The following is a 72,089-nucleotide window of genomic DNA, read 5'->3' as shown; positions in this document are numbered from 1 at the left end:
TGTTACTTTAACATAACAATCTCATGTCATCTTTATGCAATATAAATACATTTATTTTTGCCTATATCTATTTATTATGATTATGATTAAGGTGTGTATTTATTGAATACAGGTTACTTTATAATGCTCTTACTATATTGACGGATCCAAGAATTTATTTTATTAGTGTCACTATGTTTTGATCTCGGGTGTCTATCAAGACGATTTAAAGATTTCTTGTGACTCGGTTGGGTTGAGTTACCAAAATTTTGTTAAAACAATATATAAACAAATAAAAATGCTATGCTGGTATTGCATTTTATAGTTTTTCTCTACTTATTGTTATTTTATAAAAACGTTTTATTACATCATCAATTGAAACATTCTTTGGTAAATAAGAAATGCAACAATTGTTCATACAATTGTCACTAGTTTTGTTACACAAATCCAACTTTATTTTCAATAGTGTTTTTTTTTTTTTTCAACTTGCTTTTGCTTCTAACAGGACTACTAAATAACAGAATAAAGGCAAGAGTTTTAAACAAATCTTTTTGTGCATAATATATTACGGTGCCACATTAATCACAATGGCTTTCTTACAGTTCTAATCATCTGAAAATATGTCATATCTCCACTATTAGATAGAAGTACGTAAGAACTAAAGAACTTGTACTAGTGGTAGATTTAAGAGCATATGTTAGGAGGCATGTGAGTTAGCAAAAGCTTTTTTATAGATCATTTTTGTAAAATGTTATTTCTAATGATTTGAAAAAAAAACCATACACAGAACTGGGATAAATAATTAAATAAATAACATGAGTCCGTATTACTTTTGCAAGTGATATGCCACATGTGAATATTTTTCATTTTTTAAGCACATGGTAAGAAGCGTGGAATTAAATCGCATCCTAGTTGGAGACAAGACTATTAAAGTTAAGTATCATATTTAGCAATTGAGATTAAATATTAAATCATGGAGTAATAATATATTTGTTAACTTTTCAGCGCATATCCTAACTTTCTCTTTTGTCCTTCTTGGCTGATAATTGAGTTTCTATTCCTATGCATTTTACAAACAAAAAAGGTTATTTTTTAAGTTTGTTTTAATAAGTAATATTCTTTTCAAATTTTAATAATTGTGATATTTAATTTATAAAAACATCTATATATATTTACATGTCACTGTTTATATCAAATAATTTCATTACTATACTCATAAACATCATAAATATATTCAAGAACATGTACAATTTCATGATCTAGATAACTGTTTTTGAATATATATAAACGGATTCATAGTGGAACAAATTTTGAGAGGATATTTGATAATCAAACCCCTAAAAGTAAAGTGCATATAGAAAATTTATGGCCTATTGGATTTTAACACCTCTAACTTTGAAGAATTGGCCGATAACACCCGCAACTAACACTTTGATCTGTGACACCTTAAACTTTTAATTTTGTTTGTCATTTCACCACTCAGTTAAAAAATGACTAACTGAGTTACTCTTCCATCCTACATGGCATCCTACGTGGAATATAATTGCAGATGTGGCACATTCATGGTATAAAACCCATGTTCTTCTTCGATTTTACCCCTGCACAAACAATTGGTAAACCCTAAATTGCTCATACGCATGAATCAACCCAAATCCAAACCCTAATTTGCTCCCTAATTTGCTCATCATGAGATCAGAGCAAACCTTCAACTTATTGGCTGATCGACATGTCTACTTCTTCCAACTCTTCATGTAATACCAACCGAATCCCTAAAATATTCAAGGTGGACATGGATGGGAAGTTGTATTGTCATGACGAGATCAGAGCTGTTATTCGCGTAGCAGGAAGGAGAAGTGTTCGATGTGGTGCTGAATTTTACGGTTGCTCACAATGGCCAGTAAGTCCTGTGTATCCATGTGTATTGAATTTAACTTGTTTTTGAACTGACGACATGATGTTGGTTTGTAGCGAGACGACTGCAAGTTATTTATGTGGAAAAAAGATTTCGACAAATTATTCGAAGTTCATTCAACTTGCAGCTCAAGTGTAGTTACAAAAAGTGATGCTATGACCGGGAATGAATATAATTTGCAATTGCGGAACAACTTGCTATCTCAAGAGAACAATATGTTGAAACGGCAAATTTGTGTGAAAGAATTCATGTTGAAGCAGCAGTTTGTGTTTAGTTTGTTTGTTATCATTGCCATGTTGTTTTACGTAGTGTATCGAATTTAACTTGTTTTTGATTGTACGTTCTTTGAACACATGAATGAATGTAGTGAAGTTGGGCTTTGATGTCTTTATTTGTACCATATGTGCAGACCATTAGACCATTTGCAGACCACAAGAGACTTTGACTTTGAAACAAGTAAACAATTACCAAAACAAGTGTGCAGAATTGCCATTGTGGAGACCATTTGAAACCACATGTGCAGACCAAAACAATACGGCACTTTGAAACAAGTAAATAACTACCAAAACAAGTGTGCAGAATATGCAGAATGACCATTCTACCCCTGTGACCATATATGCATACCAAAAGACCAAAACAAGTGTGCAGAGTATGCAGAATGACCATTATACCCCTGTGACCATATATGCAGACCAAAACAATTGTGCAGAGTATGCAGAATGACCATTATACCCCTGTGACCATATATGCAGACCAAAACAAGTGTGCAGACATAAGTTAACTGCAGAATGAGTTTAAGTTAACTGCAGACATAAGATTCAGCACTGCAGACCAAAACAAGTGACCATTCTACCCCTGTGACCATACATGTGCAGACATAAGTTAACTGCAGCTATCGTTATTTTCACCATCTACAAACACTTCCTGAGCTCTTCCATAAACCATTCCCAACTATCGTTATTTTCACCATCTACAACTGCCCATGCCAATGGATACATCTGATCATTAGCATCTCTGCCAACTGCAGTTAACAACATCCCTCCTAGGAAGGTCTTTAGAAAACAACCATCTAGACACAAGACCTTCCTACATCCAGCTAGAAATCCTCTTTCACACCATCAAAACACACAAAGAGTCTGAAAAAAGTTTCACATGTGGCTGTGGGATCTAAGTTAATGAAACCTGGTGGTGCAATAACAAGCACAAATGTTGATGTTGGGTTTACTTTTTTCAAAATCTCCATGTATGCACCAATTTTGCTATAATGATCCCTCATTGATCCATGAAGTTTCTTATGAGCACATGCTTTAGCTTTGTAGGCCAGCCACTTGGTGATTATTACTTTATAGTTATGTTTCACAGCCAATATGATTTCCTTAGCCGACCAGTTGGGCTTGGATTTAAACACTTGCAGGAACTCATTAGCTATGAACATTGCAGTTAGCTATCTATTCTTTACCATGTTTCTTTGGCAGGTATGTGTATGCTTCACTCTCTTTACCAAGTAACACTCTTTCCCTTTATGAAGTGAACAAATTATAAAGAATGAACACCCTATAACACAACTAACAACAATACGGCCACATGCAATCTTTTCGCTCTTTGCAAGGTACAAGTTCCTACCATTAGCTACTGAGTACTGCCTCACTGCCTCTTTAAAGGCCTCCCTTGATGCAAACCTTATTCCCACCTTCCAAATAAATTTCTTCCAATTTGTATGTTCACCTACAGATGGGACTGCTTCCTTGTACTTCTTGCCCCTGATATCATCATCCTCACTATCACCAGGTGTTAAAATGTCCCCGTCAGATTCCTCGTAACTACTGTTTCCATCTACCCTTGCCTCTTCAGTTTCATGCAAATTACCCTCAGTTTCATGCAAATTACCCTCTGTTTGTCTTTCATGTACTACCTCATCAAGCACTTTCTTTTTGGCTTCCAAATGTATCTTGGTTGCCTCTCTAACTGCTTGTTGTGACTGTATCCACTCAACATCCTATTTGTCTGACTCTAATCCAAGTACATCATCTGCAGCTTCCTCTTCATCACTGGTCTCAACTAGTTCATCATAATCTTCATCATCAGAATTTGACTCTTCATCTTCCACAATGGACTCACTATCTTCACTGTCCTTGTCTACTTGCTTACCTATTGAGTTAGAGCTGCATCCAGGGGAAACCCTAGAAGATTGGGCTTTTAGTTTACTGGATTGGGCTTCAGGTTTACTGGGCTGGGTATCAGGTTTAATTGGCGTAGAACTGGAGTGGGCTTCAGGTGCACTCAATTGACGTTCTTGAACAAATACTTCCATAAATGTTTCACTCCAATTAAAAACCTTCTTAACCAACTCCAACACATCTCTATCATCACGAAAATGCCTAATTTCACCATCATCCGCATCCAACCCATACATATGAAAGTTCCTTGATTTATAGCATTTCGTTTCCAATGCATAATCTGCTAGCTCAAAGTATGAAATGTGGTCAACATCAACTTTAATTAACCTAGATTCACCCCCAACATACTGTGGTACACCAAAACCTAACTCAATGTAACCACCATACCAAAGCATAACATCAATCGTTTCCCCCATTGCATAATCTACTAGTTCATGTGAAATCTTACCTTGATCGGTGTTTAAACTTGATGGATTGTTGATTTTGAGAAGCTAGGTCACTGTCACCCTTGATCGTTCCCTCCAAAACGAACAGAAGAACAATGCCAGCTACCCTCACATTTTGCTTCTTATAACATGTCTTAGCCACGTCATCGGTGCCATGTAGGATTAATGATGCCATGTAGGATGGAAGAGTAACCCAGTTAGTCATTTTTTTAACTGAGTGGTGAAATGACAAACAAAATTAAAAGTTTGGGGTGTCACAGATCAAAGTGTTAGTTGCGGGTGTTATCAGCCAATTCTTCAAAGTTAGAGGTGTTAAAATCCAATTGGCCAAAATTTATTATACCATAACTATATGTGTAAAAACATATCATCCTAACACCTGAATGATTTAACGGCAAGTGAAAGAAAGCAACGATTTTGTGTCACAGTTCGTTTAGGCCTCCAAAATCCAAAAACACAAGTAAATAATTTAGGCTTTAGAAGTATTGGTATTGCGGTCTGTGATCTATGTATATAGTTATCTATACACAGATTAAATATTAGGGAAAAGTTCAAATGAAAACCACTAGTTATCGCGAAAACTCGAAAACTAACTAAAAAGCCTAAGAAACATACCATTTTTTTTTTTGCATACCAATTTTCGCTATTTAAATTATATAAAAAAACTTTAAAAAAAAACAAAATTTTGTAGTGCACATGTGTAATAGTCCACATGTGTATGTGTACTACACAATTTTTTTTTTGAAATTTTTTTTAGAGTTAAATGCCATTTTAGTCCCTGTGGTTTGGGCCATTTTGCAAGTTTAGTCAAAAGGTTTCATTTTTAACCTGTGGGTCCAAAAAGGTTTCACAGTTGCCATTTTAGCCCACTTGGATAACTTCATCCATTTTTTCTGTTAACGAGAAGGCCAATTCGGTCATTTTGTATGTAATTCTGTTAACTAAAGGTGCAATCCAGCCATATAAAATGACCGAATTGGCCTTCTCATTAACAAAAAAAATAGATGAAGTTAACCCAGTGGACTAAAATGGCAACTGTGAAACCTTTTTGGACCTACAGGTTAAAAATGAAACCTTTGAACTAAACTGGCAAAATGACCCAAACCACAGGGACTAAAATGGCATTTAACTCTTTTTTTATATATAAAAACTAACGATTTTTAATAAAAAAAATTGTAAAAAAATTATGTATTTTCTAGATATTTTTTAGTTAGTTTTCAAGTTTTCGTAATAAAAATGATTTTGATTTGAAGCATCCCCATAAATATTAATCACATATTCAAAATCATTTTTTTCTAGAAAAGGGCCTAAAATTTATTGGCTCCCAAAAAGTTTGAGACAACCTGTACTAACATATGAATACATATAATAAATAATTATGTTTGTGATTTTCTTCTTTGACTTTATACTTGGGATTTATAAGATGTCTAAAAATCTCATCATGGTTTGGAGTTCGTTCGAAGCTTGCTCGAATTTAGTTTGGAAAAAGCTCGCTCGATATGGTTCGGTTTGAAAGTGAGCCGAGCCGGCTCGGCTCGGTTAGAAAGTGAGCCTAGCTCGGCTCGGCTCGGCTCGTGACGAGCCAAATTGGCTCGGTTTGGCTCGCTTGGTAGCTCGGCTCGGCTTAGCTCGAATTATTTTACTTATAATATATTTTATTTTTATATACACATATTATATTACAAAAAAAGTGATTATTATTTACATATATTTAGGCTTATAGTTTGATATCAATGATATATTTAAAGGTTGATTGCCGTGTTAATGAACAAATATTGTATTTACTTGAAATATAAAACTTATTTTGCGTTGTTGAACGTGATTTTGACTTGTAATGTATTAGGTTGAACTTATTTTGAATATATGTTCTTTTGAAGTATTGAATAATATTTTAGAATACTGAATTTTGAGAGCTACGTATTAACTTTTATTTTTAAAATCGAGCCAAACTAAGCCGAGCCAGCTCGGTTTAAAACCAAGCCGAGCCCGAGCTTAGATTTTCAGCTCGGTTTATAATCGAGCCGAGCTCGAGCTTGCCCTAGCTCGGGCTCGGCTCGACTCATGAACAGCCCTAGTAGCCAGGGAAAAAAAGTTGAATTTTTGAATTTAAATTTTGATGTTCTTAATGAAAATTAAATACTATATAAAAATATAATTCAAAATAGCTAGTTTAATGGTCACATTTTATCTCAAACTTCTTTTTTCTACTTTATAGCTGGAAAGAAATTGATTCGTTTGTTTCTATATGTAATGAAGTTGCAAGATTATTTTGTTTTCACATAATTAAAGATATTGTCACACCAAAGTGACCTAGATGAACATATGTTTTAGTATAATGTATCCAACTATATGCTAATCATTTCAAATGGTAAAAACAGCAGATTTTACCAAAAAATGTGTTTCAGGTAATCTTGGATACAGTTTCAAATCTACACACAAAATTGTTGGAAATAAGAACCGATTAAACAACAACCAAAGTAAACAATGATAAGAATGATACTCGGAAACACAGTATATAAACAAAGTATTGAAAGATCAAGTAAACGATAATGTTTAGTAAATTGGATAAGGATTTCAATTGAAGATGTTTAATTCGATGATATACAAATGGCGGCAAACATCTACTATACACACATTAGGCCACTGGGGTTGGCAAAACTTCAACGCGTTATAGGAATTTTCAGCGCGTGGAAAAACCAAGATTCCCACCGCCACCAAAACTTCAACGCGTGATAGGAATATTTTCGTGATAATTTCAACGCGTTATGGGGTTAGCGTGATAAATGGATGTGAGGGGGTGTGGGGGTTTATTGTTAGGTGTTGTGAGTGATGACCATTACCACCAAAAAAGGTTGTGAGTGATGAAAAAATGGTTGATGACATGGCGGAACTTGATTGGGTGCTTCTGAGTGATGGAATTCTATCACTAGTGACCACCCCCATCCCCCTTAGGGATGAGCATTTGGTACCAGTACCTTACCGATCAATTTTGGTACCGGTTCAGTACGGTACCAGTATTTTGGTTGATTAACCAGGAAATAGCAGTACCGTACAATGACGGTTATTTTCGATACCGGTACCTGTTTTTCCCATTTTTCTGTAATGGTTCGGTATCATGCTCATCCCTAATACACATAAAGACCGATTGGTTAGTTTGGTGCCAAAAGGAAACAACATAACTACCGTATGAGAGTTAAGTCATAAATCAACCTGTATCCAACTAACCCTTGTCCAAATTGCCGCTAAGTAATCCTATATACATACATAATGTCACGGTAATTATTCATAATACATGCCCATGGCCTTATAGCCTAGTGGCATCTTGGTGGTGGGATAAAGCTTTGGGACCAATAGGTCCTGGGTTCGATTCCCACAAGGGGGTTTTCCCATGTTTATTGGGTTTCCTCCTGAATTGGTGTGGCGTTATGCCTAGTGGAGATGGATATGATCGGGTGGTTCCTCTGGTGGCACGATGATACTCCAGTGGTCCGTCAGTGATCCAAATTTGCCGTTCAAAAAAAAAAAAAAATTATTCATAATACATATATAATTCGAACTTATTTTGCATATTCTAATTTCCCTTAAATTAAATTAGCCAAGTGATTTGTCTCCATATATCTTGATGTTTTCGTGTGCTTCATTTATGGCATTCTCAACAAGGTTGAAATTAAACTTTCTTCGTTTTATCATCTTACGGTTGCCTACTATATATGCTCTACATACAAAGACATTATTAGGGCCGCTCGTCGCTCGTTCGAAAATTGCTCGGAAAATGCTCGTTCGATTTAACGCTCGGTTGTAAACGAGCCGCTCTGCTCGGTTCGGTTTGTAAATGAGCCAAGCATGAGCAAAGGTCCGCTCGGCTCGGTTCGGCTCGAATTATTATTTTAATTAATATATATATATACATATACATATACATATACATATACATATACATATACATATACATATACATATACATATACATATACATATACATATACACATGCATCTATAAACATGTATATACACACACTTATACATACATATATATACTTAAATATAAATTAAATTTATAGTTTTATATGTACCAATCTATTAGATTTTGGTAAACTATATACAAATTTACAACTATATCTATACGTACTAGCCTAACCACGCTAATGAAAAATTAAAATCAAAACTAAAAGTTAAACCCTAAACCAATAAACGACAGTCTGTTCATCGCCTCAATGTTTCATGTCGTTACCCTAAGTCGATCGTCTCATGTTCTTAACGTAATTGTTCGTGCAATATGATCATCGCCTCGTCAGCCACAACATTGTTATTCATAAGAAAAATATTATGCCATGAAATGTGCATGTTTTTAAAGACATAAAAACTTGAGACCCAACATTGTCACTATCTCTCTCAGCAAATTTAAATTGGGTGACACGGTTGTCCAAATCGCTCGACGCTCGCTCGGATTTTTTACTGCTCGAAAAATGCTCGCTTGATTTGATGCTCGGTTTTAAATGAGCCGCTCCGCTCGGTTCGGTTTGTAAACGAGCCAAGCACGAGCAAAGGTCCGCTCGGTTCGGCTCGTCTCGTGAACAGCCCTAGACATTATGGACATACACAATTTCTCTTAGATGGGTAAGAAAGCAAAGAAAATTATTCAAGGCCTGGTGATGATCTCTTGTTGGTGTATTTAGAAAGGTAGAAAAGAATTGATCTTCAAGCAGCTAAACCAAAGTGTTCAAGAGATTTTATGGGAGATTAAATCAAGGGGTTTCGGGTGGGTTAAAAATAGATCTTCTTGTAAATACATTAGATGGGAGGAATGGTGTAGATATCCTTTGCAATGGCGAAGTTTAAGATTTCTGACCGGGGGGTCGAACACCTATATACCAAAAATTTATATAAAACCGGGGGGGGGGGGGGTCAAAAACGTATATGCCCAAAAAAATTTATACGAAAACTACATACTCTCCACTACTGAGCGAAAAGTTCGGAGGGTCGGCAACCCCCCCCCCCCTCCCAGCCCCCACAAAGCTACGCCCTTGATCCTTTGTATATGTTGTAATTTGTTGTCCTTTGCCCGTTTGGGTCGGGGGTTTGTTTTGTTTGGCCTTCTGCCTTTTGGGTCGGAGGTGTGTTTTAAAGAAGTTTTCTTTAAAAAAAAAACTCCTTATACTTGTCATTAACTCTCAGAACTCTATGTAATGCTGGGTTAATCGGTTTGATTCCGGGTCGAGTACGGGTCGAATTATTAAACGGGTCAGCTGGGTTTTATATTAGTCACATGGTACTGAAGTGGTCTAATATTGAGCGAGAATATGGGATGTGAACGTGTGATTTGAAGACCGAGCAACCAGGAGAGTATGCATAGGGAATGGAATAAGTCATGGAGACTTGACGTGGGTTGTTTTATCATTGTTTTATTTGCTATTTAAGCAAGTGTCTATTATAGTTTTTTAATCAATCTCTCATGTAAATGCTTTCAAGTTATTTACACAGAATAGTCCTAAATAATGTGTTTTAGTGAGTGTTTAATTGGGGCCTGAACCAACATGTAACTAGTTTAATACCCGTCTAGTGGACGGGTTACGCTAACAGTGTAACAAATAAAGATATTTATATTGAGGGTGTCTGGGATTGCTTCTCCTTTTCTTCTTTTCTCCTTTTCCATCTCATTTTTTTTGAAAAAGTCACAAACCCTCTAACTTTTCCTTTTCTTCTTTTCAAACACAAATTAACTTTTTATAAGTCTAAAAGTTAAAAGAGCTCAAAATAAGCAAATCCCAAACACCCACATTAAGTGGACACAAATCTAAACAACATTACAAGCAAAAGTACCATTCTTTAATTTATAAAAGGAAAACGAACATGAAGAGTGTACAACCACAAAACAATATAAAATAAAACTGATAGTGGTAAAACATGAAATTGTGTCATTTTAATGAAAAAGTAAACGATAAGCAACATTAGGGGAAAGTGTAATAACATTCAAATATGGTTGGTTTACTGCTTATATTTTTTCAGCTTTTGGATCGTTCTCTTTAACCTTAAAGGTGACCTCTTTTCGACCTGTTGATCGACGTTTTTATACGACAACAATCCAACCAATTAAAACACTTGACATAACCACAAACAAATAAATTTAGAAAGTCAAGAGGATACATGTTAAGTAATACATAAAAGAGTAAATTACGATTTTGGCCCTTGTGGTTATATCACTTTTACCCTTTTAGCCCAAAAAAGATTTTTTTAACATCTGAGCCCCTAACGCCTTTTTTTTCTAACCCTTTTGGCCCCTAACGTCTTTTTTTTTCAAATTTTATTGGTCCCGTCATCACTTGCAGAAGCAAGAAGCATGTTATCCTGCAAATAAAAATCCACCCAATATAATCACAAAATTTAAAGTGTTTCAAAGGATTCGAGACTTTCAAATTTCAACTCATTTGAACCGTTTCTCTTTTACCTCCTTTTTTTTTTTTTTGTATTTTGCTTGTGAAAGATGAAAAAAACCACAACAGAACCATTCATAAACAAATGGGTCGAAATCACCATCTCTACGGGTACATAAATACATAGACCCATACATCTTTAGCACCCCTCTAATGTAATCTCTTTTGGTCTTTATAAAAAGGGTCACACGGGCCAATTTTGCAAAAAAATAAATAAATAAATAAGAAAAGTGGATTATCTGTAAAAAAAAAAGACTGAAAATAGACATCCATATAGATAGCATGCCCAAAGTTGGACAACTGATGTAACATCAAATATTGGAAAAATAATTTGCAATGTAAGAAAAGAAAACCATACCTTTTTTCCCAATATTTTCAAAAGCAGAAAAAAGAAAAGAAAACAGTGTATATGAAATGCTTACCGTCTTTAGATTAATAACATAAGCATATAGCATCATCAACTGCTCCAATAGCGCTATTATTTCTTCCTTGTCACGTTAAGCAGTACAAAAACATAAAATCTACACATTAGCTATTGGAAGAGCTGACCATCGGTTAGAATGGATATGGGTAATGGTGGTTACAATGGCTGCAAAATCACGGTTGCTTCAATGGTGGAAACAGTAAGTTCCGCCACGAGCCCTCCGGATATTACCCCGCCAAGAGCAGATGATGATCATATTGATGAGATTGTGACGAGAAATTGAGGGGAGGATCGTAGACGGAGAAGAAGAATCAGGAGGAGGATGAGTGATGGGTGATGCATCGATTGATTAAGAGGAGGGAATTATATATATATATATATATATATATATATATGGAACCCATTAAGTGGAAGTTACCTTTGAAATCAATATCATCCGTTGGATTATGCTAAGATTAAATCTGGGTCGTGTAAACTCATAAAAATAACCGCTCCTATGGCGGTTCAGAGCAGTTATTTGCAGTTATGCAGCTGGTGGTTTTGCTCCAATTTTTTTGCCCCATGATCTCTACTTATCTGGTGGTTATCTCCTTCTTTTAGGGCCATTATCTCCACTCCTACAAATCTGGGTCAGTTGAGAGATGTATTTCTATATAATGCACCTGCATTTAACAATTTCAATCATTTAGGATATTATAATCGGTTGACATGGAGCAGCACATTCAACTATTCAAGATGCAACAAAGGATAAGGATGTTAAAGTAAGCTTCATACCTACCCATGAATTGCGGCTGTTTCTCAAGTCCACCTTTCTTATTTCTTTTTTTTTCCTTTCAGGTTGCATCCATGGGGTCCTTCCATCTTTGCTCTCCTCTTCCTCCTTTTATCGTTTGCCCGATAATGTGTAAACCTACATATGAATCGGCTCAGGTAAGTACAATTTTTATAATCAATTTAGATTACATTTTTTTTATTCCTACGATAGTATTGTTAATATTTGTCCTGTTCTCAGATAATATTTTGTAAAAAATAGGAAACAGCCCATTAGTCTATATAACGAGGAGACTTACTGAATCATTTCGCATTTTTCTTTTCTGAAAACAGCAAGCATGAACCAGCCACCACCAAAGCCTTTAGTTATGAATGATGAACAGCATGCTGGAAACTGTGGCATGCAAATGAAGCAGGTTAACATAATTATTTCAATTGGCCTTTGTTTTTTTTATAAATACTAAATTTATGTTAACTGCAGAAGCTTCAAAACAGTGCTGAAATAATCAACAGCGACCAATTCAGATCAGACAAGGTACTTTGTAATCCATTTTAATCTGCAATTAATACATACCTTACTTTCTAATTCATATTTCTTTGTGTAGTCACCAGTTGTAGTCGAAAAGGCACTAAATGATGTAACGTCTAACCTGAAAGTCAAGGTTAAATCTATTATTTTACATTAGTTATTTGTAGTTTAATGTTAACATATGTTATTTTTGCAAAGTACAGTCTCCAGAAGATACCATTCACATAGTTGTTCCCGCGAAATGGTATACTTAATACTTCAGTTTGTTTTTAAATAGCATAAGTAAAAAACATTTATGCAACTTCAGCTTACATCAATCTGTTACATTCAAGGTGGATCCAACAATGAAGACCATAGTTTATGATTCTGTCAAGGTAGCTTCTTGAATCAATGCACATAACTAGATTTAAAACCCTAATTACAAAATAATTGTTAGATTTCATGTCAGATGATGCAGATGAAATGAAGATGCATGTGAATGATGTACCAAAGGTAAAGTTGATTAAAGTTAAGATGCACATGAATGATGGCTCAAAGCTAAATTTTCATGTCATGTGAAACAAAACATGTCTAAGGGTCAAATTTTTTAAGGTTACAGGAGATGACATGAACGGCATTTGAATCCCTACAAATGCGAACGAAAACGGGCAACAGTGATGAGGTTTTTTTTCAAATTTCATTAAATAGTTTACTAAATTTACGTTTTATTTCTATAATTTAATATTCAAATGTTGTTTGGTTTGTTTTACATGTAAAATGTACAAGAATTTTTTTCCAATGCATGATAAGTAGATAATAAATCTAAAACTTCAAATATATAGTGACACTGTTGAAGTAGTGATATTGTCAAGATTGTTTCCTTTTTTTGTGACTATTACAGATTTCCAAACTATAGTCACGGTGCAAAGATATTTCCCTCCCACGTTCAGCACCTACGAATCTCAAATGCACTAAGACCACACGGTGTGGAGGAGCTTGAAGGGAGGGCGTTGAGCAACACGTGGGAAGTGGCGTGAAAGAGAATAAAAATTTTTTTAAAAAAATAAGCATCAACCAATCAAAACAAACCTAAACTACCCCCACCAATCAAGAGCCTCCACCTCATCCACCCATTTGCCCCCACGCTGGTGGAAATCCTCAAGCCCACCCACAACGCTGCCCTCCACGCCATACACGGGGTGGTGTTCTCGGCGTGAAGGGACTTCCACGCCCTTTTCCATGCCCACACTGTATGGTCTAAGGGACAAGGTAATACGTTTTTTTTTCTATTTCAAGTGCTTAAGTGCATTAAATTGTTTATCTTATTGGACACGAGAGTGTGATAAAAGAAGATATTGACACTTTAGAGATAGTGATGGTGTATAGATTATTTCCTAATTTTATATTTATTACAAATTTCAGGAAACTAGTGATGGTGTTAACATTATTTCCTGCAGCCTGTCCAGCCTCTACAAATCCCAAATGCATCGCGAGATTAGTGATGAGGGTATAAATAAGATTTCAGTTACTGAAGAGTATGAGGGCATACGAGGTTCCTTTATTATGTTATTTTTCTAATTTATAAAAGGTAAATGTAGATAAGTTTATCAAGAAAATAACATTAGTAAATAAGATAGTATCACATTTAAATTTGTTTACTGATATAATTTTGTAAGGAATATTTCTGAAAACAAATAATATAAATTGTTAAACCGTAATAAGTTGCTAAGATAAGTAAAAAATCACAAACCTCTATTCACAATCCGGTAATAGAAGACATGGTCGCCGATCGAAACATAAAAACCAAAAATCGTTCTGCCGCCGTTGCCCGATCCATGTCAGCGGCGGATCTTCGTTATCTTTCATCTCCTCATCGTCAATATAAGTGTAGAACCCCGAACGAATCAGCCGTTTATTGTCATTATAACTTTACCGGAACCCTAACAATAATCGCTGGCAACGCGTATCCGCCGTCAATATCGTTGTCTCCAACAGGATCTCAACCCGTCATCACAATCTCCGATCTCGTCTTGTAAAACCCTAAACCGCCGTTGTGGCCGTCATTAAACTACCATGGATCGACACCGAAAACCATCACCGTTGAAGTGGATGAACATGGATTGAGGTTGTTGATAACGATATGAGTCCATCAGAGCTAGATTAACCACTCACCGCCAACGCCACTCGCGGACCGGTTGTCGGCAACAGCTGGCTCCTCTTTTCTTTGTCTCTCTCGCATATCTTTCTATATCTAATTAACTGAGAATCTTTTGAATTCGATGATGAGGATGGACCGCCTGAGAGAGAGACAAAGGAAAAGCTTGGATCCGGATGTATAGATATAAAATATCTTAGGTTTTGTGTATTTGACCCGTATTCTATACCCACTTCCCTTTAAAATAAACCAATATCTTTTATTTGTAAATTGTAATAATCAAACACTTGCAATTTGTTAATTGTTTTTAAGGTCCTGTGTTTACAAAAGCTAAGGCCTAGATCAACTCGAAAACCACAACGATATAATAAACACTTGCAATTTGTTAATTGTTTTCAAGGTCCCGTGTTTTCAAAAGCTAAGGCTAGAGGGTATGGTGTCCATCCTCCCTTGGAAGATGATCCGCCACGTAGACGCCACATCATGGTCCTCCCAAGGATGGTCCATCCCACAAAACTAGTGAAAACGGGAGGATGGTCCTAGATAATCCTACCCCACCACTTTTATATTTTTTTATCAAATGGTCACATTTCTCATCGTTCCTCGCAAAAATTTGTCCTTTAGTGGACCGTCTCAAACGTCGTGATGTCGAGGGAGAGGACAGGGACCCGGGGGGTATGGTGTGAAGGTGGCGCCGGTCCTCGACGGGTATGGGGACGTACCCCATACCGCACAACCTAAGGCCTAGATCAACTCAAAAATCATAACGATATAATAGGTAGATAACATAAGCGTTTTACGTAACATTTCACGTATTTTGGCTCTTATTTATCATGAACATATGTGTTTCTTAACATTTCCATTTCACCTAATTGTTTATCTTCTTATGTTTTTGTAGCCAATGGTCCACTTAAGGACGCCAATTGTCCACATAAAGACTCAATAGTCAATGCAATCGCTTGATTTGAATTGCTTCCAGTCTTGCCTTGCGGGTTTTTTTACACATAATACACATATAAATATGAACCATTTTAATGGAACATTACACACAATTTCACTCTTTTTATATAATAATGTTTTTGTTTAACATGTAAGGAAAACAAAACTTCTTTTATTATGATATTAAAACACCTAACTACTTAAAGATGCAATGCAATCTGAGTTATTGAAATTGCCTCCAACCTTCTGTATTCGTTTTAGGCATATTATACATGTAAATATAAATATAAACTTTTGACAATACGACAAATCTGTGAGTATTTAGCTCGGATCAATGATGACGAATGGGACATGGCATATGAGTCATTATGGGGACCACGTATTTCACCTACACAGTCTAAAACGTTGACATCATCGGTAATTATTTTCACGTGTAAACAAACTTTGTATATATACTTTTTTTTCCTTACTCTTAGTGCGCGTGTATCAACTTTAGGTGATTGTTGATATGGAACATGAGGTTGATTATGACATCTCTAAGTCTCCCCCCAACAACAAACAATGCCAAAAATACACCAAACTTGTCAGATGCGAACCAGACAGCAAGTCAGCAAGAAGAAAATACGTCATCGGTAATTGTTTTTACATGTAAACAAACTTTGTGTAATACTTTATATTCCTTACACTCACAATTATATAACAACTTCAGGTAGTTGTTGATGTGGAACATGAGGTCGACACTGATATTTCTATATGTCCCCCAGTAGATGATGTTAGATGTACACCAAATACATCAGATGGGCACAATGCAGCAAGTCAGCAAGAAGAATATACAACATCGGTAATTGTTTTTACATGTAAAGAAACTTTATATCTATACTTTATATTCCTTACTCTCATACTTGTATAACAACTTTCAAGTGGTTGTTGATGTGAAATATGAGGTTGCCTCTGACATTTCTAAGTGCCCCCTGTAGACGATGCCAAAAATACACCAAGTTTGACAAATGGGCACCATGCATCAAGTCAACAGGTCGAAAAAAGGCCACCTTTGAGGTTAAAGAGGACGACCCAAAAGCCGAAAAAGTTGAGGCAGTAATCCATGTTTAAATGTTATTACACTTTCTCCTAATGTTGCATGTCATTTACTTTTGCATTAAAATGACACCATTTCATGTTTTACCACTCTATCAGTTTTATTTTATATTGTTTTGTAGTTGTAAACTGTTCATGTTTGTTTTTCCTTTTATAAATTAAAGAATGATGGTTTTGTTTGTAATGTTGTTTATATTAGTGTCCACTTAATGTGGGTGTTTAGGATAGCTTATTTTGAGATCCTTTTAACTTTTTGACTTTTTAAAAGTTAATAAGTCATTTTTGTAGTGTCTGGAAAATGTGTTGAGAAGGATTTTTTTTTGTTTGAAAAGAAGAAAAGGAGATGGAAAAGGAGAGAAGAAGAAAAAGGAGAAACAATCTCAAACACCCTTAATATAGATTAGCTTTGTTTGTTAAGTTGTTAGTGTAACCCGTCCAACGGACGGGTATTAAACTAGTTAGTATGGATGAATGTGCGGGGATAAACTATTCGGATGAGGCTTCTCTGTCTTCTAATAAAAAACACAACTAAATGGATAGAGGATGTGAAAGGGTTTTATAAGGAGATTGAATTGAGGGAGCGGGAGGAGTTATCAGCGTAGCGAGAAAAATGCAGAATATTGGGGAACTGCCAAACTGACTAGCAAAAAAAAAATCCAAATTTTGCCTATAATCACCAAGTTATTCTGGTCAGGATTTAATTTCAGAAATAACCGCTAAGTTTGGACGACATGGATCAAACCATAAGTAGTTATTTCCAAAGAAATGGCAGTTTTTGTAGTTGTGAATAATAGTATAATAATAAGTAACCACCTTTAATTAATGGTTCAAATCAATACTCAAAACGGTTAAAGGTGACATTTAGGTGGTTGAGTTATGGAGATAGTGGGTAACAAAAGATGGAGGTAACCACCGGATACAAAAACCGACCATAACCTCTTGGAACCGCCACAACAACGGTTATTTTAGTGAGTTTAAACGGCCCAAATTTCCTCTCAGCAAGATCTAACGGTGGATATGGATTTGGAAGGTGGTTAGACTTAATGGGTTTAATATATATATAATTATTTTAACACATAATTGGATTTCGTCCAATTTAGTCTGCTCTCATTTCGATTTTTGTTGTTTTGGCCCACTCTTAATTAATACGCGGCTTTAGAAGTGCATAAGGGGGTCACTTGATTGGTCGATCGATGAAACACCTTTTTCGGTTATTTTTTCTCTTAGCACCTAACTCCCACACCACTATTTGTACTCTTAAAATTTCTCTACCGGGCTTAAACCCTCAACTTATTCATAGAAAAGAGACACATTTTTTGCGCATCTTAGTACCGAAACAACTTTTTCTGCTAAAAGATTATGATCAAATGTATATTTGTTCGAGCTGACTAAAAGAGAAAGAGAAAACTAAAAATGATAAAATAAAATACACTGTAATTTTTTTATTGATGTAGAATAAGAAAATGCAATTTTCTTTTGTTGATAGTTGTATGTGACAGGCTCAAAGGTGAATCACCAAGAAAAAATAAACTTATCTTACAATAAATAAATTCTTACAAGACAATATGAAGAAACAAAACCTTTCTCAAAGTTTATATAAATACTTTTCGAACAAAGTGTGTCTTTATGCCAAATCAATTAATGTTGGTCCTGATCACACAATAAGACCATTAGCAATGGCTCGATTGGCATCAACACTAGTTGTTTCATACAGTGGCAACTCTTGCATACACCTATCCATCCAAATGGCAGCATCCAGTTCAAACAGATCCGAGCTCGCGTAGCTCGAAGCTTCATCATCATCATAATTAACATTATCTTTAATCGAATCAAACACGTATTCAACCTTCCTCTTGTAACTCTTCAATATATTCATACGATGGTTTTTCTCTGCAGTCGAATTCTTGGCAATTTTAACCGCCAGGGGACTTCCAAGCGGCTGAGAATACTCGTTGGCGATCACGTTCCCCCTGGATAAAACTTAACAGACCTATTATTCAACTCGGTAGTTACCATTCCCCTAGAAGAAGACGACGACATTTTGCTCAAACACGCGCATGATTTAGGTTTCCTTTTTGTATAATAAACTGCATCCTCCTCATGTTGACCTCCTCCTCCATTGTATTTGTACGGCTTGGTTTAAAAAAGCGCGAAGCGCTCCGAAGCGTTTTGGTTCCAAAAGCTTTAAGCGAAGCTTCAAGCGCGAAGCGAGAGCTTCACGTATACGAAGCGCTCAAAATTAAATATATATATATATATATATATATTGTACACATCAGTATGACCTATTCTACTTGTTAATCAATAACAAACACAAAAACATGATTAAAAAACACACACACATAAAAAACATAGTTAAAACATAAATTAAAGTCGAAACACACTTAGGGTAAAGAAACATGCCTCATTTAACCCTATTTAAAGACAGTTGGGTTTAAAAAATGGCCCAAATGTGACCTGATTGGGCTGAAGCGTCGCTTCAAACCATCATCGCTTCGCGCTTAAAGCACAGCGCTTCACGTAATGTAATGCTTCAGACCAAAAAAAGCGATGTTTCCAGCGCTTCAGCGCTTCACGCTTAAAGCTCGCTTTAAGCGCGTTTTTTTAAACACAGTTGTACGGAGATTGAATCTTTGTGTTTGTGGTACTGAAAAGCGAATGCAAAAACGTTGCTAAGCAATCCCTGCTTTCTGCAGGTAACCGTATATCTTCATAGCTCTGGATTTCATCTTAGCCTTGGCTTTCAGATTTTCGGATCCATCTGTGTTCATCTCTGGTGTGTTAGAGTTGTAGTTGCAGTTACATTCATCATAGTGGCTAATGTTTGTAGTACGGATCGGTCTAAGCCTCGCTAGAGGAGATCTGTATATTGTTTCAGCTTCATGTCTAGAAACAGAAGAGCCGTTGATGTAAAATAAATTACTTTCAAGACCTGTAGCTGATTTTCGTCCAACTGGAAAACTTTTGTAACCGCCATCATCAATCTTCATCCCTGGTAAGGAGGTTATATAACCCCTTCAATTAAACATAGATGAAATTTACATGTTGGTTAAAGCTCTGGAGCCATTTGTAGAACGGCCAGAGTCTCTTGAGAAAGCTTTTCAAGTCTTTCCATCTCTTTGAGGGCATCATGTACCATCTTTCCAGCCATATTGTGAGCATAAGAGGCAGCAGCCTCTTATTCCAATACTGTGTTTGCATTCCAAGGAGGCCTAACATTGTAAGTATTATTACGGTTATCATAGTGATTTGGCATAGCCTCTTCTTTGATCCTACCATTCTACACATCTGTCTCATGTAATTGTTACATATATGATAGGAATAATGGAATATAATAATCCCAACTTTCATCAGTTGGCCGACAACGGACCCAACTTCAAAAATAGCCACTGGTGGTCCCAACTTTTGACATTTTGTAAAACATTGGACCCTTGCTGGGAGAGGAGGAGAGGGTGGTCCCAACTTCAAACATTGCACCACTGGCGGTCACCACTAACATCCCTTGGACGGTGTTAGCTAGGGTCCAATGTTTTCCAAAATGTCAAAAGTTGGGACCGCCAGTGGCTATTTTTGAAGTTGGATTCGTTGTCGGCCAACTGGTGAAAGTTGGGATTATTAAATTCCATTATTCCAAAAAACTATATGATATAATCAGGTCCATGATCTAATTAATGGCTGACTTAGTTCTTATGTATATTGAAGAAAGTACATTTTAAAAATGAAAACATACCTAGAACATGTATGCCTAGGCGATGAGCTTTGGCTGTTTGACGCGTTACAACCTAAGTTACGCCACTTATCCTGAAAAACAAAATGATATGTAGATATATAAGTTGATGCTAAATCTAATCTATACATCATGAGACAATATATGGCTAAAACATAACCATTGTGGCGACCACAGGCCTTGCCAAATAAACAATTCAGAATTTCTCGCCCTTATTAAAGCTGAACCGAGAAACATCAATTTGTCAATCAAGATCATCAATGGAACTTATCGATTGAACTTTAAAGAACAAATTCGTGTGATTAGATTAATTCAGAGTATGATACCTGAACGAACGAATGAACTTCTTAGTCTTGAAGAATCGTATAATACCTGAACAAAAGAAGACAACAAAAGAATGGCTTCTCACCCATCTCGGTATTTCCAACTGAATCGTCTCTAAATCTTCAACATCGGTTCTGAATCATTGAGGGTTTCGATTTTTGATTAACTGCTATGTGATGGACTGACTATTCGCAAAGCCACATAAGTGAAAATCAAGATGAATTTGAAGAAACATTAGTGTTATGTGAAAGATGAACTTGGTTTTGAAAATTTCAGCGATAATGGTACATTAATAGGGGTGTAAAACATCTGCAACTTGAAAGGGATAGGAATTTAGGGACAAATCGGGTGGGATAGAACCACAAACACAAAATTTATAAACATCAGAAACCCTAACTAAAATCTAGATGCTTACCAGGTTGTGATTGAATGAAGGTTTGAGATAGCGATTGATGAAAGCTATGTTATTTGTCTGTGTATATATCAGATGTGTAGAAGGGTATATGAAGGCTACCTGCGAGGGAAAAAAGGAGACAGGATGGAGGTTACCAGACGTGGGCAGAAAAATGGGGAGCTGCTAGAAACTGTATAGAACTGTCTTGAACTGCCATAACAAGCAGTTATTTTTGTGAGTTTAAGTGGCTGAGATTTAACCTCAGCCAAATCCAATGGTGGAGATTGAGTTAAGAGTTGGTTAGACTTAATGGGTTCCATATATATATTGGTTAGACTTAATGGATTCCATATATATATATATATATATATATATATATATATATATATATATATATATATATATATATATATATATATATATATATATATATATAGGGCAAGGATAAATCGAAAACCCACTCCAGTTGACTAAACCCTGAAAACCCATTAATAACCATTGATTAGAATAGATGGATGGTTGTGATGTGTTTGGATATTATCTCTCTTACTTTTTGTTATATTAATCACTAAATAGTACATATAAGGGCAAAATGGGGATAGAGTGTTACAAATATGTTGGGAGAATGCAACTGCATCTCTGACATCCTTTGATATAACACATAACTCAAATTATATATTAAAAAAAAATAGTGTCTACTTTTTCATCTGACTTCCTTTGTTGAATTCATTTTCCAATATGTCATCATGAGAAATCCCTCCTTTCTCTCTCTTCCATTAATATCTTGAAACAAACAATCTCAAACTTTCTCTCTCTTCCAGTGATATCTTGAAACACACAAAAGTCTCTCTTATATTTCTTTCACATCCACATTTTATTTCTCTATCTTTCATTCATATATTAACCCTTAAAATTTTTTTATTATATATTACAAAACGTAAGACATATGTTACATATATAAATTTTAGTTATTAAATGTATGCAACCTTTAATTTAGATGATTTTATCTAGAACTTCAAAAATAAATGTTACGTACATCAAACAATTTGTTTTTTTAGAATTGTTAAATATGTAACTAGCAAAACATATATGAATATAGGATTTGTTACATTGCTAAAACCCACTTACGTTGTGTTACATAAAAACTTTTCTAAAAAAATAGGAAGTGTAATATACAAATATTTGAACATTTTTTAAAAAAGAAACACAAAAAAACACCGAGTAGTTTTTTTTAATGTTACAAATTTTAGGTTACATAATATATATGTCCAAAAAAATGTAACATACAAATTTTCAACATTTTTTTAAAAGAAAACTAGTAAGTGTTTTTTTTTCATTTTTTTCATAAATAGGAATGTAAATATAAATGTACACGAACCTATTTATGTTATGACTTATAGTTCTTGTCAAAATGTTACAACATGTATGTTACGATATTTTTTCATTTATGAATCTCATATTTGATCACCAATTGAGTCGTCGGGTACTTACAAAATTTAAATCATCTAGAAATATAACACTTAATTCAAAATTTAAAACCTAATGCATTTATTGTATATACATAATAAAAACTTGAACTATATATGTAAATAATTACAAGCAATAAAGTTATTTTTATCCAATGTTTGCAAAGAATCTTGATACGCATCTTCATAATCACTTACATCACTACACCAGCATTATCTATGTAACACAAAAAATGTAACAGTCATTTTTGTTTTGATTGCTACATTTTTTATGTAACACAAAAAATGTAACAGACATTTTTGCTTTGATTGTTACAAAAAATGTAACGGGCATTATTTATGTAACACAACAAAATTTATCTGGCATTATTTATATAACACAAAAAAATGTATCTGGCATTATTTTTTCAACAATCTAAAAAAGTGTAACAACATATCCAGAAACAAGAACTTAATAACATTCATCTTCTTAAACAAAAAAAAAATAAAAAAGTTGTAGATCTACAAAACACAAAAAAATGAAGATCTACAAAACACAAAAAAATGAAGATCTACGAAACATAAAAAATTGAAAATCTGGAGGACCTTTTAGATCTAGAGCACAAAAAAATTGCAGATATGAAAATTACAAAAAAAATTGGATATCTACAAAACACAAAAAATGAAGATCTACAAAAACACAAACATACTTATGGATCTGGAGGATCTTTTAGATCTGGAACATCACGTTCAACATCAAACATCTTTTGGATCATCTTCAATATCGAACCGTCATCTGAAACATCATCTTCAACATCGGATCTGTTGACCACCGCTGGATCTTGAAACCACCATCGGATCTTGAAACATCATCTTCAACATCCGCTAAGAAAACCAGTGGTTTTGGTGACGATTTGTGGTGGATCGATGGACATTTCATTCTCCAAGAAACCGGATCTTGAACTACACCGTCACCAGGTTGTTACGCTTGTAGATATAGAGTTTTTGGTGGTTGATTATGAATGAATTTGATAAGAAAAAGAATTTTGATGGTTGATTATGAATGATCTTGGTTATCCAGAGAGAGAGAAAGAGAAGTGTGTGATTTTGTGGTTATGATGAGAGAAGAATGAGATGTGGTAAAGTTAAATGTCTGCACAAAAAAAGCTTTTCATGTCTAGTGCAAAATTCCCAAATTACCCTTGATCTCATATTTTACATAAGTGGCGTGGATGCTTCTAGTCCACACAATTGGGTTTTCTAGGTTTAGTCAACTGGAGTGGGTTTTCTTCTTATAATTAGCCTATATATATATATATATATATATATATATATATATATATATATATATATATATATATATATAATTCCTACAAATCCTTAACGGACGAAAAAATGGGGAATACCACACCAAAATCTGGAAGATGACCATCGACCCTTCACATCCCAAGAGAACTTTTTTCATTTTCTTCCACTATGTTTAAATGCAAAATTTCACACACATTAACAAATAAGCATAACTACTTTTTAAATCACTATACGCCCTATTTGCGGTATGCGTATATAATGTATATATGTGTGGGTCATCGGGGGTAAAAGTGAAAGTGCACTAATTTTAACGTTATTTTACTAATTTCGTGTAAATAACGTTAAAAGCTGAGGACGGTTAATCAGGTATCATGTGGTGGCGTTGTTAGCTGAAAGACAAAATGGTACACGCACTGATCGGTCTTTGTCTCAATTGCTGAGTGTTATGCGCCTTATGTCCAAGGCTTGATGCAAAACTACTATCGAACCGGGGGTTTCACTGAAAGCAGCCTCTCTATTTCTATGGGGTAGAGGTAAGGCTGTCTACATCTAACCCTCCTCAGACCCTACCTTTGGTTTGCTATTGGTGGGATTTACTGAGTATGGTGATGACGACGACTTTTTAAATCACTATAATTCCATCATGTCAATTTAACGCACTTTGGTTCCGTGTTCACGAAAATTTAACATATTTTATAACATTAAGACAAACTTTAAAGTTATAAAAAAAACCCACTACCCGTAAAACATGGACTAGCTAGGTGTATCACATTCAAAACTACAAATATGAACATTTTTGAACATATTGGGCTTTGAGTTTATTTTTGATAAATATTATGGTTTGATTCGAGTAAAAGTAAACATTTTCGTTTGTTTTGCTAAGATCGGAATGTTTCGGTAAGTTTTATAATTTCTTTTCCAGGTTTTAAAACTATGCAGAAGATTGATTTAAAAAAAACATCACAAGATCACAAGAAAGTAGTTATCCTAATCTATACTATATAATAAAAGAAACCTGTTTTCGGACACTTGTCATTCTCTCATTTAATTGATTAAAATTATTAATAATAATAATAATAATAATATTTAATCTAATCTAATAAAAATAATAATAGTATTTAATCTAATCTAATAATGATAAGAATAACAACAAATTAAAACGTAATAACATTTTATCCTTTTGCTATTAAATAATAAATTAAACTGAAAAAATAATACTAGCTTTAAGATGTTGGATATACTTAAGTCAAATATTATACCTTGAAAATTAAATAAACAATGCTCGATTTTTTTAACTATCAATATGGATTGTCTAAGTTATCATATCCTTTAAATTTTATTCTGAAAACAATGTGTATACTTTTCACCATAATTAATCTTTACATATAAGATTCCTGCATATTTTTGTGTGTTCTTTTAGCTAAGAAACATCTAAATGATCATGTATTTATTTACTTATATGCGTATTAAATTAGATTAGATTATACAGGATAAGGGATTATATAGTTATTATACCAATAAGCTACAATATGTATATTATTAGATGATGTATAATATATCCACATAATAAATATAAATGGATCGTTTTATCATATAGTAGAATCAATATATATATTCTTTAGTATAACGGGTTATTTATTAATTTTATTTACTTATATGCGTATTAAATTAGATTAGATTATACAGGATAAGGGATTATACAGTTATTATACCAATAAGCTACAATATGTATATTATTAGATGATATATAATATATCCACATAATAAATATAAATGGATCATTTTGTCATACAGTAGAATCAATATATATTGTTTAGTAAAACGGGTTATTTATTAATATCAGATTATTAATATGCAATTATTTTCATTTTTCCTCTTATCTCTTATTTATTTAATTTTCTTTTCTAAACTATTTTTTTTTGTTTTTACTTATCAATAACTATTTAATATTTCATTGATTCGGCTACGTGTAACACTCAAGTTTCTAACCTATTAATAAATAAAAAAAACAAAGTAAAATGTTATAACTTATGTAGTACACAAGTTTCTAACCTAATAATAAATAAATAAACAAAGTAAAATATAATAAAAATTATATAGCACATCAAAGTTCATTTTCCAAAAACATATATTGACGACTATGTGTGTTAACCGATTACATTATATGTATTCAAGCCGTGTAATAAACGTGTTTATTAAATCTGTGCAACGCACGTGTTTTTAAAGATGTAACTTTTTTATTACTTAGTATATAAAATTAATATTTATTCAACCCATGTAATACACGGGGTTCTAACCTAGTCTTTATCTATATACAAGTCCCATCAAGGAATCCTAATGCACTTACTAAGACTTGCATAATGAAATTCTAACATAATAGGTACTTATACATACAAATATTACATATGCATGATCCTCAAAAGTGACCTAATTGTCCTTAAGGAGTGATTAAAAGTTTTGTCTTAAATGATTGCATTGATTCCAGGATCTCTTGCTTTCCTGTCTATGTGTAATTATCTATGAAAGTTCCCAAACCCAAAGTACACAAGGTTGGCGTATTCCAGCCACCCAAAATGAGGTCTCATGTTGGGCTGCTTTTCCAATCCCTCACTTAGCCCAAAATGTAGCCCAACAGACAGGCAACATCAATGTGCAAACATCGTTCACACTTCACAAAGAATTTAAGTCTAAAAGTGAAAGACGGACCACTATACTTTTAAGTTTTAACATACAATTTAATTAAACATCAGTAGTGGTCATTATTCGAATGATCAAATGTTATATCCGGTTGTTCATATGACAATCCACACTTTTTTCAAGATGTTATATCCCCGCTTCCTTCTAATCATACAATTAACTAGTATTGGAACACAAATAGTTATACATCCTATTAAAAGTCGAAAGGAGTTGACTAACATAGAAATACTTAATTGATAAAATATTACAAAGTGTCATGCAAGGAATCTGTAGATGGGGAACCGACACACCTTGATGGGGATGATATATAAGGTTTTGGAGGGATTTCCAATGATGCTACGTCTCCTTCTAACATTTCCAATACTTTAGTGATTGAAGGTCGGGTCAAGGGATTCGTTTGTATGCACCACAACCCCACAATTATCATTTTCCTTGCAGTCCTATTTTCTTCTTCACTCACAATCTCACTCAGTCCAAGTTGTTCATCATGCAATTCAACCTTCTTATATATCCAGTGAGGAAAGTATATCTCACTTGTATTATCAACTCTAACCTCAATATTTTTCCTCCCTCCGACCATTTCTAAAATCATCATTCCATAACTATATACATCTGATTTATGAGAAATCTCTCCAAAGTTCCTAGAAAATATTTCAGAAGCAATATAACCAGGCGTTCCTCTCATATGGGACACGGATATCTTGCTTTCTTTCTCACGGAACAACTTAGCCATGCCAAAGTCAGATATCTTAGGACAAAAATCATTATCCAATAGGATATTATGTGGCTTTATGTCAAAATGTAGTATCCGTGTGCTACAACCTCTATACAAATATTCTAGACCTCTAGCAATCCCAATTGCAATTTGGTGCAACTTTTCCCATCCAAGTTGGCTACTACTCGAAGAACTTTGATTGTATATGAACCTCTCTAGGGAACCATTGGGCATGAATTCGTAGATTAAAGCTCTTTGGCGACCCTCCAAACAAAATCCCATAAGGCTTACTATATTAACGTGGGAAGTTCTACCTACACTTGCAACTTCATTAATGAAATCTTCCCCATTACCCTTCACTTCATTTAAAACCTTCACTGCTACTTGGTTTTGGTTTCTTAGCACTCCTTTATACACAGTACCAAAACCACCTTTGCCTAGTTTGACCTTAAAGGACCTTGTTATCTTCCCAACTTGTGCATAAGAATACCTTTTTGGAGCTAGGAATTCATGATTCTTTAGAAACATTTCAACTTTGACATTGTACTTTGCATTTTTCCTCATTTTAATTTTCCTTCTCAAGCATAAGATTATGACGACTGATAATGTTACCAAGCCTACGCCAAGAACTGTAACTGTCAAAAGATGTATGTTCAAATATTAATAAGAGGGATATCTTGTTATAGTTACAAATGAGTTTAAAAATCTAAAATATAAAGCTGATTAATAAATCTAAGAATAAACTCAAAAGAACCGACTCATATAGAATAGAATATGTAAAACAAATTAATATACTATTTCTTCAATATGAACACTTTTTGTAATATAAGAAAATGATTAAAGTACAATGTTTATTCATCTATGTAGAAATGAAAAAATAAAATAAAATATGAACAAGCTCTGTTTGTTTATAGAAATTATACATTTGTATGTCATATATGTAGGTAAAAATTCAAAAGTGAAATAACATATGAACAAATTAATACAATGGGTTTTTATGAACATAATATGACATTTTAACTTCATTTTAAATTTTATTTTAAGTACTATAAATTATCAACTTATTTGTGTATAAGGTGTTGTATATCATGCTTAGGGAGTTTTTCAAAAAAAATTGATTTTTTAGTTTTAGTCCAAAAGTATTTGATGAATTATTTTTAATTCAAAACTATTTGAGTTTTTAGTTTTAACCGAAAATTTTTCAATCTTTTCAATTTAACCTTATAACTTTTTTACTCTCAACTTTGTTTCGCTATACTTTTCGTATTTCACAAATTTTTCGTTTTAAGATTCGTTCTAAATTTTGCAAGTTTACACAGTGCAACGTGTGTGTGGTTCAACATTTATACGTTCTGTTTTACGCTGTTCTAAGTTTTGCGAGTTAATACGATACAACGTGCGTGTGTAGTTCAACATTTTTGCGTTCTGTTTTACGCTTCGTTCTAAGTTTTGCGAGTTAATACGATACAACGTGCGTGTGTAGTTCAACATTTTTGCGTTCTGTTTTACGCTTCGTTCTAAGTTTTGCGAGTTAATACGATACAACGTGCGTGTGTGGTTCAACATTTTTACGTCGTCTATCTTTTCCCGTTTGACAAGTTCGTCATAACGTACTGGTCTTAGATCAACTTAGTTATTATTTTCTATGTTTTACGTTTTGTTTTAATTTCTTCGCCCCAAATTCAGTGTGGGTGGTCGCTCGCGGTGGTGTGACACTGATGTTATTTGGCACGGCTTTACGCCCCCTTCGCAACGCGGTGGATTCTTAATACTGTTTTCTTTTAGTTTGACAGTATTTTCTTGAACACTAATTTCTAATAAAAAAATAATAATTTTTATCATGAGAAGAATAACAATAAATAGCATTGTCAATGAGCTAGTGGTGGAGTGGTAAGGGAGAAACATATTGTTCGAAGTGACCTATGTTCAATTCCTATCCCCAGCATTTAATTTCTGCGACACGTGATGATGATGGGAGACTAGGCGAGTAGGCGGCGATCACTGGTTTGAATGTAAAAAGTAACAAATTGTAAAAACATTTAGGTTTATATATATATATATATATATATATAGGAAGGTTAATGTACATTACGGCTTAACGTACATCACGTACGACAGGTAATTACGCATGTTCATTTTAAAATCACGCACGTTATAACTCAAAAATCCAAAATCACGCATGTTGAAACACAATAATCACGCATATTGAAAACATTAATCACGCATGTTATAGAACAAACCACGCACGTTGTCGTACGTGAAGTATGTTAAGCCGTAATGTACGATATACTTTTATATATATATATATATATATATATATATATAGGGGACCGCTAAAACGAAAATCACCTCCAGTTGTAAGAACCATGAGAACTACACTGTACGGGGCGAGTTAGACCAATTTTTTTTTCATAAACGTAGATGCGTGTATAATACACGCATCTACGTTTATGAAAAAAAATTTTGGTCCAACTCGCCCCGGATCAAAAAGTTCTCATGGTTCTTACAACTGGAGGTGGTTTTCATTTTAGCGTTCCCCTATATATATGTATATATATATATATATATATATTTCTTGCACCCCTTGAATCCTTGATACAATATTAGGGTATCTGTACCGGTTAAGAGAGGATAGAGGATCCATGAAAATGAAGGTGAGGTAGAGGTAAGTGAGTGAGGGAATCCTTGCCTAAGGGCAAGATCCGTCTGTTGTGTGAGGTAGGGGTGTGCAAAACCAGATATCCGAAAATTCGGATATTCGAAATTTTCGGATATCTGATTTCACTATCCGAATACGTATCCGAATTTTCGGATATCCGAAATTTTGGATATCCGAATATCTATTAGTTATTTAATTTTTATTTTTTATTATTTTTTTAATATTCCGAAACGGATATTCCGGATAGTTTTGGATATCTGAATATAGATTTTCGGATATTTTTCGGATAGTTTCGGATATTTTTCAGATATTTCGGATCGTTTTGGATATTTCGGATATTCGGATATCCGAAAAAAATAAAAATTAAATTTTTGGAATTTCGGATATCCAAAAATCTTCAAAATCACTATCTGAATCCGAATCTGAAAATTCGGATATCGGATAGTTCAGATCGGATTTTCGGATATAGATATTTTTGAACATCCCTAGTGTGAGGGAATAGAGAAAGAAATGAAGAGAGAAGAAGTGGGGAGAGAGAAAGAATGGGTGAATATTGATGTAAAGGGGGAATGATGCCTCTCTCCATTCTCTACCAATGGGAAGAGCCTTATGTGCTATAAAAGCATCGTCCTTGAATAAAAGGGGCCTGTTATACCATCGGGTATGGTAATGTGGACCACTTTGAATGTTTAATTGGTTAACACACGAGGCTATGTGTCATGGTTGATATGCGGAGCACCAAAGGAGTGACTCATTGGCACTAGTGGCGCATCACGCTACCACGGATATGGATGGGATGTGAGGGCATGGGGGCACTTGTATGAGGGTAATGGCATGCGCGGGGGCGTAAAGGTTACCGTTGGTTTGAGGGATGGTATGCCGACCATTGAAGCATTCAATAAAGCAAATTAAATTTAAAGATCTATATAAATGAACTATTTTCAATAAAAAAAACATCCAACTTTCTTTTGAACATTAAGAATTCTACAATTTTCCTTAAACCCTCACCACAGTAAGTCCATATAGCAATGTTTATCATCCCACCTTTGAAAAAAAAAATCCATTTGAACATTACAATGATGGCTGGTGACACACTGACACATACCTATTATGAACCAGCCACCACCCACACACGAATGGGTTCCTGACACCCAACTTATACCCGATATATTTGCCTGAACACAACAACTACATGAAATCTTTACCCAAAGACAACTCACACACAAAAAAATATCACAAAAAACAAGCTGCCACATTATCTGCCTCCAAAGGGGCCTCATTGTTTATAATACTTCATGTGATGAACATTACGCGGATAGGAACATTTCATTTTTTAAAGAGCAATTTGAGAGGTTTTGAGAAAATCAAGTAAGTGGGCCAACGTGTCGTTGATGGGTCGATCATCAAAACAGACCAAAACATCATGTCCAATGAATAAATGGCTCAAGGATGCTCGGATGCTCGTAGACAAATCAATTTCAAAGACCCCTATGATAAGTTTGAAACCAATCAAAAGCCGATTCACCCACTCGGGTGAAATAACAAAGGGAAATTGACAACAACCTCAATGGATACCATATAAAGAAAGTGTGGAACGTTTAACGAGGAAGATTGCATACTTCGTCAACTTGAAGAAACATAGGCAATGGAATTCGTGTATAAAACTGCTTTTTACTAACATTGATATCGTAGAATTCTATCCGAAAGAAGAAATTCTTTGACAATATGACATGTAATAATTCAAAGAATTTTTTTATTTTTCTTTTTATGTGTCGTCTTTTTAAATATTAAATGAATTTTAGTTTTCTTTTGTCAAAGTTGTAATTTCTTAGTATTTAATTATAAAATATAATATGAAATAAATATAATAACACTTAAAGATAATAGTTAAGTAACTATTTAAAATTGGCTCATATTTCACATTACAACATAATACCAGTTAAAGGTAATAATTAAGTAATTATTTTAGCTCATATTTCACTTGACAGTAAATGTGAAAGTCAACAGTGTTTACGTACGTGACGGTATTTTTCTTTTCACATATCATCTCACCAAAACAGAGTCTAATAGTGTATGCTTTAGCGACCAATATTGAGAGGTGATATGTGCAGTGACATACCCGTTTTACCATTGAAATAAACTATAATTGGAATTATAATTTTAGTATGGTTTCACCTTTAAGTTTTTGAATTTTGAATTTTACACAGGGAAATAGATGCGACAAGAAATATAGATACTGATAATCATGTTTACATATTAACCCTTTCTAAATAAAATAAATTTAGTACTACCATACTCAAATTATAGAAAATAATATACTCCTTTTTAGGGGACTAGGGGTGGTTCACTAGTGATAGAATTTATCACTCACAAGCATCAATCAAGTTTCGCCATGTCATTGACCATTTTTCAATCACTCACAACCATTTTTAGTGGGGGTGGTCATCACTCACCACCACACCCAACAATTTCCCCCCAACCAACAAATACCCTCACAAAAATAAACCATAACGCGTGATGGAGATAACGAAAATCGGTTTCCGTTAATGTATAACGCGTTGAAGTGTGTAGCGGCGGTCGAGTTCAACGCGTTGAAGTTTGTCACGTTATACTATCACGGAAGAAAAGGAGACCGCCCCGGGTCCCCTTACAATGTAATTTTTAAGTATTGATGCGTGAAAAAAGTTATGAACGTTTAAAATCCATGGGGGTTGTTAGTCTAAAAATCAACAAAATGATTTAATAGATGGTATCATATGTCTTAAAAGTTATATTGCATAGACTCTTAAAATTAGGTAAAATTACCTTTTTCCCTCTTTATATGTATTATAATATAATATTGTGTGTGGCACACAATTTGAATTCGATGAAGAGTATCTTTTTAAGTATAAATTTCACCCTTTATACTAATATATATCATTAGCCCATTTGGTTTTCTCTAATAACTTATGTTCGTTAATTCAAAAGATAAATTAGATACGTAGTTGTGTTTTTTAACTTTCCTGTATATTAGTTGTTGAAAAAGAAGTTGTATTCAAACCTTTTGGTACCGTAAACTATAGAGAGTGTCAATTCCACACCGGTACCGTGACGAATTGAACCGATACTGACGAAATAACATCAGCACCGTTATTGGTATTATTGGAACATCGGTACCGTTATTAATATTACTGGAACCGGTATACGGTATACGTATCTATGTTTTCGATCGATTACAAAAGATAATGTTTTTAGATTACGAATATAGACATGTCCATTTTCATCAATGTTTAGATATAAGTTTTATTAGTAATCAAGCAGCGCATAGACATAAGCTACTGTTTACTCCTATAATATACACTTTTAATTGAGATTTGATTCGTAAATTATTTTAAAAAAGACAAACTACTTTTTATCACTTTTTCTACAAAAAGAAATCACATGTTTTTTCTTCGAAAGTGTAACATAACTACTAAATTTTTCCACACCTTGCGGCAAGTCCAAATTAACTAAGTAACTTGGATTTGTATCGTCAAGACTCGAATCGTTTCTAAATAAAAGTCACGTCAAAATATAAATAAACCGAAGATGTACATATAAAAATAAGCACGAAAGCGTATCATATTTTACCCGACTTATTTCCGAAAGAACTTTATGTCGAATACCAACTTGAACTTATACGTATACATACATAAAAATAAGTACAAAATTATGTTTTTTAAGTTAAAAATGGTACTGCGTGTTGCGGTGGCGCCGAAACGTAAAGTAAGTCGAATTTATACAATAAAATGAAAACATATTATATTTGACCGGACTTGTTGTAAAACAAAATTTATGCCAAAACATAGCATAACTGAGAACGTACGAAAACAAAAAAACAAAAAAAAATCATATTATATCTGAGCCTACCCATTTTCAAAGAAACGTAATGAACTTGAATTTATACCGACACATACATAAAAATAAGCATATAAATATGATTACAAAGTTTTTAGAAAATTAAAAGGTTGTAAATACCAATACTAAATATTAATAGATAAATAAAAAAAATACTAAAAAAATTAACCTTGGCCCAGTTAAAGATATGTCACTTCAAATTGTAAGTATATAGAACTAGTGTAGTAGTGTGTAACTCCTGTATTGCGGGTGCGTGGGTCGTAAAACTGTGTCAAGTAGTAAGCAAACGATGATCAAAACCGTGAAAAATATTAAAACAAAAACGCGATTTTTATGGTCATGTGATATAAAGACAAACACAAACTTATACCACAACATGATGTAAATGTAAAAAACTCAAATTTATTTCAAAAAAGCTTTAACTTTGATCACAAAAAAAGACAAAACTTGAATAACCAAAAATATAACATATAAATCCAAAGGGTTGAAAATAAATAAAAAATACTTTGGCTACAATATAAAAACAACTAAAGGAAAAAAAATTCACTGTTTCTAAGATACTACTTGAATTGTATATGTATAGTAATTTATGAGTTGTACAATATTAATATTATTAATAATAAGGTTTTGGTTTTATTTGAATATTTCATTGGATTTTATGTGACACCCCGCGAAAACGTTTAAAACACACTAGCTTGTCAGTGGCTGCGCGCTAAATTTCAGCACAAAATTTCTTTGAACTTGGGGATAATGTGATACTTCGGATTTTCCTGCACATTTCGTTTTATGTAGGTATTATATGAAGTTAATTGAATGAATGTAATAACCAGAATTAATAACTGTTGGATTTGAGTATGTGTATTATGTGATTATTATATTAGTAATGGTTATTATTATTATTATTATTATTATTATTATTATTATTATTATTATTATTATTATTATTATTATTATTATTATTATTATTATTATAAGTACACGGGTCGCACAATAGAACCAAAGGGAGGGTGTAGCAGCACATTTCGGTGATTCGCACACCCCTCCAAGCTTCTTCAGTCAATCGCACACTTCCCTTGTTATTCTGCCCAAAAAACCCACAGGCCCATAGAGGCCGCACAAGGGAGTATATAAGGGCACCAAATTCCAAAACCCTAACATCATTCTCCAATCATTTGTGGCTGCAACAATCAGAATTATTCCCCACCTTTTCACCAACAATCTTCCTCGTTCAGAAACCCTTAAAACACTCTCTTTCCTCTCCTTGGAAGTTGACGGTGGCTCCACTCCTCAAGACAATCCACAACAACTTTCTCCATCCTTCTAGAAGTTCATCTCTTCTTCTAAATCTCGCACAACCAGCTCCATCTTCATTTCCGGGTTAGTAATTGTTTGAGTGTTATGACTGATATAATGGTTTGATAACCTGCTTGTTTGATGTGATTAGAACAAAATACTAAATGTATTTGATGTTAGTATGTTGATAGATAGGTATAAAATTTGTAGATCCGAATAAGTGATTGATGTTAATACGAATGGTAATGATAGGTGATTCATGATTAGAAACAAGAACCTACAATACCTTGGCTAAATAGAAATGCACCAAACAGAGTCTGTAGGATTAAAAGATGTTTTGATGTTTGTTAATAAAAAATGGGAACTTGTTCTTGAGGATGATGATGATGATTGTTTAGGGGCTTTCATGTGTAAATGATTCTGTGAAATAAAATGATTGTCAAATAAGTAGATTTTTCAATTTATGGATAGATAATGTTGTTTTAATGTTGGATGGAATGGTTGACAAAACATGAATTCAGAAATCCTAAAAGTCGGTGTTTTGATTGATTGAATCTTATAAAACATGAGTGGTTAATGTTGGTGTCAAGGCGCCGCATATTAGTAAAAAGCACAACTCACACTGCACGAGGTACAAGCCCTCTCAACGGGGCCGCATACTGGTTGTGCCACGTATGTCGCACACCCCTATAGCGTACAACCTCAAACTGTTCCTCATACAATTACGGCATGCACACGCACACACCTCGGAGACCGCACAGACTAGTGTACATGCACATGATGCATGACATCCAACCTGTTAATGCATGGTCGCACACCCGGAGTGACCGCACACCTTTATTAGTACAAGGGCTGATGCACACCGTACACCTGACCTATGCAAAGCCGCACACTACTGTATGGTACAAACACTGGATGCACATAGTACCACTATTATAAGCATGACCGCACACCAGCAGATAGGCCACACACCTGCTGGTGGGCCGCATACTCCCTTTGGGGCTGCTAATTATTTGGGTCGTTAAGTTATTGGGTCGCACACTCCGAATGGGCTAACCTTATAGCTGGACCACACACTAATGAGTAATGTTGTTGGGCTGTATGTATACTGTCATCTATTGGGCTTGTTATATGAATCCGTATGTGGCCGTATGATTGTTATTGTGATATGTGATGATTATGTGATACTTGATACGTGTGATAAAACGTGATACGAATATGATTAAACTCGTTAACCATAATAGGATGTGGTTGACCAACCTTAAGACAAGTAAACTATCTGCCGAGCAAACCAAGATGAGTTCACACAAACTAAAAGCATGCGTCCCGGGGGGGGGGGGTGAACAGTTGAATTACTATCCTTGGGAGGGATACTTTAAACTACTATTCCCGGGGGGAATACATATGAATACTGTTTATAAAGGATGTCTTGGCAAACTAAACAAAACTCTATCATTAAGTCCTCACTTACTATACCGATTAACCGTCTGGGGCGAACGGGATATTAGTTGATAGCGCTATTATTCCCAGCGAACGGGATATTAGTTGATAGCGCTATTATTCCCGGGGGAATACAGATGAATACTGTTTATAAATCATGTCTTAGTTTAAAGTATCCTTGGGAAGGATACTTTAAACTACTATTCCCGAGGGAATACAGATGCATACTGTTTATAAATCATGTCTTAGCAAACTAAACAAAACTCTATCATTAAGTCCTCACTTACTATACTGATTAACCGCCGGGGGCGAACGGGATATTAGTTGATTGCGCTATTAGGTTTGACAAAACTCACACCCTGACCGGGGGATCAGACTTGAACTATTATGCTTTACTACTTGGTCAATGATGATAGACATTGACTTGGGGCACAACAAGTTGACAGTCACTAGTATTCGGTATCTTGCAGCTTAGTAAGCTTACAGATGGGGTAGCTTCCGATAACATGATTATAGATACACAATCGATCAACTTATGTTTTTGGAAATAAAACTGGTAAACTCGTGAACTCGCCAACTTTATGTTGACACCCTACTGCATGCTTTGTAGGTACTCAGTGATGGTTCAGGAGCTTGCAGCTGGGGAGTGTAGTGGTCGCATGAACCCGTGTTGGGTTTCTATTAACAATTATGAACTTTAAACTATTGTTTTGAACTATTACACTTATTCTTCCGCTGTTAACTTTAGTTACTGCTTTTGAACTATAAACAATGGAATTTAGTCACTAATCGTATTGGTTGTGATGAAAACTGTTTATTTATCTTATTGTACTGTTCAATATGATTGGTGGCTTGATCCTGGTTAGTCGCATGCCTCGCGGTAGTACTCCGCGTGTGGAAGTTGAGGGTGTGACATTTTATGAAAAATACGATTCATGCGCCAAAGGCTTTTGAAAAGTTTACAATATATATGGAAACTTATCAAATGATTTTAAGGAAATATTCAATTCCTTAGTTTAGCCCCAAAAGCGAAATCAAAATATGTGGAAACATGACAACTTTGCAAAGTGAAGAAAAACACAACTAAGTAACTTCAAGTGCATTATTATGTAATATGTTATGGACAAAGGGATTTGCCCATACACAATTACACATGTCATGCTTATAGAAGTGTCTCCTACATACATTGTAACCAAAATAATGATTTTATGAATTTCCTTTACACGCGGACCAATTATATTAAAAGTTCTAGGCAGATAATATGACGGCTATTGAAAAGGTTTATTGCAAATCTAACATTTGGTAATAATTGAACCTTATTATAAAATCCATACACTTTTGATAAACTAGTAAAAACACACACAAAAAGTTATCTTAATGCTTATTATATAAGTCGTCAACTAAGAATCTTAATTTACTTAAGATGTTATACAACAAGTATCTTTTATGAATTAATGCCCAAACCAATCTAATGAAACATTGACATAAAAATATTAATTATGTATTAGTCATTCCATCTTTAAAAACTTGCTAGCTTGTCTTGATACTATTCAAAAGTAATTTACATGTAACAAGTTCTCCTAGTTTGTGACTTGCATACATGAGTATTAAGCTTGATTATCATACAATTAACTATCTTAATTGCTAGGTAAATAGTTGTACTACTTACCAAAATCGATGTAGGAGCTTTTATATATATATATATATATATATATATATATATATATATATATATATAAGGGAGGGTTCAAGAGAATACTCGTTTTATTAAGAAAACTTGAAAACTCTATATATTGCATATGAGTAATATATATTTGTAGATGTGTAATATATCATATGTTGCATATGTGTAGTATATATTACATTATATGTTTCACATGTACAATATATATTACACGTGTAATGTATATATACTACACATGTGTAACACATGATATATTACACATAAGCAACATATCAATATAGCATATATTGTATAAATGTAATATATATTGCACTTGTATAACATATGATATATTACACATATGTAATATAGGGATTTTGAGTTTTCTCTCTAACTATGAGTTTTTAATTGAACTATCCAATTTATATATATATATATATATATATATATATATATATATATATATATATATATATATATATATATAGGATAATGCTAGATAAAAAACCCTAAAATTCTTAGAAAACTCTGGAAACCCAAATGGGAAGCCATTTTTACCCAACCTCCCGACATTTTTTTTTTGAAAAAAATTACACATGTAATATACATGTTTTAGAGTGTTTTGGGCCAAAAAAAAAAAAACAAAAAAGCGCCGAAGGGATTTTTTTAAAAAAAAACAAATTTCAGCTCCTAACACGTGTTAAGCAAAAAAGACATAATTTCGCTGAAAATTGCTGAAACTTGTTTTTTTTTTTAAAATATCCCTTCGGCGCTTTTTTGATTTTTTTGGCCCAAAAGTCTTAAAAACATGTATATTACATGTGTTATTTTTTTCAAAAAAAAAAAAATATCGGGAGCTTGGGTTTTCTCGGGTTTTTTATGTATATAGGGTTTTCTATCTAGCCCTACCCTATATATATATATATATAGGGGAGGGTTATCTTGAGAACGCTAAATATTGCGAGAACCGTGAGAACGAATGAAATAACCAATCAAAACCAAATTTTTTTTATACAAACCTCATTGTAATTAAGATACAACATCAAAACAAGAATTTATAACATCAAATAATTCATTTCTCATTTCAAAATCATTCTTTTTAGATTTTTTACACATGTGTAAATATAGCAGATTTACACATGTGTAAATGACAAACTTACACATGTGTAAATTTTCTTTATTTATAAATTCACGTAAATTTAAACGTGTAAATTGAATTTCTAACATTATATTCGAATAATAATGATAAGTGTAGAAAAAAATTTTGAATTTGAATTGTTTTTGACCAAGTTCTCATGGTTTTTTCATTTGTTCTCACGGTTCTCACAATATTTAGCGTTCTCATTTAAACCCTCCCCTATATATATATATATATATATATATATATATATATATATATAGGTAAAGGATCCTGTAAAAAGTCCATCTTTTGTAAGAAGTGTAAGAAATAATCTTGGAATGACAAGTGTCCCTTCTCTTAATTAATTCAAAAGGGTAGATTAGTAATTGTACATTTTTGTCATTTAATTGATTTACAATATAACTGAAAAAAAAAAAACTGGCCATGAGAATTTTTAGGGATTGATTGTTTCATCATCATCTTCACGTCGTCTTCTCTGATTTGAACACACATGCATCTCCGACCACCGTCACCAATTTCTTTCGTCTCCACAAATCATTCACCGTCATCGTCTTTCATCTTTGTCATCCTCATTTCTGATCGTGACTTGAATCATGGTCATGGTGTTTTAAAATATGGGAATGTTTTGTATTTTGATTGTCCAGATGTTAAAACACCATGGATGTAATCACAATACAATGTTTTCTGGATTCTAGATAAAACACCATGACTTGAATCATAGTCAATTTATCCAGTTATTTTAAAACACCATGCCATGAATCTGATTATACAATGTCTCCATATAAAACACCATGACTTGAATCATATATGTTTAAAATACCACACCATGAACAATGTCTACAGATAAAACACCATGACTTGAATCATAGTCATGGTGTTTTAAAATCTGGGGATGTTTTTGTATTGATAAAACACCACGCCATGAACAATGTCTCCTGAAAAACACCATGACTTGAATCATAGATGTTTTAAAACACCACGCCATGAACAATGTCTCCAGATAAAACACCATGACTTGAATCATAGTCATGGTGTTTTAAAATATGTGAACGTTTTCTATTGATAAAACACTACGCCATGAACAATGTCTCCAGATAAAACACCATGACTTGAATCATAAGCGTATAAAACACCACGACATGAACAATGTCTCCAGATAAAACACCATGACCTGAATCATAGTCAATTTATCCAGTTTTTTAAAACACCACGCCATGAATCTGATTATAGATCTATTTATGATAAAGTATGAAGAAATTCGTTGATTTTTTTGGAGATTGATAACGGTTACCATATAATTCGCTGGTTACCATATAATTCGCTGATCTTTAGGAAGGTTGATGGGGGTTTTGAAACGGTTACCATATTTTGAAACGTTGGAAAAGTCACTATTGCCCTTCAATTTTTACATAAGGTCCTTCTAATTAAAACACAATTTACATTTTATACCCTATTGATCTCAACCATTAGATCAAATATCCAATGGTTTAAAACACTTCTTACCCTTCTTACATTTTAGACACTTTTTACCATATCCCTACCCTATATATATATATATACTAGCCATTTACCCGCGCGATGCGGCGGGAGTGACGATTTACAATAGAATAATCGTTTACCGTTAATTTATCAGTCGTCTCGTGATATATTGTATAGTACTTAAGTTAGTCTTCTTATTCGTGATTTGTTGGCACTCGTGTTTCAACCATAATATAATAATAACTATCTTCATAATAAAAAAAAGAAAAAAAGAAAGACAAAACGGTGTTAATAAGTTGGACTTAACCCTACGTGTTTCAACCCAAACCCATGTAGTTGGTTACCCTCCCTGCTCAATGAGACAATTTACAACGCCGAACTCATTTTATGTTAATTTATCAATCCTCGTATGATATATTATTGTATAGTACTTCTGCGACAGAGATATCGTCCAAGTACATTTCAATATGAGCTGGTTTTGAATATGGAAAAGTAGATAAAAATACGCGTCACAATGATATATTCTAAATGTAAGAAAATGTTAGGTTGTAAAAAATGAGTGTTAAAAGAGCATCCCATTATGAATATCTTAAAGCTAACACCATGAACCTATTTTACATTTAAGCACACACATGAATATCTTTCTACTTTGGAGATTATTTTTTTTCCTATTCTTATATTTAGTAGTTGAATAATACGCAACTTGTGTTGATTGGGATTTTATTTATTAATTTAGTTGTGGTGAAGAAACAATATTAATTGTTTTTTTTTTTGTATTTTCATAATCCGATAAAAAGATTGTTTATTTTTGTTATACTTTTTTCTAGAAAAGATATCTGTATATAATAAAAAAGTGCTATTCAAATATTAAAAAAATAAATATGATAATAAACTTCTTAAGGGATAAACAAATAAAATTAAAAAGTTGAGGAAACAAAAAATCTAAAATCTTTTTATATAAACATAAATAAATTATTAAAGAAAAATAAAGAAATAACCAAAATCATTTCGTTTAAGTAAATTATATTTGTTTTGTATTTGTGAAAATCATTTCGTTTAAGCAAATTATATTTGTTTTGTGTTTGTGAGTCTGTCGCTAGCAATTAGAGACTTTGTTTTCTTTTTTTTTTCTTTTTAATCTAACGATAAGATTCCAAGCACAACATTCTACCACTTATTTGCAGAAAAAAAAAAATTAAAATCAGCGTACAAGCTTCAAATCTTACATAACCTTAAAAAAAAACCAAATCATTTTACTTCGATGATACTGAGACACAGGCACTGCTAATGTGTGTGTACATCTAATGCAAGACTCCACTACATCTGAATTCCCCAAGAAACGTAAAGCCAAATGTAAATGGAGCTAAGTTTGACCCGTTTACATCTTGCAAATACAAAAAAAAAAAAAAAAAAACCTTTTCTTAATCATAAGATATGTTCAAGTAACGATATAAATATAAATGTGAAAGTCATAACTATACCTGGAAAAATAGGCAGGTCGGTTACGTAACCGGTCTGGGTCAAGATGGGTCCGAGTCATAACGGGTTGTTTTGAAAAACAAACATTCTTCTTTGCAGCTTCAACCTGCAAAGTCAACATGTAATGAATTTTAAAATCCTACTCAAAATCAGTCAACAATTCTTTATACAAAAACATCTGGTATCCATAATCACTTTGCTCCTCAGGTACAAATAGCTAAGCCGCTTTTACGCTTTGAGCCTCAGTTTTAGACCTCGTCGCTTTTGTGTGTCTGTTGCTTTTTAAGGTGAGTTGAATCAACTATTTCAGGAAGCTTCCAACTTTTGGTCTTGCATTACCAAAAGAACGAGGTTTACACAATTTAATCTAAATCACTACACATACTGGTAAAATCAAACCTACCATCAAAGGTCAACTTCCATATAAGTGAACTGAAACCTGAATGATCATGATTCAGCACGTGACAATAAGCAACTGAAACCCGAATTATCACGAACAAGTGGTGGTGGCTCAATATCTGCTATATTGATCTGATGCATTGATTTGAAGAGGTCATCAACAGAGAATGGTATGTTGCACACCAAATGTTTCATTAAATATAGAAATATTGCCACAAACAAATATCAAATCAGTTCTGATTCTATAGAGCTGTTTAATATTGAATTAATGATTTTCTAGATAAGAATATGCAGGTGAAACTGATTTACCATCAGTTTAATATTGAATTAATGATTTTCTAGATAAGATATGGGAACTGAAACTTACTGGGCACAAATCGTGAGTTATTTCATCCAGTGCCTTCTTTGGCTTCTGATGAATAACCTAAAATCGATAAATTAAAGCTATAAAACATAGCTCACAAATAATTAAATATTATATATGGTAAAAAGAAATATATAGAAAATAAGGTGAAATACCAGGAACCCAATAGCTTGTCTTATGTGCTTGATCTCATCCCAAGCTGATCCTGCATACTGAAATTTGAAATTCTCAAAAGTCAGTGAAACTTGGGAAAACCCTATCGGTAAAATAGTTACATCGTGGATACAATGTTACACATAGACACTAATGAGTTAAACCCAATATACACTTGGGTCAAGCCCGTATATCAACCTACACAATCAACATAATATACAGATAAATATCCTAAAAGATAAGAAAAAATATCCTAAAAGATAAGAAAAAGAATACCTCTTCAGTTGCTTTATAGCACCAGTGTTCCAGTTCCGACAATCATGCCTTGACGTATTCCCCATTACTTAAAGAATAGCACTCTCGTCTCAACATAAGGCTGCACGTGTAATATATAAAATTAAAGATAAATGAACAAGCTTGCACCCGTGTAAGTAAGCATATAGACACGTCTCAGAACCTATTGAATAATTGTACATTGATGAAAGAAAATATTTGTGTGAAGATTTTGCGAACCAAAAATGGCGGTACCTACAAAGAAAAAATATGCCAATTTCAGCTCATGAAGAAGTTAAAATGTTTCCTTTTAAGATGTCTTTTTTTCCCTTTCAATTAAACCATTTAATGCCGAAGAGTGGTTGTGGCCGCTAGCCACCGTTTGTACGACTGCTTAATCGCCAGAAGACACCACCCTCATTGTTATAAACCCATTGGACTTAACCAGACCCATTCAGATAGCCCAATCCATGAGGCCCATCAAGTTGAACGGTTTCAATATATAAAAGATGAGCAAATGAGAGTAGAGGGTATGAATATCGTTAGTCGGTGATTTTCTTCTCTTCCCATCCATCCATTCTGTAATCTGATTCCCATCTTCTATCTCTTATTTGTATTCTTAATTCAGTTATGTTGTTTCATTCTGTAAAATCAATATGTTGGATCAATGAACTATCATTAGGTTGCCCTAATTCAAGTATTGCTTTGTTTATCTGAATTGAATACACTTCAATCGTCTTCGCCTACTACCACAATCACCATTGTCCACGGGTAAAACTGTAACAAACAGAAGCAGCTATCAGTTTGATAAACAACACACATTGTTCGTGTCCATGGTGGAGTTCGTGTCTTTGACACGGTGTCTTTTTAGTGTTTAAACATGTTTGACCTATTAAAGATTAAAAAAACTACAAGGCCTCCTACATAAGTAAAGGTGTAAAATGGTAAGATGTCACCTTTTTTATATGTAAAATAGAAATCAAATAAGTCGTTGGAATGTTGTACCCATTCCCATAGCCTTCTGTGCAAATTTCTTGAGCTCCCTAATTGCCTTGGCTGCGTTCCTCTTAATGTGTTGTCACACAAAAAAGTTTCCTACAAATGGCAAAACAAAGCATCAAAATAAAGTTATTTCCATCACCAGCAAACAAAACTAATAGAAAAAAACAAAACATAGGAACCAAAACTAAACCATGGCAAGCCTAAATCACTACAAACCTCTTTTAGACATTGCAATTTCTAAACTCAGAAGATCAACCATGGCTAGCCTAAATCACTGCAAACCTCTTTCAGACGTTGCAATTTCTCAATTCAGAAGATCAATTGAGCCATTGGTCTGCAAAAATAAAGAGAAATTGCTACAAAATCAAAAGCTCTCGAATAAATGTATTAAAACATGCTCATTACATTCTGTTATGTACCACTGATAAATATATGTATTAAAACATGCTCATTACATTCTGTTATGTACCACTGATAAATAAATGTATTAAAACATGCTCATTACAATCGAAGCTTTCTTACAGTTCAATAGTAGAAGAAAAGCTTTCTTACAGTATTCATTATTCACTAAAAACTTACATAAAAAAGAAAACCCTTACATTTCAGCCGAATCAAAGAAGTTGATTCTAGAATCAATTGCTTTGTCTAACAGCTTAAATGAAGTCGAAAACATACATAATCAAGCAAACTTAGAACAAAAACCCATATAACTGAGTTAAACAAAAAAAGCCTAACAAAACAGTTATTAATCATTAAATTCATCTTCAATCAGCTACAACAACAAATCCGATTATAACACAACAGGAAATTAGTCAATCACAACTTTAAAAACAGATTTTAATCAATAACAAACAAATAGCTATACCAGATTTACCGCAAACACCAGCTGAAAATTCAGATAAATTTTATCGTGAAACTGAGTTAAGATCTGGCCAGTACCTTCAACTTCAAACGGTAGATCTGGCCACCAAACGGTAGATCTGGACACCAAAGGGTAGATCTTTGTGTCATCGCCACCATCTTCCACCCACAACCACCAGGTAATCTTAATCTGAAATATTACACAGATCCGATTCAAATAACAAAAAAAAATGGTAAAAAGAAAGGTACCGAGCGGTCAAACCAGTCGATCTGGTGTCGGATCTAGAGAGATTCATCACTGATGAAGCGGAGATCTTGAAGCGACTGATAAAGAAACCCTAGATTCGCCTGGAGAAACCTCGGGTTTACCTTGGGTTGAATCGACTGATCTTGAAGCGCAGATCTTGTCTCGACCACTTTTACAGACCACACCATTGTTGGATCTGGTGAGATCTTGCTCATACCATAGATCTCATGAAACCCTAAATTGAAAATCGGCAGAGAGAGAGAGAAGAAGAATGGGGGCGGACGTGAATGAAACGAATTTAGGGTTTAGGAAGGAGTAAAGAAAGTTTATATTGGATCCATAAAACTAAAACGGGTCAAAGAGATTCGGTTAGGATGCTCCGTGTGTTGAAGGATTTTTCAACACCTTCATGCTTTAAAGGTTGTACAATAGGCTTCAAATTGTTGTAAAGTGGCAAATGACTATTTCTGTCATTCCTATATGCTTATTAAAGTAGTATAGATATATATATATAGAGTGGGGATCCTACGGAAAGTGTGTTTTTCCTAAAAAGTGTAAAAAGTCATAAAACACAATAATTTCAGGCATAAAACACACCTAAAACTCACAAATAATAGAATGAATATTACTAAAACACCATATTCAAACTCTAATAGTCCATAAAAACTTCAAACCCACCATCGTAGAACTATGAATATAAAACACACAATGCTAAACAACATAAAACACAATAATATTTGTCATTCCACAATCAGAGCCTTAACATCTAAAACACAACACAAAACCCACATACATGATGTTTTAGTAATCTTCATCATATTATTTGGGGGTTTTTGGTGTGTTTTATGGTTGACATTATGGTGTTTTATGACTTTTTACACTTTTTAGGAAATTTGGACTTTCTAGTGAACTCCTATCCATATATATATATATATATATGGTTCATTTGAGAACCATTCTTAGTGCGAAAACCAATGTGAACATAACCAAAAATAACTAAAAAACTAAAAAACACAATTTTTTTAAAAAATCGCTATATTTCGTCCATAAAAAAAATTCGAGTAACAATTATGGATGCACATATGCATATGTATCATTTCTTTGAAAAATGCAGTAATATATTACAAGTATTATACAATTGCACTTTCATTTACATTACCATCTGTAATACACTACTTTTTACAATAGCAATATTAAAAATGCACATGTGCATTTCTAATATTAGTAATGTAAAAAGTATTGTATTATGGATGATAATGTAAATGAAAGTGCAATTGTCTAATACTGGTAATGTATTACGAAAATTTGTCAAAGAAATGATACATATGCATATGTGCATAGATAATTGTTACTCGATTTTTTAGGGACGAAATATAGCGATTGTCTGATACACCAATAACTGCAATTGCCAATTGGCACAAGTTCATTATTAAGTTTATTTTTGAAACTGAAACAATGGGTTAAGCTGGTAAAATAGATGTTTAAGAAAAATTACCCAAGATTAAACCGGTTGTGGCAACTTTCTTCCTGATTTTCCTTCCACATCTACCAAAAGCAAACAATATTAGAAAATGAAACAATGGGTTAATAGGCTGACATCCCCTTTGATTTTCATGTAGTGGTGATACTTTTAATTTAATTAGTGGTGTAATTTCAAAAGCAAACAATATTAGAAACTTCACACACGTACACATATTTGTAAATTAAACAAGACAATAATATGGGTATCTTTTTAGACGACTTCAGGGTTGAGATCCTGTACAAACAGTGCTAACTCTAAGAACCGCAAGAAGAGATCTGAGCCATTGATAGTTTAAATTAAGTGTTGATATTGATTACAAATAAAACCTCTATAATTAATAATTAATACTATCAAGTTAGGGTATTTTAGTCATTTAGTCATTTCCCATAAAATACTAATTCTACCAAGTTTTTTCAACTAAAATAACTTTTATATATTTCATTAATTTTAGAAAAAAATTATACCATAAAATCAAGTGTTTTTTATCTTTAATATGAGTACTATATTGCTATATTTTTTTATTTATAAAAATGACTTTTAAAAAAGTTACAAAAAGATATTTATAATTGTGCTAGTTATGTAGTTGGAATGTGCTAATATGAAAATGTATTATTGTGTTAATTTTAAATCTATACGTATGTTCTTATTTTATTATATAATTCTGATGTGTTGTTATTTTTTTCCTTTTGTGTTGTTATTAGGAGCCTATTTATAAATAAATTTGTTTTCTACTAGTTATGTAATAGTATGTGTTATTTACAAAATTAAAACAAAAATATGAAATTGTGCTAGTATGTAACAATATGTGTTGTTTATAAAATTAAAAAAAATGAAATTGTGCTAATTATGTAATAATTATGAAATTGTGCTAGTATGTGCTTATAAAATTAAAAAAAGGAAAAATTACAAGTTTGTCCTTTATCTTTATACCACTTTTCAGGCGGTGTCCTTTTTAACGAATGTTGACAGACGGTGTCCTTTACTAGGTATTTTGTTGCAAGTTTAGTCCTTTACACCCAACCCAGTTAAAAAACCCTGTTAATTGTTGGGTGTAAAGCACTAAACATGCAACAAAATACCTAAGTAAAGGACTAAACTTGCAACAAAATACCTAGTAAAGGACACCGCCTGTCAACAATTAACAGGGTTTTTTAACTGGGTTGGATGTAAAGGACTAAACTTGCAACAAAATACCTAGTAAAGGACACCGCCTGTCAACATTCGTTAAAAAGGACACCGCCTGAAAAGTGGTATAAAGAAAAAGGCCAAAACTTGTAATTTTTCTTAAAAAAATGAAATTGTGCTAGTATGTAACAGTATGTGGTGTTTATAAAATAAAAAAAATGAAATTGTGCTAGTATAGAACAATATGTGTTGTTTATAAAATTAAAAAAATGAAATTGTGCTAGTTATATAATAGTATCTGTTGTTATTTTCTTCCTTTTGTGTTGTTATTGGGAGCCTATTTAGAAATAAATTCGTTGGAATGTCGTATTTTTATTGTGCTAATGTTGTTTTGTTGGTGTTACCATCGGATGCCTAAACGATGGTGTTAAGAGAGTGCTAATGTCGTTTTTTGATTGTGCTAATGTCGTTTTTTTGATTGTGCTAGTGTCGTTATTTAATTGTGCTAATGTCGTTTTTTGATTGTGCTAATGTCGTTATTTGATTGTGCTAATGTCATTTTTTGAGTGTGCTAATGTTGTTGATAATGGAAGTTCCTTTTTTGATTGAAACGAGAATGCTGATAATGTGGATGGTCTTACGTTATGCTAATGTCGTTTTTGATTGTGCTAAGGTGGTTGATAATGGAATTTCCTTTTTTTTTTTATTGAAACGAGAGTCCTAATAATGGAAGTTCCTTTTTTTATGGTGCTAATGTCGTTTATATGGGTGTGCTTATGTTTTTTGTATTGGTGGTTCCTGCAGGTTGGTTTGCTCTGAATATGTTACAAAAATTCAAATTTTGGTTTGAATTAATCTGCATGGATTTAGGGATATTTTGATAATTAATTTTAATTAGTTATAAATAAATAGGGTCAAAATGTCTAAATTACCCCTAAACTAATTTTTAATTGAATAACACTTGTCATTTATGTATTGGTTCTTATGGTTCTTATAAACATAAGATTTTATATTTGATCCCATGCCGATAACTTCATATGTCACTTTATTCATTGATAAACACATCAAGTTTTAAATTGTGGCCATTGCTTTGATAACTTGACAAGTATCATTCATTGGAGCGGATATATCATTTGTTAGAACTGTAACTCACACACCCTCTAAGTCTACTCCTAAATCTACATTAATGTCCATCATGAGACTAGAATCCTCAATCAACTAAAGAAAAAACATCTTTGTTGGTGCACTTGTGTCTGTACTTTGTCTGTATTCGGTCACGATGTAAACGATGTCCTGTTCTTGTGTTGTAAGTTGACCAAGTCAACCATCCTCCAGTTTGACTTGGACAACAGTTGGTAAAAGTTGAAAGATGTACTGTCTCGAAGGATAAGAGATCGAAGGATGATGTGGATCCTTCGATCTCATCGAAAGATATGCTTCGAATGATTAGGCCTCGAAAGGTGATCTTTCGAGGTCCCTGCTGATCTTTCGAGTGACTTGTCTTCGATAGATGATCCTTCGGACCATCTATCGGATCCTTCGGACTGCACATCATGAGCTGGGTATAAATACCCATGCAGTGTGTTGTGTTAGACAGTTCTGAGAGTTCACATAGGTGCACACACCGAAAGAGAGAGAGACTTCTTGAGAGCTTTCTGTCCGGAACTCACACACACACTTTGAGAGTTTACAAGTTAGGTTTGTAAACATTGTGCTTGTAACCGAAACCTTCATTTGCATTAATACAAGTTGTGTTAATCGGTGAACCCTTGTGTGTTGTGTTTATACTTGCTTTCTCTCGGTTTGCTCGCTAGCTTGGATTCCGCACTCGCTAGTGGGTTAGTATAACAAGGTTTGAGGTTCGTCATCCGACAAAAGGGACCTACAAGTGGTATCAGAGCTTGGCTCTTTACCTTGTTTAAAACCGGGTTTTTCAAGTTCTTGGTGTGTGTTTGAACACTTGGTTTAACACCCGTTTTTGTTGGTTTTTCTTCACTTTTAAACTGGAAAACGTGTTTTAAACTTACCGGGAGTGTTCGTAAGTGGGTTGGGTAACTTGAAAACTTGTTTTTGAGTGATTTGGTGAATTCCGGCAATATTCCGGCTAAGGTTCCGGTCACCGGTTTCTGGGTTAAATTTACCATTTTGGGTAAGTTCTTGTTTGAAAATCGTGGTTGGTAAGATAGTACAGTCTGCCATACCCTTTTGCCGAAAGTTGACTTACCAACCCATCACCTTTTCACCTTCCCGTCACATCTGTGTCAGTGTGTCAGTGAGCATTCGAAAGATATCCTTCGACATCGAAAGATATCTTTCAACATCGAAAGACCATCCTTCGTTCAGAGACAGCTCGATAGATAAATATCTTTCGAGTAGTCCTCCTGAGTCCGAAACATATCTTTCGATAAGGGAATCTTTTCGAAAGATAGTTGTTCGAAAGATAAGGATTTATCTCGAAAGATAAGGATCTTTCAAGTGTGAATCTTTCAAGATTTTGAATCTTTCGAAGCCATTGCTCGAAAGTCAACAGTGATCTTTCGAACACTGTTGATCATTCGAACAAGTGTGATCTTTCGAAAGACAACTATACGAAAGATAAGGATATATATACTCGAAAGATAAGGATCCTTCAAAAGGGGAATCCTTCGAGTTCTTGAATCTTTCAAAATCATTGTCATTGTTCGAGATTCAACAGTAATCTTTCGAGTACTGTTGATCCTTCGAACAATAGTTGATCTTTCGATTGTGGTCAGTTTATTGTTAACAAGTTTCTGTGATCTCAGATCTTTCGACCAGGATTCTTCGGCTGTGTGATCTTTCGGAGTATTCAGTTAGCATTTATTTTGCTCATTAATCATGAATCCGAGTTGGTGGAATCCTGCTCCAGATAGTGGTAAATATACAAGTTCAGGAGTTACTCCTTCATGGTGGGGTACACCGGCTCCTGATAGTGGAAAATACACGTGTACAAGTCTATCACCATCATGGGCCGAATCTCCAGTATCTACATCTTCACAAGCAAATGCTTTACCATCAAATCAATGGGCATTAGTAACGGGTCAAACTCCGAGTGTACAAAGTATCTTGTTAAGCGAAAGTGAAACAGGAAGCTTGAATCGACCCCCAAAGCTGATGCATTTGAATGAATATCCAGGATGGGCTGAGAGGTTTAAAACATATGTTCTTGGTCAAAATACGGAACTGTGGATACGTTTCACCACAGATTTCGATCAAGCCATAGAGGTTGCTGCTTCAGAGACTGCGTCATTTGCTGATCTTCCCGAAGATAAAAAGAAAACGTATGATCTGGAAAAGAAAGCATACGCCATTCTCACCCAGGCTTTGAGCAAGGATATTTATCACCAGTTTGTCAGCTTCAAGACAACTAAGAAGTTGTGGGACGGGTTGAAAACAAGAGGAGTAGGGAATGAAGCAACACGTCAGCTGCGTCATGATCTACTCAAGAAAGAATTTGACAGCTTCGCTTGCATGGATAAGGAGTCTCTGGGAGACATGACAAGTCGTTTCTATCACCTGCTTACTGAGTTGAACAATTTTGGAGTTACAACAACTCAAGCAGAGGTGGTAAAGAAGTTTGCTGATGCCTTACCTCCTCAATGGAGTAGTTTCTTGGAAATCCTTAAGTATAACGGAGCGTTGAGAACTACAAGTTTTAACGACTTCGTGCAGCTTTTGGAAAACAAGGATCAGGAGGAAACATTGAAGGCAAAGAGAGTTCCATTGCCACAGAATCCAGAAATGTATTATGGAACTTCCTGCTCTTCGTCTGCAAGAACTGGTTCACATGCTCCAATTCAAACGGCGTTTGTCACAAGCACAGATTGTTTTGGCAATCCAATACAAGTTCCTGTTAAGCCGCCTCCCACCACAGATATATTTGGAAATCCAATCCAACCACCTCCACCTCCTCCTGCTCAACAACAACGTGCATGTTATGGAGGAACATCATCTGCTGGTCAACAATCAAAGCCAAATACAGTACAGCTCGACACTTCAAGCTTTTCCAAAGTCAGTGTAGAAGTAGCCAAGGAACACATGGAGCTACTTAACACTATAGTGAGCGCGTACTGTGGGTTGATAGAAGGTCAGATTGGCAACATTAATCTGACACAGGAAGACTATCGGCAGATAGATAAAGAAGAGATGGACTTGATGGATATCAAGTGGGCCTTTGCAAGTGCAGTGAGAAGAGCAAAGGATTGGATGGAAAGTACTGGAAGAACCAGCTTGGAAAGTAAGAGAGACACCAAGTATGGGTTCGATAAACAAGCAGTAAGGTGCTTCAACTGTGGTGAACGGGGTCACTTCAAGAGGGAATGTGCAAAGCCAGCACAGCATGGAAACCAGAACCCCTTCAGAAACCAGGGCAACCAGCAGAACCAGAACAGAAATAGTGAACGTACGTTAGTGCCTGTCAACAATCAAGCCAACCGGGCACTGGTAGTTCAGATGGATGAAGGTTGTGACTGGTCAATCCAGTTTGGTGGTGATGCTCCTAATGGTACAGCTTGCTTTGCTCAAGTTGTGAAGGATGTAGTTAACACCAGTGGTGGAGAATCTTCCGCCAGTGGTGGTGAATCTTCTGAAGATGAAGACTCTTCTGGGTACAGCAGGAGTGTTGATGAAGATTCATCTGGGTCAGGCGATGAGAATGTGGGTGAGACATCTGGTGTCTCGGCTGATGCTGATATTGATGAACGTTTGGATGAAGCTGCAGCACTAAGTGTTGGAAGATCTATTCTAGTGGACCAAGCTGCTTGTACTTCGTCTTCTCTCCATTCAGCCTTTATGGCTAATGTCGACAGTTCTTCAAGTCAGGTATGTGTCGATGAACCCATTGCTGTAAACTGTGATAACTGTGATAGCTTGCAGGCTAAATGTGTTAAGCTAGAGGCAAACATGTCTGAGTTGCAAGCCAAACATGATGCTTTACAAGCTAGTTTGTTTGACTGGCAAGACAAACATGGTTCCTTGAATGATGAGTGGTGTGCATTGCAAAGCAAACACGAGGCTTTGCAAGAAAAATATGATGTGACATTCATCCACAATCAGAAGTTGACTGTGGATCTTTCAAAATGCACAGAAGCCAATATGTTTTATGAAAACCATGAAAAGGAATTTAAGTCAATGATTGAGACATTAAAGAAAGATAAAACTGAATTGACTAAAATGGTTTCCAGAAAACAAACGGACATTAATTTGTACATCTCACGTCTTGAGGCAATGCAAAAAGAAATGGTCTGTGTAAAAACGGAAAGTGAGGCAATCCAACTCAAGCTAGACAGCTATTTGAGCTCTAGCTATGTGTTGGATCACATCATTGACGTTCAGAAAGAGAAGAAGGATGTCACATGCATAGGATACAAAAAATGTCCACCACCAGTCAGACACAATTATGATGCCATGCCTGATGAGGAGGATAGAGTGTTCTTCGAACCATCTGTTCCTCTTGATGTGAAGGAGTTTGCAGCAGGACTCGGATACCAGAAAGAAGTATCCTCAGATTCAAATGTGTCAGCAGATACATCTGTAACTGCTGAACAGAAACAAGATCCTCCAGTTGAGGTTGAGGATGCTGATTCTTCAGATGATGAATCTGATGATGCTGCTCCAGCAAAGTCTGATGCGGTAGTAAAAAATGAGGACATACCTCTTGAGAATCACATTCTATGTGATCCCCCTGCCACACCCGCTAAGACTGTTGCAACTGAGTCCTCGTCTGAGAAGGAGTCGGAGAGTGTGACCTTGCTGTACACTTTGGTTGGTGATGATAAAATTTACTCAGACAAAGATTTTCCTATTAAGAACGTTAATCAATCCTTAATCGATAAAGTCTTTGAAAATTCGACAAGTAAGTTTTTGGGGAAGAAAGGACCACATGTTACAGTTACACAGTGTCCTCCAATCCCAAAGGCTGAAGTTCGAAAACAATTTGGCAACAAGAAATTACCAGCAATGCCAAAACAGCAAAATCACACCAAGCCCAAAGGAAAGGCACCGGCTCAAGTCCAGAAGAAGCCGAATCAAAAGAAGAAGAAAAATGTTAACTTTGTGAAATCGACGGGAACGGACAAAATTGAAACGTTCGAAAATAAATCTAACTTAGATTTTGTCAAGAAAGCTATTGTTTTGAAAAGAAATGAACAAAACAGTTCACAGCCTAGTACCTCGGGTTCACAAAGTTCAACATCATCGGCTAAGAGAACACATGATTCTTCGAGGTATGTTGAACGAAGATCATGTTTTGAGTGTGGAACCATTGGGCATATAATTCGAAATTGCCCTTATCTTCATAAGCAAAAAAGGAAAGGTTGATGATCCCCGTGGCAAGACTGACCGTAAGCCATCTGTTTCCACAAAACAAGATCCCCGACTTGTAAAAGAAAGGGAGAAGAAGCAGAAACGCCAACAGGTCAAAATGATTGAAAAAGCAATTAAAACCGATGTGGTTCAAAAACAATATGTTTCTGTAAAATCAACAAATTCAAAAACTTCAAACTGTAATGAAGTTAAAATTTTAAAGAATGACACTGATAAAACAAAACAGACATGGAAACCTAAATCGGTTACTGAATCAGGGGGACCATCACAATTTACAAACCATCAAAGACAAGAAGTTATTGTCATTGATGAAAATGGAAGACCCAAGACCACAATGGCTTGGGTCCCTCTCTCCAACTAATCTCTGAATGAGTGTGCAGGAAGTTCCAGGAGGAACTATTGATAGTCTTAGGATTGTTGATAGTGGAATGTCCTTGCATAAGAGAGGCGACAGAAGAAATTGTTGCCTTTGATGGAGAGAGAGGAAAGAAAAAGAAAATTTGGATGAATGAAGTTGCAAAATTCGACCAAATGAAGAACGTGTCAAAATTTGGTCATTATGGTTTTTGATCGGGTCCACAGGAACGAATGAAGTGAAATGTGTGCCGATGCCTCTGCATGGATTGAACATCCGCACACCATTTCTGAAAGAGAAAGTCAAGACCTTCGCTGGTACAATGTGGAAGACCAGCCGGACCCGGAGGTTTATGATTTTATTGCTGTCAAGAGACTTTCCAGTAGTTGCAAATTCGACCTTGAAGTCCACACCGGGTGGATATCCAGTTGGGAGGGTGCTTAGATTCCTTGCAATGCACGGAATAGTTGCAGGATACGCCTTTAAATTCTTAATCTCTCCTATACTTGTCGATATTTAAGCTACTTTGTGAATTATTATTATCTCGAACAACACTCTTTGACCTGACACATTGATCTCGAATATCACCTCACACGTGATTGTTTCTATATGAAACTCATCAATGTTGTCATGGTCCGCACCGCTTACCGACATGCCAACTCACTTTTCCAAAATTTGTTAAATCTTTTCTGATAAAACTTAATTTTGGTAAACGGCATTAAGGTCAAGCACAAGAGTAAACCAACATCGGAAAATCATTTTTGTAAATACCTTTGTGTTTTAAATTTGTCTTAGTTTATTGATTTTAGGGGGAGTAAATCCAAAAATCTGAAAATCCAAAAACATCGAAAAATTCAAAAACACAAAAACAATAGAAAAACAAAAATGAGTTTCCTGGCGAGCAAAAGAGAAAATGATAGTACATCAGTGGTCTATCCAAACCCCTTTAAACCTTAAATGAAAAACGATAAGCAGCTCTATATAAGATGTATCGGTAGGCTCACAATCATTTTAAAGTGTGCAGGGTGATATAAATCTTAATCGACTGAAGATCAGGTGGGAACCATTCATTGGCATATGGTCTTAGTACCGAAATTTCGTTTGATAGATTGCCGAGGTTCTGAGATATTCGGTCTTTATGCTGCTTATCATCTGGGTATCATGGTTGTATCTTTTACCGAAAAATAACGGGGACGCAAGTCTAGATCTTCCATGATACTATACATACGTGTACATATTACATACTGCATTCGACCTCAATAAGTGATAAACAATCACATGTCCAAAACAAATAAGTGATAAAAATATCACATTTATCCGGGTGTCAAGTTCGTCTCTCTGCTGTACGGAAGTACTGACCTGTTCACGGACTTGCACCTGTGCCCTCATGCATACGAAAATCAAGTTCCTCATCAATAAGTGATTATATCACATAGGACTTGTTTTCAAATCAAAATAAGTGAGAATCTCACATCTTATACGGTCAAACAGATGATAATCGGTATACTCACCGGTAAGATGAACACTCGTGCATACCTTGATACGGGAATGTGTCGTGATGTGGATGAACACCGGTCGGTAAGTATAAATCATACCTTAACGTATCCCCTCGCCATGATTACATCTGATAAGTTGAGCTTAAGTGGACAACAATACCGATAATCGTTATAGGATGCTTATCTTAATGTTAACTAACTGAACCACAAGAGTGTTTTGGCATGACCGTACACTGATATGATTCTCTTACCCTTGAAACTCACAAAAAGAATGTCTGTATATATTTATTTACTGCTTAACTTTTATTGTTTTCTTTTAAACAGTTTCGTCGTTTGGTGCATATCAGCACGACATTAGCGGTGATGTCGTTTGATAACACTCAAAGGATTTTAAATTGTTGTCTTTTAATTTCAAAAATTCCAAAAAGATTTTAGGCGTGTTTTAATATAAACTTTATAAAAGCCAAAAAGATTTTATTTCTGCTTTATTTTCGATCGTACGATGTTGGAGCTCAAGTCTTCGTTACCTGAAACCTGACTGAAAACCGAACTGACTAAATCTTCATAAACGGTCAAAATTTGCATGTTTTGAAAGTTAAAGACCTAAATTGACAAATTTGTTAAACTTTCAAACTGTCGGACGGTGTTTGATTGTGACATGGTCATTCGTGTGTCATTTGTTTATACTATTCCAAGCAGTTGTTCTCATTACGCGTTTAGATTTCTTGCATGTGCAGATTCTAAAGGCTAGGAGAACATGGTCGATGACAAAGCTTTGGAATGAAGACACGACGAGAAGGCACTCAAGAGATGAAGATGATCGAGTTGCCGTTGGCCATCATCAACACCACAAGGATCTCACTTCATAAAGATAAAGTCTTTTCACGAGCATAACTCAAGGGGGAGCTTATGTTAAGGGGGAGTTTGTCAACACACTTCCTACATGATACGGGTAGTTTGTTGATACACTCTCTGCTTTCAAGACGTGAAGACTTTGAAGATCCTCCGACTTTGAAGACTTGAAAGGACATCAGAGTTTTGAGAACTCGAAGACCCAAGACCGTCGAAGTTCGAGACGAGTCTACAACTATAGAAGATAAAGACAAAGCTACAGCCAAGGGGGAGTTTGTTGGTGCACTTGTGTCTGTACTTTGTCTGTATTCGGTCACGATGTAAACGATGTCCTGTTCTTGTGTTGTAAGTTGACCAAGTCAACCATCCTCCAGTTTGACTTGGACAACAGTTGGTAAAAGTTGAAAGATGTACTGTCTCGAAGGATAAGAGATCGAAGGATGATGTGGATCCTTCGATCTCATCGAAAGATATGCTTCGAATGATTAGGCCTCGAAAGGTGATCTTTCGAGGTCCCTGCTGATCTTTCGAGTGACTTGTCTTCGATAGATGATCCTTCGGACCATCTATCGGATCCTTCGGACTGCACATCATGAGCTGGGTATAAATACCCATGCAGTGTGTTGTGTTAGACAGTTCTGAGAGTTCACATAGGTGCACACACCGAAAGAGAGAGAGACTTCTTGAGAGCTTTCTGTCCGGAACTCACACACACACTTTGAGAGTTTACAAGTTAGGTTTGTAAACATTGTGCTTGTAACCGAAACCTTCATTTGCATTAATACAAGTTGTGTTAATCGGTGAACCCTTGTGTGTTGTGTTTATACTTGCTTTCTCTCGGTTTGCTCGCTAGCTTGGATTCCGCACTCGCTAGTGGGTTAGTATAACAAGGTTTGAGGTTCGTCATCCGACAAAAAGGACCTACAATCTTTACTACACATCTTGAGACTACTAAGCTATAGGCCTTTGGTAGCACACTAATCACTAATGTACTTGGGGTGATCCCAAAGAACTTACTAGGGCTGCAAACGAACCGAACAAACACGAACAAGACCTTGTTCGTGTTCGTTTGTTGAGAAATGTATGTGTTCGCGAACCGTTCACGAACACTTATCGAACGAGATTTTATGTTCGTGTTCGTTTGTTAAGGAAATGAACTTGTTCGTGTTCGTTTGTGTTTGTTTGTTAATTTTAGGCAACGAATAAAAACAATCGTTGATGAACACAAATGAGCACAAACTAATGTTCATGAACACAAATGGAAACAAACGAACACAAACAATCGTTCATGAGCAGAATATATAATACACTGACATTTATTAGATATTTAATTTATTGGAATTTTGAAGTATTTAAATACATATAAAAACTAAAAACACTAATGAACTATCGAACACGTTACGAACGTTCACAAAACATAAACGAACGAACACGGCCTCTGTTCATGTTTGTTCATTTAACTAAACGAACGAAATTTTTTGTTCGTGTTCGTTTGTTTAATAAACGAACGAACACAAACGGACTTCCCGCCGAACAGTTCACAAACTGTTCGCCGAACGTTTGGTTCGTTTGCAGCCCTAGAACTTACCACATACCCTATTAAAAGTGTTTCATAAATAAAATAATAATAAAATGGTACTAGGAAAAATTCATGCTTTCAAAACTAGTAAATAGTAATAATAATGGTAGTAAGGCAAATTGGAAATATATAATCCCAACTTTCTCAAATTGACCGATAATAATCCGAAGTTAGTTATTAGCCGATAATAATCCGAACTGGTTAATTTTTTTTTTTTGTAAAATAGTCCGCCGTTAAAATAGCTTAATGGAGTTAAGTTTTTTTTTTCTTTTTTTTTTCCGAATTACAAACCGATGAATTAGGGCTTTTGATCAGAACGAGGATATGAGTCGATTGATGTAAAACTTACCTCAAAATACTGCCCCCAACCCACGAAAACGGTGCTTCAATTCGGGTGTTTAACTTCCAATTAAAAAATCAAGCCATTTCGAGCACAATTTCGAGGTAAGTTTTACATCAATCGACTCATATCCTTGTTCTGATCAAAAGCCCTAAAACATCGGTTTGTAATTCGGAAAAAAATTTAACTCCGTTAAGCTATTTTAACGGTGGACTATATTATAAAAAAGATGGATGAGTTCGGATTATTATCATTACTTTCATTATATGGTCTACCCGATTCAAGCTCAAATAATTGTTTCTTTTCCTATGTAGTGCAATGAGTTGTGCTTTATGTATATATATGTGTGTGTGAATATATGTAGTCCAGGCATAATTACCTTTTTTGGCATCTAAACACTGGAAATCTCCTTGGCGAGTAAGGCACTGGCCGCCTTTGTTGTGACACTCATCACACATTGGTGACAGTGAAAATGAAATGGAGAAGGCAGAAATGAGAGGAGAAAATATGTCGGTGTAGTTAGATTGTCGATTGCTAAGCTGATAAGCCATTCCTGGTAGCTGTATGACTTCACATCTTTGTGGAAGATCACTTGGTGCTGATGCATTGCTGATGGGATGCTTGTAGTAGAAATTGTGAGTTGTGCATCTGTTGTAGCTATTGTAACCAGGCTTGTTAAAATAGGCCTTAGAGCATTCTCATCCACTCCATCATCTTTAACCCTATAATTTAACTCAAAACCACAACTTTTTAAAATTTATCTCACATTTTAAAAAACCTCCTACATCCAACTCCTCATACCTATCTCTTTATTCTTTTTTTATTATTATTTCTTCTCTTTTTTCCACTTACAATTTTAACTACTATCTATTTTGTCTTATTATATTTTTCTTCTAAAATTGATTCTAATAACTTTGTTTATATAAATTATACTACTAATTATTATTTTTGGGTTTTTTGGGTCGATTACTTTAAATACTAATTATATCATCATAAACTAACAAGAAAAGTTAAACTTTATTCATTCACATAGTCTGTTCCAGATAGATCAGAGAACCTATATTCATTCACATCAACAGTCAAGCTCCATAAATTTAAACTTTATGCATGAACTGATGAACAAGGTTAATATTACCATACCATGAGAAAGATAGATCCTACTCAAAATACAGAACAATCGATAAACATAAACCTTCACATTTAACAAAAGTTGAGCTAATAAGTTCTAGTCATACATATATAATTCCAATGAACATCGCATAACATATTTCTAAACCCAACTCATAACATTCACAAAACAATCTAATATAACGCGACATCATTTATTGTTGGGAATAGAGTAGCCATTGATGTTCAATTAGATCTTCTTGAAGCTGATGATGTGCTGAGCTATCTTTAATATGAAGACGACGTTGGATGAAGTCCATAAACTCATTTGTTTGAGTGCGCGACAATTCAGGGAGATCATCGTCAAGTTGATCATACTCGATGTTAAGACTATCACCATCATCACGTTCGTCTTCAATGATCATGTTATGAAGAATAACACATGCTTTCATTATATTTGTTAGTACCTTCAATTTGAACATTCGTGAAGGTCCTCGAATGATTGCAAATCGTTGTTGAAGTACACCAAATGCTCGCTCGACATCTTTTCTTGCAGATTCTTGTGCTTTTGCAAAATATTTATTCTTGTTCCCTCTTGGTGATGGAATCGTTTTTACAAATGTTTGCCACTTAGGATAAATGCCATCTGCAAGGTAATACCCCATAGTATAGTCGTGGCCGTTGACTGTGTAATTGACTGGTGGAGCACGCCCTTGTGCAAGTTCCGTGAAAACAGAAGATCTCTCTAACACGTTAATGTCGTTATATGAACCGGGCAAACCAAAAAATGCATGCCATATCCAGAGATCATTGGTGTTTGGTGACCGTAGATATTCAACTGAAAAAATACTTACTATCGTCTCACAGAATTTTTTGAGACTCTCCATTGCTGTGCTTTCACCGATGCGTATGTATTCATCCATAAAATCAGCACTAACCCCATAGGCCAACATTCTAAGCGCCGCCGTTATCTTTTGCATAGAAGATAAACCGAGTCTTCCGATATTATCTCTTCTTTGGACGAAGTATGGCTCGTTAGCCACAACCTCATTTAGAATACGGAGAAATAGAGGACGACTCATCCGAAATCTCCGTCGAAACAGATTCGAGGGATATACTGGATTTTCTGCAAAATAATCACGATATAAACGCTCATGTCCCTGAATATGATTGCGTCGAATAAATTTACGACGTTTGCGAGTACATTGTTCTTCGACATCCTCATCAAGATCATCATCGCTATCATCTTCCGAAGATAGGTATCTCAACAACTTGCGAAAGAATGTACGAACCATTTGATCAAACTTGCAATTAACTCAACCTGTCATCATACATGTTATATGTCAAAAAATGTTATAAACGCCAAAAAGTGCCGGTTTTTCAGTGAAAAACGTCAAAAAAGGTTGAGAGATTAACGAGAACGAAAGAAAACCCAATAATATTTTTAAGTAGTTTGATATTTATACAGTTAACTTTAAAAGTTGATTTTGTGTAATAAGAAAGCACAAGATAAATGCAAAAGTTTGACTTTCTCAATGCCTAACCACTGTTTCTTTTTTATGACCACCATCCACTTTATTCAAATTCAACCACATTGATGTCTTGTATCAAGAATAACAAGTCAACAACCCACAAATTCCAGGTGGGCTTAGGTTTGGGCGTGGCCCCATTGGCGTGGGATTCAGCCCGGGCGTGGGGCGGGGCTACCCACATACCCCTTTGAAATTGGCTTTTGGTCTTGGGTGCCCCCTACTCCACGTGTCGCACCATGCCCCAACCCACGCCCCATCATACCCCACTGTCTAAGTATCTATGAATCATTACAACACCCTAAACATGATCATATCAAGTTATTAATAATAAAAAAAATACACTTACAGCTTTAATAATCCAAAGTGGGCCTGTTTGATTGGTGCAACCTTCAGTCAGTACCCAGTAGTGAAGGTTGTTTTTGATTCACTGTATCCATTCACACATACTCATTCACTCAAACAAAACAAATATCATAATATATCAAAGCTGGTCCACATATATAGTAACATCAAAATTCACTTAGTTAGGTGGGTTTAGGGGAAAAAGCAACCAGCAGCAGCAGTGTTGCTGCAGGTTTTTTGGACTGCGTTTTGGACCCGCGAAAACAGCAACAACAGCAGTTTTTTGGGACCGTTTTTTTGGACTGGCGAGTACATGCTGCTGCTAGATGGTAGTAGCTTGCAGTAATTATTGATAGTCACGCCCTTTTAGTACGCCGCAACGCGCACAGGGTATAAAGTTAGTCTGTATAAGAAATTAAATTGCCTAAAAGACTAGTTCTTTTAATTTAAATGCAAACGATTCTCACGGTTATGTATGGTTTTCGATAGGTCGGAACCGGAATCGGAACCGTATATTCACGAAATATAAGAACCATGAACCAACCCTTTTGCCAAAACGGTTCTAACCCTCGGTTCTAAAGAGCCGGTTCCGTGGGTCTCGCGGGCCGTAAGCGTTTATTGCTCACCCCTAATACTTACACCTAGTTTTCCCAACATTCACATGACAAACTCTACCATCTTTCATCTTTGTATACAATAACACAAAAAAAAAAAAAAGAAAGAATCATACCTGTTTGAATAAAATAAGCTTACAGAACGCAGCCCTTCGAAATCCAAAACCTACATTTTATACATTTCATGAATTAACAATCAAAACTCAAAATCCAACAAAAGTTTGAATAAAATAAGCTTACAGAACGCAGATGGATGGAGATGTGAAGGATGAATCAATTGATATTTCCACTGATTAAGAAAAATCATTTTCAAATCGGAACCCTAGTTTCCAATAGAAGCCGCATCATTGCCTATGTTTACAAATCGAACTCGGAACCCTCCACAATTTACAAATCAGAACCTGGGAAGTGAGAACTTGATGGTAGTTTTGCTTAATTTGTTGATGGTAGTCGATGTGCAGAAGAAAGAGGGGCGGGAGAAGGTGTGGTTGTTGGAAATGGGGGAGCTACAGGAGCTTTTTATGTATAAAAAGTTACTGTACCTCTTTTTTAATATTTAAGGTTAGGGTATACATATAATGGACTGGTTGGAGTAAGTTTTTAGAACATTTTTTTATACTTTAGAGATAGTGATAGTTTTGATGGAGTGAATGTGAATGCTCTTAATCTCTTCTGCATAATCAGGATCATTCATGCATTTGAAGATTGTGACAAGGGGTTGGATTGAAATGGTAAACAAATCCGGACTTGGAGAAGTGAAATTATCCATGAGTGTCTCACAGCTTTTGGATAATCCAAGTTCTTCAAATGTTCTATTACGTATCAAGACAGAAGGACCAGCATCAAGCTTAACTGCAATCTCATATGATTGTCCTCCGAATTGTACTTTCTCATGATTCAAAGTACAGTTGACCGCGATCAATCCACATCCTTCGTTAGTATCATCGTAAAAAGGATAACTAAATGGGCCAAAAGCTGGGCAGCTGAAACTTTTTGGGCAGATAGGCGTAGACATGTTATCATATGTGGCAGAGTGAAGGAGAGGTAGAAGGTAGAGAAAGACATATGCGAAAAGAAAGACGTGAATCATTTCAAGTGTCAGTAGAAAAGATTTCTCATGAGATACATGAATATGTATCCACATATATATGTTGAAATCTGCTGAGTAGATGAGCTAAAACTGAGGGTCTTCCCCAACTTGAAGGCCAAAAAACATAAAAGTCTTGCAAGTTGTGCAATTTTCTTTGAATAACACCATTACGACTTTGGGTTTCTGACTCTTCTATATTCGTCATTATCCGTTTTTCAAACGTGTGAAGGCAGTCCGAAATTCCGTGTTTCCTATTTTTATCAAAAAGTGGTATCATTTTTTGCATAATTCAAAATATAGTCAAGTTTGGATAGCTAATTATATGATGTGATAGTCCAACTAATTAACATAATGATCTTTTATGTTAGTTAATCACTGGTGCTCTAATCAATAACTCAACTTATCTAAGTACATGAGTTACAGCCAGCACCCTTTTTTTCATAGCCCCTCACCCCATCCAGTGGTGAATAAAAGTATATAGGAACAGTCATAATCAAGTTTTTCTCCATCTAGTGAGAATGCCAATGGCCTTTTGGTCTAGTGGCACCAGGTGCTTATCCCCATCAAAAGGGTGCGACTTCAAGTTCCACAAAGTAAGCATTAGGTGAATTTTAGGCGTAGATTTTAGGGGGTGAAGTGTTCGCTGTTAAAAAAAAAACACCTACTCTGAATGGGGATGTTTTCATTTCACATCCAAGTTTCCAGGTTGATGCTATAACTATTTTCGTTGTACAATGGTGACATATGGCAGACAAAAATCTAATTAGACTTCTTGGGCGTTTTCACATTGTTTCAGTGTTGAAAGTAAACCATTTGAAAATTGAGCTTTTTGAAGTGAGAGTTGACATCGGCAAAGTCAATAACGTGGACAGGGTCTGGAAGTGTAATGCAGCATCTTTGCCTTTCATCCACTTATCATGTCCAGTGGGTATCTCACAAAATTTGACAAGATTAATATATTGGGAGACTCACTTTAATCATGCAAGTAATATATTTGGAAAACAAGCTCCCATTTGCTTTAAGGAGGTTGTTAAACCTTTTAAGGGAATACGAAGTCGTTATTTTTATCAGTTTGATCAATGAACACAGTATATTCAGCTATTTGGTGTCAATGATCCACATTCATTAAATAATCTAATTTCATGTTGTTGAGTGGTATTATGCATCTATTTCTCACAACTTTTCAATTTCCAAACGAATAACTTTTAACATCGAAATCTCATTCATATTAGCTCCATTTTAAATATGCCTTAATTCGTTGTGAAGCGCTCATCCAGGAGTGCGCAAACTTATTAAATAATATTTATTATAATAATTATCACAAATAATATTTTGTGTTCAAACATGGTAAAAATCGACATTTTAGAGTTTGTTCGTAGTTTATCGAATTTTCCATTTTTGATATTTTCTGAAACTTAGATTGTTCGATGTTTAAAAGAATAATCCCCTTTCATATAGTTGTTTCTGAAAGTTGAAATGCTACATATTCTTTTAATTGAATCTAAAGTAGCTTTGCGATGTTTTATGTAGTTTTAACTAAAAAGAAAGGAAGAAAAAATGAACCGAGAGAAACAAGAAAGGGCAGTATAATTTATCAAATTATTAGGCGTTCTAATTCTTTTTACCACTAGGATACTTTGGGGCATGTTTGTGTTATTTATGTTTTAAAATTTATATTTGAATATAAATGTTGAACTTTATATAACTGGTATTAAGCCCACAACCCCTCCCTCACCTACGCGCACGCATTATGACAGGGTGTAAAACCGTGTCAAATAGTAGCAATGTCATACACCATTAGCAATCACCAACACTAAAAAAGTTCGTATAATAAATGAAAAGAATAAAATACAACCGAAGGAAGAGTAGATGTAAAAAAGTTTAACCATGCACGCGAAACCTAAAAGATAGAAAACAATAATTAAGTCAATATAGGACCCGCATGTTGCGATGTGGCTGTTAAACGAGAAAAATAGGCCTAAAAACGTTGAACCATACATTTATGTTGTGTCTTGTTAACTTGCAAAATTTAGACCAAAACTTAACAAAAAAAGTTCTAATAGATAAAAAGTGTAGATGAACAAAGTTGAAAGTGAAAAAATGTTGTAGTTAAATTATAAAAGAAGAAAAAAATATTGGGGTTAAAAATAGAAAAAACTAAAAGTGATAAGAAACTTTGCAATACATCATGAACCATTGATGCATTGCAAAGTTAGTATTTAGTAATATACTAGTAATAAGCACCACGCGTTTTGCGTTGCTGGTACATTGCAAACTTCGAACGGATTAATACAAGAGTTACGTGTTGCGTTAATTGTATGAAAATGCGCGTTTCGACATATCTGATTGAACTCAATGTAACCTATAGATGCTTGGCGATTGGATCAAAACGTAAAGTAAATCGAATTTACACCGTGTAATCATAATGTATTATAGGAGACCCGACAAACTCGAATTTATACCGTCAAGTCAAAACGTATTATATGCGGCCCGATTTATATGTATAATATATATATATATATATACACACATATAGGGTAAGATTTATGTATTATATATATATATATATATATAGGGTAAGATTTATTAGAAATTCTAAACTATTGTGAGAATATAAGAATTCAAAATTTGTTGATTTGTCTTTTTTTTAAGCATAGGATAATATTTCTAAGGTTTACTTCTTTTATATATATATATATATATATATATATATATATATATATATATATATATATATATATATATATATATATGGGGGTAGGACTTATGCACTGTGATGCGGCTATTAAATGGGAAAAATAGACGTAAAAACGTTGAATCATACACGTATGTTGTGGCATGTTAACTTGTAAAATTTAGACCAAAACATAACACAAAAAAATTGTATTAAATAAAAAGTATAAGGAAATAAAGTAGAAAGTAAAAAAAATGTTGTAGTTAAATCATAAACGTGAAAAAGTTAAAAATATAAAAAAAAAACTTTACAATGCATCATAGACCCTTATGCATTGCAAAGTTGATATTTCATAATATATAATATTAATATTTTGTGTATAAAGAATTTATATACATACATACGCTAAAATTGTTAGAAACTCTAAACTATTGTGAGAACATAAAAAATCAAAATTTGTTTAATTGTCTTTTTTGGTTAACGGAAATTTGTATTCATAAAGAAAAAGCCCGATGTCAAGTTGTGTCCGTGTTTTAGAAATTTTGTTTGTTGAGTTTCCTTGTTTTGTAGAAGTGCTACACATTGCATCCCCAGCCTAACTTCTGTTAGATTAACCGATTTTATCTGTTTGTGTGAAGGGTAAATTAGTAATTTACACTAAAAATCCCCAATATAAGAGATTTCTTGTGGCGACCCCATATCGTTTATCATTTGTAACTCCAGAGTGTGAAAATAAATGATATCAAGTTCGTAATCATCAAGAGCACAAGATCAAACACTACAACACCAAATCTCGCAAACTCTCAACTACAGAAGATCATCAACACGATAAAATCACTAGAACTTACAAATAAAATCACTGATTCAAGATGATCAATGAAGAAAGCAAGAAACCCTAATGAACTTTTAGAGAGAAAAACGAGAGAAAACAAGTGAACAAAATATCTGAACTGAATGAACTGAAACCGGGTACGAGCCTTATATAAGGTACCCGGGTCATAACCCTAATAACAAACCCAGTTGGCAATTGGTTAGGTTGTTATAACAGCTGTCCTCTTCTCCTTATATTCAGCAAGCCCAAGTCCAAGCCCATCTTTAATCCAATCAAGCAGCAAAGCTGTCCGATAAGCTAGCCCAATTCCATTTATCCTCAGACCCAATTAGATTGTACATGTTCAAAAAAAATAAAACAACAAAACTAACATTAAAACAATAAAACCAACACTAAAAACAATCATATTCAGCATATTAAACTGAATGTTATTAGCCTAATTTTAACACAGACCCTAGACAGCCACATTTTTCATTTGGTTTTCAAAGTCAATCTAGATAGCCAGATTTTTATTTTAACAGCAAATCTAGATTTTTTTTTCTTTATCATTTTTTTTTTCGAAAGACAAACTACATTCAAACACCCCCTACCAACAACCAGGGGAGGCAACCAAACAACCAAACACAACATAATTACAAGAAATTAAATTTACACCACTCCTATTTAATCACCTTAAACTTGGATCTATGCTTGAACCCAAAAAAAAAAAAAATAATAATAAGGGCTTTAACCTCTTTAATGATCTTCTCCACCTTGACTTATTGGAAAATCGTTTATCCATCCTTGCTCTCTAAATGCACCAACACCCCACAATAATAATGCCACGGATTAACTCCTTATACTTGTGATTAACTCTCAGAACTTTATGTAATTCCTAACAAATCTTTAACGGGCGAAAATTTGGGGAATACCACACCAAAATCTGGATATCTAGATGACCATCGACCCTTCACATCCCAACAGAACTTTTTTCATTTTCTTCCACTCCACTATGTTTAAATGCAAAATTTCACACACATTAACAAAGAAGCATAATTACTTTTTTTTTGAACGGCTTAAATTACACTAAATCCGCATTCGACGAGGCTCGAACCCTTAATCTCAAAGGAAACAACACTTTAACTCCAATGGTTTTGCCAATTGGACCCAACCCCACCCACTTTGGTTCCGTGTTCACAAAAATTTAACATATTTTTATAACATTAAGACAAACTTTAAAGTTATAATAAAAACAGTGCCCATAAAACTTGGACTAGCTAGGTGCATAATTTTCTTTTCCAGGTCTTAAAACTATTCAGACTGCAGAAGATTGAGTTAAAAAAACATCACAAGATCACAACAAAGTAGTTATCCTAATCTTTATCTATATACAAGTCCCAACAAGGAATCCTAATGTACTTACTAAGGCTTGCATAATAAAAGTCTAACATAATAGGTACTTATCCATACAAATATTGAATATGCATGATCCTCAAAAGTGACTAAGGGTGTGCAGCGGCAACCCACATGCCGCACGGTATAGTTGCAGGATTCGACCTTGAAGTCCACACCGGGTGGATATCCAGTTGGGAGGGTGCTTAGATTCCTTGCAATGCACGGAATAGTTGCAGGATACGCCTTTAAATTCTTAATCTCTCCTATACTTGTCGATATTTAAGCTACTTTGTGAATTATTATTATCTCGAACAACACTCTTTGACCTGACACATTGATCTCGAATATCACCTCACACGTGATTGTTTCTATATGAAACTCATCAATGTTGTCATGGTCCGCACCGCTTACCGACATGCCAACTCACTTTTCCAAAATTTGTTAAATCTTTTCTGATAAAACTTAATTTTGGTAAACGGCATTAAGGTCAAGCACAAGAGTAAACCAACATCGGAAAATCATTTTTGTAAATACCTTTGTGTTTTAAATTTGTCTTAGTTTATTGATTTTAGGGGGAGTAAATCCAAAAATCTGAAAATCCAAAAACATCGAAAAATTCAAAAACACAAAAACAATAGAAAAACAAAAATGAGTTTCCTGGCGAGCAAAAGAGAAAATGATAGTACATCAGTGGTCTATCCAAACCCCTTTAAACCTTAAATGAAAAACGATAAGCAGCTCTATATAAGATGTATCGGTAGGCTCACAATCATTTTAAAGTGTGCAGGGTGATATAAATCTTAATCGACTGAAGATCAGGTGGGAACCATTCATTGGCATATGGTCTTAGTACCGAAATTTCGTTTGATAGATTGCCGAGGTTCTGAGATATTCGGTCTTTATGCTGCTTATCATCTGGGTATCATGGTTGTATCTTTTACCGAAAAATAACGGGGACGCAAGTCTAGATCTTCCATGATACTATACATACGTGTACATATTACATACTGCATTCGACCTCAATAAGTGATAAACAATCACATGTCCAAAACAAATAAGTGATAAAAATATCACATTTATCCGGGTGTCAAGTTCGTCTCTCTGCTGTACGGAAGTACTGACCTGTTCACGGACTTGCACCTGTGCCCTCATGCATACGAAAATCAAGTTCCTCATCAATAAGTGATTATATCACATAGGACTTGTTTTCAAATCAAAATAAGTGAGAATCTCACATCTTATACGGTCAAACAGATGATAATCGGTATACTCACCGGTAAGATGAACACTCGTGCATACCTTGATACGGGAATGTGTCGTGATGTGGATGAACACCGGTCGGTAAGTATAAATCATACCTTAACGTATCCCCTCGCCATGATTACATCTGATAAGTTGAGCTTAAGTGGACAACAATACCGATAATCGTTATAGGATGCTTATCTTAATGTTAACTAACTGAACCACAAGAGTGTTTTGGCATGACCGTACACTGATATGATTCTCTTACCCTTGAAACTCACAAAAAGAATGTCTGTATATATTTATTTACTGCTTAACTTTTATTGTTTTCTTTTAAACAGTTTCGTCGTTTGGTGCATATCAGCACGACATTAGCGGTGATGTCGTTTGATAACACTCAAAGGATTTTAAATTGTTGTCTTTTAATTTCAAAAATTCCAAAAAGATTTTAGGCGTGTTTTAATATAAACTTTATAAAAGCCAAAAAGATTTTATTTCTGCTTTATTTTCGATCGTACGATGTTGGAGCTCAAGTCTTCGTTACCTGAAACCTGACTGAAAACCGAACTGACTAAATCTTCATAAACGGTCAAAATTTGCATGTTTTGAAAGTTAAAGACCTAAATTGACAAATTTGTTAAACTTTCAAACTGTCGGACGGTGTTTGATTGTGACATGGTCATTCGTGTGTCATTTGTTTATACTATTCCAAGCAGTTGTTCTCATTACGCGTTTAGATTTCTTGCATGTGCAGATTCTAAAGGCTAGGAGAACATGGTCGATGACAAAGCTTTGGAATGAAGACACGACGAGAAGGCACTCAAGAGATGAAGATGATCGAGTTGCCGTTGGCCATCATCAACACCACAAGGATCTCACTTCATAAAGATAAAGTCTTTTCACGAGCATAACTCAAGGGGGAGCTTATGTTAAGGGGGAGTTTGTCAACACACTTCCTACATGATACGGGTAGTTTGTTGATACACTCTCTGCTTTCAAGACGTGAAGACTTTGAAGATCCTCCGACTTTGAAGACTTGAAAGGACATCAGAGTTTTGAGAACTCGAAGACCCAAGACCGTCGAAGTTCGAGACGAGTCTACAACTATAGAAGATAAAGACAAAGCTACAGCCAAGGGGGAGTTTGTTGGTGCACTTGTGTCTGTACTTTGTCTGTATTCGGTCACGATGTAAACGATGTCCTGTTCTTGTGTTGTAAGTTGACCAAGTCAACCATCCTCCAGTTTGACTTGGACAACAGTTGGTAAAAGTTGAAAGATGTACTGTCTCGAAGGATAAGAGATCGAAGGATGATGTGGATCCTTCGATCTCATCGAAAGATATGCTTCGAATGATTAGGCCTCGAAAGGTGATCTTTCGAGGTCCCTGCTGATCTTTCGAGTGACTTGTCTTCGATAGATGATCCTTCGGACCATCTATCGGATCCTTCGGACTGCACATCATGAGCTGGGTATAAATACCCATGCAGTGTGTTGTGTTAGACAGTTCTGAGAGTTCACATAGGTGCACACACCGAAAGAGAGAGAGACTTCTTGAGAGCTTTCTGTCCGGAACTCACACACACACTTTGAGAGTTTACAAGTTAGGTTTGTAAACATTGTGCTTGTAACCGAAACCTTCATTTGCATTAATACAAGTTGTGTTAATCGGTGAACCCTTGTGTGTTGTGTTTATACTTGCTTTCTCTCGGTTTGCTCGCTAGCTTGGATTCCGCACTCGCTAGTGGGTTAGTATAACAAGGTTTGAGGTTCGTCATCCGACAAAAAGGACCTACAATCTTTACTACACATCTTGAGACTACTAAGCTATAGGCCTTTGGTAGCACACTAATCACTAATGTACTTGGGGTGATCCCAAAGAACTTACTAGGGCTGC

General features: G+C 34.7%; 2 protein-coding genes and 4 long non-coding RNA genes across 15 annotated transcripts; 1 reads left to right on the top strand and 5 right to left on the bottom strand.

Annotated features, from left to right (window-relative positions):
• Nucleotides 1-10,027: 10,027 nt before the first annotated feature.
• Nucleotides 10,028-14,998, bottom strand: LOC110911481. Of its 7 annotated transcripts, none has more exons than XR_004880766.1 (6): nucleotides 14,399-14,997; nucleotides 12,715-12,790; nucleotides 12,440-12,534; nucleotides 12,144-12,279; nucleotides 11,788-12,031; nucleotides 10,028-10,859 (listed from the first exon to the last, which is right to left on the bottom strand). It is a non-coding gene; the product is annotated as an uncharacterized LOC110911481 (long non-coding RNA). The 7 variants fall into 7 exon arrangements; XR_004880763.1 differs by having other exon boundaries at nucleotides 10,149-10,859; nucleotides 11,368-12,031; XR_004880764.1 differs by lacking the exon at nucleotides 10,028-10,859 and adding an exon at nucleotides 12,887-13,083 and having other exon boundaries at nucleotides 10,884-12,031; nucleotides 14,399-14,998.
• Nucleotides 14,999-26,976: 11,978 nt separating this feature from the next.
• LOC110913632 (PR5-like receptor kinase) lies at nucleotides 26,977-28,011 on the bottom strand. Its single transcript, XM_022158454.2, has one exon. The coding sequence runs from the start codon at nucleotides 28,009-28,011 to the stop codon at nucleotides 26,977-26,979; it is 1,035 nt and encodes a 344-aa protein (XP_022014146.2).
• Nucleotides 28,012-35,085: 7,074 nt separating this feature from the next.
• Nucleotides 35,086-37,504, top strand: LOC110909619. Its single transcript, XR_002575490.1, has 2 exons — nucleotides 35,086-35,359; nucleotides 37,326-37,504. It is a non-coding gene; the product is annotated as an uncharacterized LOC110909619 (long non-coding RNA).
• Nucleotides 37,505-42,095: 4,591 nt separating this feature from the next.
• Nucleotides 42,096-42,673, bottom strand: LOC110911480. The gene is made up of 2 exons (XR_002576972.2): nucleotides 42,480-42,673; nucleotides 42,096-42,382 (listed from the first exon to the last, which is right to left on the bottom strand). It is a non-coding gene; the product is annotated as an uncharacterized LOC110911480 (long non-coding RNA).
• A 29-nt stretch (nucleotides 42,674-42,702) lies between these two features.
• LOC110911479 lies at nucleotides 42,703-46,042 on the bottom strand. Of its 3 annotated transcripts, XR_004880761.1 has the most exons (6): nucleotides 45,899-46,042; nucleotides 45,608-45,713; nucleotides 43,670-43,769; nucleotides 43,396-43,452; nucleotides 43,244-43,300; nucleotides 42,703-43,008 (listed from the first exon to the last, which is right to left on the bottom strand). It is a non-coding gene; the product is annotated as an uncharacterized LOC110911479 (long non-coding RNA). The 3 variants fall into 3 exon arrangements; XR_002576971.2 differs by lacking the exon at nucleotides 42,703-43,008 and having other exon boundaries at nucleotides 43,256-43,300; nucleotides 45,792-46,042; XR_004880762.1 differs by lacking the exons at nucleotides 42,703-43,008; nucleotides 43,244-43,300; nucleotides 43,396-43,452; nucleotides 43,670-43,769 and adding exons at nucleotides 43,997-44,443; nucleotides 44,672-44,761; nucleotides 44,885-45,002.
• Nucleotides 46,043-60,487: 14,445 nt separating this feature from the next.
• On the bottom strand, nucleotides 60,488-64,081 carry LOC110911478. 2 transcript variants are annotated; one of them, XM_022156105.2, is made up of 4 exons: nucleotides 63,223-64,081; nucleotides 63,099-63,148; nucleotides 62,373-62,453; nucleotides 60,488-61,620 (listed from the first exon to the last, which is right to left on the bottom strand). In XM_022156105.2, exon 4 carries the CDS (start codon nucleotides 61,574-61,576, stop codon nucleotides 60,710-60,712), a length of 867 nt encoding a protein of 288 aa, XP_022011797.1. In that variant the 5' UTR covers nucleotides 61,577-61,620; nucleotides 62,373-62,453; nucleotides 63,099-63,148; nucleotides 63,223-64,081; the 3' UTR covers nucleotides 60,488-60,709. The 2 variants fall into 2 exon arrangements, with proteins under 2 accessions (XP_022011797.1, XP_022011795.1); XM_022156103.2 differs by having other exon boundaries at nucleotides 60,488-61,815; nucleotides 63,223-64,062.
• Between the last annotated feature and the right edge of the window lie 8,008 nt (nucleotides 64,082-72,089).

The sequence above is a fragment of the Helianthus annuus genome, chromosome 15 (genome assembly GCF_002127325.2).
Source record: "Helianthus annuus cultivar XRQ/B chromosome 15, HanXRQr2.0-SUNRISE, whole genome shotgun sequence".
Taxonomy (NCBI): Eukaryota; Viridiplantae; Streptophyta; class Magnoliopsida; order Asterales; family Asteraceae; genus Helianthus; species Helianthus annuus.
Note: the sequence above shows the minus strand (reverse complement) of the source record. Positions and strands in the feature narration are given on the sequence as shown.

What these genes read in the sequence shown, in the direction of transcription:
- LOC110913632 (XM_022158454.2), bottom strand. Translation starts at nt 28,011, where the DNA reads ATGAGGAAAAATGCAAAGTACAATGTCAAAGTTGAAATGTTTCTAAAG.
- LOC110911478 (XM_022156103.2), bottom strand. Translation starts at nt 61,789, where the DNA reads ATGGTTCGTACATTCTTTCGCAAGTTGTTGAGATACCTATCTTCGGAA.